Raw genomic sequence first — 72,089 nt, 5'->3', positions numbered from 1 at the left:
CAAATTCCAGTTGTGCATTCGGTATATCTGTGTGACACCACGTCTCTGGTATCCCAACAATATCCGCCTTTCATGCTTTGAGCAATACCTCAAATTCATTTACCAAATTTCTAGCATTGTTGTACAGGCAAGTATACATGCACCTGTTCTTTTTCTTAGCTACCCTAACACAACCCGTGTGTTTACTTGTACCCCAATGACTCCCAGCAGTCTCTGAAATATCCTGCATCTTATTTTCCAGGCTGCTGCTCATTTCAATAGAAGCAGTGCAAGAATCATTTTCACCTCTGCTAAAGGCTACTGTTAATGATATTAGTCCTTGTATCCCCCCCCCCAATCTAGCAGTTTTCCGACCCACCTAACACTACCTCGATAGCATCAGCAAACATTCTTGCACCCTTTCTATTTAAGTGTATCCCATCCCTGTAGAAGCAGTCTCTGCTGTTAACAAGTACAGACCAGGCTGAAAAAAAAAAAATCAACACCTTGAGCCCTGCACAATCTTTCCAGGGCCGAATTGATCGACAGGGCTCTCATCGTATACTCCCTCCTATCGTGTCTGGGCAGAATTGCAGACACTTTCAAATTCAATCCTAATTCATGGCTTTTTTTCATCAGTGACCTGTACTTGTTAAGTAATTCCGCCGGTCTCCTACTCTTAATATCATTAGTGCCAACGTGTACGACTATATCACCTTTTGTGCCCTTAAAAGATGACATCCGCTCTACAACGTCATCAACCTTTGCCCCTGGCAGACATAGCCTGGTCCTGTTCCACCTATCAACATATTGCTATTAAGAACAATTAGCTTATTTATTTAGTTTTTATTTTATTTATTTATTTTACTTATTAAGAGTTGGATTATTTCTTCACAGAAATAATTTAAAATATAACGATTTTCAAAAGAAAAGGGGAGAATTTTTAAAAATTTTTTTTTATATTTTCAGACATGACCTTTACGAAGAAGCAAAGTGTTTTGGAAGGCCTGCTTTTAATTCTCGGTCTGAACGTGTTCTTGTGCATTGAAACCGATCTTTTCCAAAAAATTGAGGAAAATGAAATTTATCAGAACAGCTGTGCTGCTAATCTAAACGTGCAGGAATGCTCGAAAGTTTCCCTATCCAACGCCCTGCATGTGCGATCCGTATTGTGATTTCTTCGGTGATTGCTGTACAGACACGGAAGTCTAGATGAGATTAACACGAGATGCGTGTCAATAGATAGAGACCCTCAGCACATGATCGTAAGATGTAAGGATGGATGGAATGGAGAAGAGGAAGTGAAGAGAAAATGCGAAACGCCTCCTAGCAACAATAGTGATCCACTGCTTTGGGTTCCAGTGACCAACACAGAAACCAAATTGAACTATATAAACTATTTCTGCGCTGCTTGTAATGATGACTACCAAAGCACAGAATATATTTCGTCTTCTGGAATGTCAAACTCGTCTTACAACTGCCTAATAACGTCATTACCAAGTTGGTTTATGACAAAGACAGAGATGCGTGGGGAATAAGGAATGAGTTTTTTTTTGAATACCAGCTGCAAGTTGAAAGACCTTTGGAATCTGTTAAAATCGAACGTGTTTGTGATTTACAAGAGGTGACCGAATGCTCTCCACAGTGGACACAGTCTTCCATCCGCGAGTAGTGTTCCCGGCATATGGGCACTGTTTACACTTTTTACAACCGACAAACAGTTGCTTATCGAAATATATTCCGTGCTTTGTGTTATTTTGTTAACCGAGCAGTTATTCTCAAGTTAAAATTCCAGCAAGTCACAAGATCAGTAAATCGAGGTTGTCCCCAATGGTTAGCCCTCGGACCCCTCATTTGGAACATAGTCCTCCAAGACTGGCTCTCCCGCACCTTCAGGAATACAAAAATTTGTGGCCTTTGCCGATGATCTCACAGTTGTGGTGTCAGGGCATTCACGGAAGGCCATTGAAGAAAAATGCAAACCAGGTCCTCGACGATCTCTCAACTTGGGCAGCACTTAATAGGTTGCATATCAACGCAACAAAAACAGAAATGATGCTATTCAAGAATAGACTGGATCTCAGGCGCCCACCGCAGGTAAAGATATGTAATGCTCAACTGCCAATCGTCACCGAAACCAAAGTACTTGGAGTGATTATTGACCACAAACTCAGCTTTCTTCCACATCTCGTTAATTTAAGAAACAAAGTTAAGAGATTCTCAGGAACCATCATACGCATCTCTAAGAATGATTGGGGACTCTCCAAAAGGTCCCTGCGGTTGTATTACAACGCAGTATTTTTACCAATTGTGACCTATGCAGCTGGAGCCTGGTTCCATCGGGTAACTCTTGTAAAGATGCGAGACAAACTTGGAACCATCCAGAGATCAATGTTAATGGCAATCTGCCGAGTGTATAGAACGGTCTCCACTCCTGCCATTCAGTTCATTGCTGGAGCACTTCCGCTCGATCTACATGTCACCTTCAGAGGGTTGTGCTCCCGAATTAAGAAAAATATCTATATATATATATATATATATCTTTATTGCAGGCAGTGATTGGTTACATGATTGCCTGATGCAATAATACCGACAACAGCGACAATGCTAGGGGTTTAACATTAAATAACTTATACAGGAAAAATTACTTAAAACATGTATTAGGACATAAAACGTATAATTACATATTTTACATATAAAATTAATATTAGCGTGTAAAATGAAGACACATGAAAGGACGATGACAGTCACTCGGTTGAAGACGAAAGCTGGTCCCTGATGATGCGTCTTCTGTACGGTTTGTCCTCTATGAACTTTTATCCCAACAAGGATCCTTGACATTGAGGTTAATCTGTATGCTGACCCCAAGGCTGAGATGACACGTTGCTACAACAAGCTCTTCAACATTTGGCAAACTCCATGGCATAATTCAACAAAGGGCAATGTCACAAAAAGATTCCTACCTGATGTAACCTACATTGCTACTAAATCTGTACAGTCTTGCTTCACCCCTTCACTAGAAACATCATACCTAATTACCGGACACGGATCCATGAATGAAAAATTACACCATCTGGGTCTCCACGCAACAGATCTCTGCCAGTGTGGAGCCAAAGAGAACTGGTGGCATGTACTATTCGAGTGCATTGCGTATGCTGATCTGAGACACAACCTTGTCAGCTGTACACAGATCTCTGGCGAGCATCTAGAGCTCTTCCTACAGAACCCTAACGACCTCCCTGCACTGAAAACCTACTCAGCTGAAGTCTTTAGGCGCAGAAGGATTAACAGTCCACCAGTGGCAAACATCGGTGACCAAGCAGTGGACTGAAACCGACCATGTATTTCCCCCACCTCCCCCCATCCTGCTGCATGGGCTGTGGAGCTTGTTTCTGCGGCCTGTGTTCAGGAAGGAAAACATCTCTCTCTCTCTCTCTTTCTCTCCCCCCCCCCTTTTTTTTATAGATATATATATGTTTTTTTTTTTTTTCTCGCATTCTACAATCAGTCCTTGGCTGTTTTTTTTATTTATTTATTTATTTTAATTTTTTTTTAAATTTATTTAATGTATTTTTTTTAAATTATTATTTTTTATTTAATTTATTATATTTCTTTAATTATTTTATTTTCCGTTCTCTTCGCGTTCTACAATCAGTCACGTGGTTGGTTTTTTTTTTTTTTGCGTTTTCAGGGGTTGCTGTCACTTTTTTTTTTTTTTTTTGTGTTCTACAGTGATATTATTATTTTATTATTTTTTTTATTTTATTTTATTTATTTATTTTTTTTTATTTTGCACCACGGGAAAATCAAAATAAATATATATGTTTTTTTTTTTTTTTTTTTCTTTTTCTTCTCTCCTCTGGAGTGGGCCCCTAGAGGAATCTGGCCCACCTTTTGGCAACATCAGGTGGATCAGAGTCTCGTATTGAGACAGTACGTGATTAGCTGAGACTGGCCCACCTTCCCGTGGTGTGGGCGAGTGCCCAGAATCATCTGTCCAGGTGAGTGATGCTTCTGGGTAGCCAAGTGGCCAGAACAGAACACACACATAATACACACAAACCGACGTCACACACATATCTGGCCCATTTATAGTGATACTGTTCTTCACAGAGATACGAGGCGGAGTTGAACTAACGTTCTAGGAGCCGCCCATTACAAAAACACATGTCCACATGTAATTTTGTTAACCCTCCAGATATTCTCTGCTCTTCCCCTTACAGTCGTCTTGGCCCCGTCGATCTTGCAGTTCCGCTTGCTATTATAGTGGATTTTAACAAAGCAGATGGAAACCAAGGGGGCAATGTGATGGAGAGAAAATTGATCCTTTTACTAAACAATGTCGACACTATGTTTGTGGACTTCCAAGACAAAAATTAGTTGGCGATAAATGCGTGTTTTCATGAAGCACTCTTTTGTTGATTGTCTGGTATTATCATGATCGCATAATTGCCCTAAAAACAATATTAAAAAAAGTATTAGTTAAAATATATATATAAATACGTTTCAACCAATAACATTTGTATAATTCATGCAGTATGCACAAAGAAGAGGCAGTGTTGTACTCATTCTTTTTTTAATGACCTTTAAGGTAAAATATCGAGCAATTTATTGAATGAAATTGTAATGTATTTATCTTGTCAGCAAATATTTTTGAATGTTTACATTGTATTCAGTCAAATAGGAAAGGCAATTATACATCTCGCTTTGAGTGTCTAGATCTCTCATTAAGAAAATTTGACGACATTTGAATATTTAGGATTCTTCTCATCAGTTAATAATCCGAACTTTGGGATACGCAAAGAGAAAAATAATAATAGGTGTAAAGACGTGCGAGTACAAGAGTGCATATGTACATGTGCTTTGAGTGACGGGGGTTCAAGCCCGTGATTGCTAAATACGGCGCTGATTCTTGTATTCGCTCTACCTTGTGAACTCCTCAGTCCCTGTGATCGTCCCGGAATATAAACTTAAAATTCTTTTATTTCATTTAAATAGTCTCTTGGTTCCAAGAAACAAAGACTTACTTTCACTCACATCAACGTGGGTCTGATCAAACGATTGTTGAAAGCATTGGGCACTTGAGAAGAAACTTCCAACCACAGTTTGTTTCCAAAGTCGTCTGATGCAAAATGGTAAGATGACATTAACATGTCATCTTACATCAGACGACATTGTCCAACATGTTAAATAGATGTTGGTTTAACAAGAACTGGAAGTGAGTATGTAGAAGAAACTACAGTAACTTATTTCCGTGTGCAGGCATCAGAAAAGAAATATTTTGTACCTATTTATTGATTTTAATGAATTTTGCTGAATAACGAAAAATAAAATTGAAACAAAAATATTATTATATTTATTTAATGTACTTAGGTGATCCCTGTCAGCTTTTGGCAACTCCACCGTCTATCGCACAGTTCATTCAATCTTATCATTCGAATATATTCCTTCTCTGCAATGCTATTGTCCAATTAGAGGGTAGGAAAGACGACACAAAAATATAGATATATTTATAAACCTCACACAGTCCAAATCTAAAGTACAAGTTACAGTATCCTAGTCCAGTCCAAGTTACGAATAACTGAAGTAAATTTCAAAGTACGCAGCATGGTCATTTAAGATGATCATGGTAAACTCTACCAAATCACAGACCATTGGCAAACCACAGGAAACACAAAATTTTTCAACACTGGCATGTACCTATATTTAGACCTTTTTACCTCAGCAGCATAAGGAACTCCTTTCTACAAAGTGTAAACTGTAATAAATATACACATGAAGTTTTTGTTTCGATATCCAGCAGAAGCTCTGCAGTCTAAAGTCTGACAAGAGAGAAGAATTGCATGGATGTTTGAGTTGAGGGAGGTTCAAACGCGCGTAACTGAGGTAATATTCTTCTATTCTTTGTTTCGGGATTATTCAGACACTACGTGGCAGACTCACAGCGTAAAGATTTGATTTTTTATGGTACATTGGCAGCTAAGGCCATAATGCGCCAAGTCAAACTGGAAACGTTACAAAACATTTTGGTAGCAAAGGCTACGACGACAAGCCATTAATTTTTATGTAAAAAAGTACAAATTAAAAGCATAAAACTTAGATCTTCGTATAAAAATTAAAAGATTGGAAAAAGATAAAGACGTCGGATATATTGTGTCTGTCACCTATAATCTGACTGAGTGTAAATGGCATCTACAGAAAGGATAGGAAGGGAGGGGTTATGCTATTTGTTAAGAAACACAAAATCCAAGGAAGTGAAGCCAGTCGACATCGCTGGACAGTGCAGTGTCGAGTCAGTTTGGTGTGACATAAGCATTGGGACATGAAAATTGAGAGTAGGAGTGTGCTATAGGCCTAATGACTCTCATGAGTATAATAATAAACTGTACAGATTTAGGCCTAAATGGATGTCAGATGAACTGATGAGGCATATGGCAGAGAAGAAACCTGCAGGGGATACATACAAATTAACACATGACACAGAAGACTATGATAGATACAAGTTGATCTGTAACCAAGTTACAAAGGAGGTTAGGCAGGCGAACTCCCGAAATATTCCGCGACGCAAACTCCGACTCTTATCTCTGTGAAGAACAGTATCACTAAAGTTGGGCCAGATATGTGTGTGAGGTCAGTTTGTGTATATTAGGTGTGTGTGACCCAGAAGCATCAGTCACCTGGACGGATGATTCTGGGTACTCGTCCACACCACGGGAAGGTGGGCCAGTATATCAAGTAACGTCTCAGAAAAAAAAAAAAAAAAAAAAAAAAAATTCACCGATGGTGCAGGTTTTGAAAGGAAAACGCGACGCGGACTGCCCGAGATAGTCCGCGTCGCGGACTATCTCGGTCAGTCCGCGTCGCGCCAAAACCTGCACCATCGGTGAATTTTTTTTTTTTTTTTTTTTTTGCTCGATATTTTACCTTAAAGGTCATTAAAAAAAGAATGAGTACAACACTGCCTCTTATTTGTGCATACTACATGAATTATTCAAATGTTATTTGTTGAAACGTATATATTTTTTAACTAATACTTTTTTTAATATTGTTTTAGGGCAATTATGCGATCATGATAATACCAGACAATCAACAAAAGTGCTTCATGAAAACACGCATTTATCGTCAACTAATTTTTGTCTTGGAAGTCCACAAACATACTGTCGACATTGTTTAGTAAAAGAGTCAACTTTCTTCCCTCCATCACATTGCTCCTTTTTTCCCACTTGGTTTCCATCTGCTTTGTTAAAATCCACTATAATAGCAAGCGGAACTGCAAGATCGGCGGTGCCAAGACGAGTGTAAGGAGAAGAGCAGAGAATATCTGGAGGGTTAACAAAATTACACAAAGCACAGAATATATTTCGATAAGCAACTGTTTCTCGGTTGTAAACAGTGCTCATATGCTGGGAACACTTCTCGCGGATGGAAAACTGTGTCCACTCTGGAGAGCATTCGGTCACCTCTTGTAGATCACAAACACGTTCGATTTTAACAAATTCCAAAGGTCTTTCAACTTGCAGCTGGTATTCAAGAAACTCATTCCTTAATCCCCACGCATCTGTCTTTGTCATAAACCAACTTGGCAATGACGCTATTAGGCAGTCGTAAGACGAGATTGACATTCCAGAAGACTGTGTTGGTAGTCATCATTACAAGCAGCGCAGAAATAGTTTATATAGTTCAATTTGGTTTCTGTGTTGGTCACTGGAACCTTAAGCAGTGGATCACTATTGTTGCTAGGAGGCGTTTCGCATTTTCTCTTCACTTCCTCTTCTCCATTCCATCCATCCTTACATCTTACGATCATGTGCTCAGGGTCTCTATCTATTGACACGCATCTCGTCTCAATCTCATGTAGACTTCTTTAAAGGTATTCCAAGTCTGTACAGCAATCACCGAAGAAATCAAAATACGGATAGCACATGCAGGGCGTTGGATAGGGAAAGTTTTGTGCATTCCTGCACGTTAGATTAGCAGCACAGCTGTTCTGATAAATTTCATTTTCATCAATTTTTTGGAAAAGATCGTTTTCAATACACAAGAACACGTTCAGACCGAGAATTAAAAGCAGGCCTTCCAAAACACTTTGCTTCTTCGTAAAGGTCATGTCTTGGGTTTTGTCTGAAAATATAAAAAAAAAATTTTTAAATTCTCCCCTTTTCTTTTGAAAATCGTTATATTTTAAATTATTTCTGTGAAGAAATAATCCAACTCGTAATAAATAAAATAAAAACTAAATAAATAAGCTAATTATTCTTAATAGCAATATGTTGATAGGTGGAACAGGACAAGGCTATGTCTGCTAGGGGCAAAGGTTGATGAAGTTGTAGAGCGGATATCATCTTTTTAAGGGCACAAAAGGTGATATAGTTGTAAAGGTTGGCACTAATGATATTAAGAGTAGGAGACCGGCGGAATTACTTAACAAGTTCAGGTCAGTGATGAAAAAAAGCCATGAATTAGGATTTAATTTGAAAGTGTCTGCAATTCTGCCCAGACACGATAGGAGGGAGTATATGATGAGAACCCTGTCGATCAATTCGGCCCTGAAAAGATTGTGCAGGGCTCAAGGGGTAGAATTTTTTTTCAGCCTGGTCTGTAGTTGTTAACAGGAGAGACTGCCTCTACAGCGATGGGATACACTTAAATAGAAAGGGTGCAAGAATGTTTGCTGATGCTTTCGAGGCAGTGTTATGTGGGTCGGAAAACTGCTAGATTGGGGGGCTACAAGGTCTAATAGATTAAAAGTAGCATTGGCAGAGGTGAAAATGATTCTTGCACTGCTTCTATTGGAATGAGCAGCAGCCTGGAAAATAAGATGCAGGATATTTCAGAGACTGCTGGGAGTCATTGGGGTACAAGTAAACACATGGGTTGTGTTAGGGTAGCTAAGAAAAAGAACAGGTGCATGTATACTTGCGTGTACAACAATGCTAGAAGTTTGGTAAATGAATTTGAGGTATTGCTCAAAGGATGAAAGGCAGGTATTGTTGGGATATCACAGACGTGGTGTCACACAGATATACCGAATGCACAACTGGAATTTGGGGAGTGAAATGTCTACAGAAAGGATAGGAAGGGAGGAGGGGTTATGCTCTAAGTTAAGAAACACATAAAATCCAAGGAAGTGAAGCCAGTCGACATCGCTGGACAGTGTCGAGTAAGTTTGGTGTGACATAAGCATTGGGAGATCAAACTTGAGAGTAGGAGTGTGCTATAGGCCTAATGACTCTGATGAGTATAATAAAAAACTGTGCAGGGAAATAGTGGGCCAGTAAAGCAGAGAGTCTTATAATGGGGTTGATGTTCTTACACACTAGCAAGACTTTTGAGGATTTATTGGATGATTGTTTTCTAAATCAGCATGTTCTGGAGGTAACTAGAGGGAGCAATACTCTTGATTTGATTATCAGTAGTGATTTTTCATGCATTAAGAATCTGCAGATACAGGAACCACTAGGTGGCTGTGATCAGTGTGCTGGAGTGGGATTTACTCAAGGAGGTAACTACCATCAGGCGTAAAGGGAAGGGTCATTGCTTTCGTAAAGGCGACTAGGATGGTCTGAGACAGGATTTAAATTCTATACAGTGTGACCCACTGATGATGTTACCAACAGCAAACTCAAATTGGGAAGCATTCAAAGAACTTATCTTGGAAGCTACTAGACTTTACATACCAACTATGGATTCCGGCGAAATACTGATGACATCAAGGCCCTCCTGAAAAAGCACGAGCCAGTTTGCTTTTGCTTCCAGGAGACTTATCTAAAGGCAAATGACGATCCCACCATGCAAAATAGCACATTTTTTCGAAAGGATAGAATTGCGGATGGTCCTGCTCATCGAGGAGTGGCTATCCTTGTGGGCAACCAGACCCCTGTTCAGCCCTTGCTAGTTACAACCAGCTTAAAGGCTGTTGCAATTCGTCTTTCAGTGGGATTTTTATTAACTGTGTGCTCTATGTATTTGCCACCTGGGACTGACATCCCCCAAGGAAGACCTTGATGATCTTGTAATGCAGTTTCCTCCCCCTTTCTTACTTCTCGGGGGGGATTTTAATGGACATAACACCCTGTGGGTTAGTGCTACCATCAATGGAAGGGGACGAGTCATAGAGCGTATGCTAAATGACAGTGACCTTTCCCTTTTAAATACTGGAACAAACGCCTTCTTCCACGTGCTTACCTGTACTTTTTCTGCCATTGATCTCTCTATCTGCTCCCCTGATCTACTCCCTTCGCTCACTTGGAAAGTGGAGGAGATTCCTTACGGAAATGTTCACTCCCCTGTGATAACCTCGTTATACAGTGGGAGACCGTGTCTTCCTTCCAGGTTACCACCGTGGAAGATTGATCAGGCTGACTGGTCTGCCTTCCAACATCAGGCAAATTTTGATCTCAGCACCGTCAGTCGAGAGCCCATCAATGATGCAGTAACGTACATCACAGAAATTATCGTCCAAGCAGCTGTGAATGCTGTTCCAAAAACATCTGCCCGATTTCCACCATTTCCTAAACCTTGGTGGAATTCACAATGCACAGCAGCAAAAAAGGCTCAAAACAAAGCGTGGGGGATATTCCGCCGATATCCTATCACGACCAAACTTATAGCCTTTAAACGCTTACGAGCCAAAGCACGCTATATCCGCAGTCAGTAAAAAGGAATCGTGTGTCCGTTTTACATTATCCATTAACCAGTCTACCAACTCTAAATAGTCTGGGATAAAATCCGCAAAATGAAGGGAAAATATACGTCCCACCCTTCTTCAATCCTAGATTATAATGGATGTGCTATTGCAGATCCAACTGCAATAGCCAATTCTCTTGGGGAAACATTTTCTAACATCTCTGCAACATCATCCTATTCCCCAGAGTTCCTGGTCCTGAAACATAAACTCGAAAAACAGCACTTAATATTAAGTCTAAGAGCGTCTATCCCTACAACGGGGCATTCACTATGCAGGAACTGAAAAGAGCCCTTACTCTTTCCAAAGCAAGTGCTGTTGGACCAGATGGCATCCATTATGAAATGATTAAACATCTTTCACCAAAATCTATGGATTTAAATGTCACGATTTTCGCCATCAAAATAAATTCCATCACAGAACAACTTCCTCCAACTGTAAACAGTGCCCTCTATGTTGATGACTTTAGCATATTTTGTCAGTCATGCAACATGAGGGTTATTGAAAGACAACTGCAGAAAGCCATTGATCACCTCAACTCCTGGACACTTCCTAATGGCTTCAGGTTCTCGCCGGAGAAGACCGTTTGCGTACACTTTTGTCTTAAGCGTAATCTTCAACCTGAACCTGAATTAAGGCTCGGACAAAATGCTATTCCTATTCCAGATTGTAAATAATTATAGATTTAACAAGTAAAATTATATCGTGAAAGGATTATTGAAATGAAGGTTGAAACGAAAGCGATTAGTTTGCATTATTTTTGGGCTATAAATTTTAAATAATTCCTGCTACATTATGCTTAAAGTAGTTAACATCGAATGCAGTCTGACTTATCTTTCGAGCTAGATATAGCAGATGCTAATGATATCACTTCCCCACCCCCTCAAGTTGAAAGGAAACCACAGGTTTACGTTCAATTTACAAATTGACGTCACTATGGCCATGTGAGATCCTATTCGTAATTCTATTCATGTTCTATCCGTTCTGTGAGAACAAAAGCATTTTTTTGCAAAATTAAGTTTTTATCGGCAAACAGTGTAAGCCAGTACTACATAAGGTAACGTTATATTATTTTCTTTTGTTGTTTTTCAGTTGATATAATTATTTTTCTGAACGAGGACATTTTTCGGTTGCAAGACTCTTGTAAATTTTTAAAGATTTAAGGCCACACTGCAGATAGTTACAGGGCGATTCAAAAGCCACACTACCCACAGTATATTTTTAAGTTTTGTTCCATTTATTACAAAAGTAATTATAATAGAGCGGTACAGAAGAGTTTATTTCAATTATTATTATAGATATTAATATAACAGAGGTTATCAAACTAAATAAAAAATATTCCTGTTCTAAAAACATAAAATACAAAAGGGAACTTTTCACTCTCAAGATTCCTATGCACAGTCCAGTCAATATGAAGTCTCAGAACTGTACGTAGTACACGAGAGGACTCTTGATGGCACTCGCTTTAGCGTCAAAAGGGAGAATAAATCCCCTAAAAAATCCTAATTTAATTTTCCTTCAAATAAGAAACCCTGGAGTTCCATGTGATATTTCAAATAGCAGATTCCGTTAGCTTAATTCGAATACACCTAAATCTTTCTTGTCGAACCACTTTAATCTTCCCCCCCCCCACCAAATTAAACTTGACTCTACTTCAGGATTTCCCTTTCTCAAAGGCATAACCTTACATATAGAAGCATTAAACTTTACCATTTTTCGGATCATGTATGGAACCGATCCAATTCTATTTGGAGAAACACGATCATGCTCATATGGTTAACCAATCTTCAAATCAACAAACTGGGACATCTTCCCTTGGTTACCTTCGTCAATATTGTTTATGGAAATTAGGACTCCACTCGTTACGATGGTCCAACCCGAAGATAGATCATTTATTAAAACGCCCCATGCTATAGTAAAGTCTACAATCCAGCGTAGGGCCTTGTCACAGGCATGCAGAGTGGATTGTACCGTTTGTCCCATTCTTAAAATTATCATTTTTCACATCTTCAAAAATGATTTACTTTATTTCTATATTTAAAGTTTTTATTTATAAACTTATTTCTTCTCAAGGCCCTATTTTTTTTCTAAATTCATATTAGTGATACAAAGTTATTTTTCCATATTCGAAAACTTTTACATATGGTCCAAGGCGACCATTTATTAAGAGAGCAATCCCTTACTGCTACAAAAGTGCACAGCGCACTATTAACTTTTGTGCTAATAAATGGATTGTATCACTTATAATGAAGTTGTAATAGCTTTTGGCCTTGGTCGTTCTGAATATAAACAGATTTATTTATCTAGCAGTACCTTGTCAATGATAAAATAGTCGTCTCATATTGCCACTTTGGTCTACGTATTTGGCACCAGAGCCGTACGTTGCGAATTGAGCCCGCATTCGGCTGTTTAAAGTCCAAGTAACGAAAACGTTTCTGTCATCAGATTACTCACGCACAAAGGTATTAAATATTATAACACCATATTAAGACCAATTAACTTACAGTATCTGCTCTGTTAATGAGTGGCCACTTCATTAAATAAACCTATCTGTTAGCCATCTAATAAACTTATCTGCATCCCCATTAGCCCTCAGAACAGCCTGGATTTCTCGTGGTATTGATTCAATGAGATGTCGAGAAAATATGTCACAGAGATGCCGGTCCATTTTGATCGCCATTCTTGCAAATTAGATGGTTGACAATCTCTACTCTGAAGAGTACCTTACCCATATTCCACAAGTGACAAATGGATTGAGATCTGTGAGTAGTAAGCCAGAATGACTATTCTTTACAAAGAAGGCATTGAGAAATGCTTCGTTAGTAGCCGAATCTTAATCACCACCTCGATTTTGCTTTTAAGAAATTCGCCGAGGTTTTCAACCTTGGTCTGGGGACTCAAACAGCCGGGTAACAATCTACATTTACGTGGTCGCAGTAAGAACATATACGCCACGAAGCAGGTCTTCTTTGTATTCAGGACGTGTGTGCTCGGAACTAAAATCAATTTCAAAACTGTTAGTCGACAATAAGCTGCGATGACCATTTAGGACACTATTTTTGTGAATTCTTTATCGTTTTGGCTCTCACTTTTATCAGGATTCTTAATGTAACCCTCCAGTGCGATTTCAATGGAGGAAAAAGTCGACACAGTATTGTTTCTAGCAGGCATGTAGATGCTTGAATTCTGAAATAATTGCATCCTTGCTTTCATGGTTTTTTTTTTTTTTTTTCAAAACAATAACTCCACTGCGTTATTGTAAGATTCACCACAGTACCGATGCAAGTGGCTTTTTGGAGAGATTTATGGTTAGCAATGCTTGAAGTCGGGAACCAGTTTATGCTTTAAGGGTAACTTACCTAGGCCTTTTTTCTTTGTCAACCCTGAGATTTATCGCCCACTTTAGATACAGTGATATATTATCTTCCGTACCTAATCCAACTTCGTTTATCTGCATTTCTATGGCATTTTTAGAATTACTGGTCGATATTTCTGTATCCGTGTAAGAATCTGAATTCGGTTTGTCTGCAAATAAAGCTCTTTGCAAGTTTTCTGGGAGCTGTGTATGGAAGTGTGCTTATTTTTATTTAATTTTTGAGTATATTTATGCTTCTTTCTATTGACCTTTTTACCAATATAAGCTCATGTATTTAACATGAGTAATTGTTGTATATACTTTAAGATCATACTAATGTTTTTTTTTTTTTTTTTTTTATTACAGATCAGTGCAACGTCTCAGTAATTGTTTCTAATATCTTTCACAAGTTTCTTATTTGGAGTGAGAACTAATTTTAGAAATACTGAAATATAAAAAAAAAAACCATGGTAGGATTATTTTATGTCGGAATGTGTTTATTATTCATCACTGGATTCGTCTCTTCAAGTGAGCTGTCTGAGGTCAATGTGGCCAACCCCGTGCCTGTGGAGGAAACACTTACGTTTAGTGAGGAGTTAAAAAGCTGTATTCATGTATTCCTTGATGAGAATGAGTATCTTCGTTTAGATAACAGAAGTGTATTTGTCGCTGATTACAAAAGAGTTTATAATCGTGGAGACTACTACATCAATAATGATCGAAAACTTGTAGTCTGTTTTCCCAATGCCAATTTTTCTGAGAACTTCGCTTTAGGTGAATTACCGGACAAGTTTTCTGCTGATCATGGATACATCACATTTGTTGGATTAACAATCTCCATATTATTTCTGACTCTACATTTAATAACATTTTCAATTGTTGGTGAAGTCAGAAATCTCTTTGGATACTGCTTGGCATTTCTCAGCGCTTCACTTTTGCTTGGATACACGGCATTTCTCAGCATCCCTGCAGTACAACATACGAGTTCGTGCACATTATTTGGGTACTTTGTAATGTACTTTTTCTTGAGTTCTTTCTTCTGGATGAACACAATAGCGTACGATGTGTTCAGATCTTTAAGGCTGGCTACAATACATGCCAAAATTTCACAGAATAGATTACCACTGAAGAGGTTAGTAGCATATTGTGCGTACTCCTTTGGAATTCCATTGCTATTTATCGCCAGTGCTTTGATAGTGAATTCAATTGAAGGTGTACCAAAAACCTATCTGCCATCATTCGAAGAACGGTGTTGGTTCAGATACAAAAATGCTCTTCTTGTGTTTTTTGCTTCTCCACTGATATTAATCATGATTCTTAATGTTTTATTCTTTGTAGGATGTGTGTATATCATTCTCACCGCTTCTATGAAAACAAGCCAGCACCACACTATAACCATGAAGCATCACTTGGTTATGTTCACGAAATTAGCTTGTATTATGGGACTGACGTGGCTTTTTGGGATATTGAGTGGTGCTACGAACAGCTTAGTTTTGTTTTATATTTATCTACTGTTGAATAGTTTTCAAGGAATGTTTATTTTCATGTTCTTTTCATGCACATCTCCGGTTCGATCATATTTCCTCCATAAACTGAAGAAACGGCGTCCATCTACTGTTTCAAGTAATACAAACCCCCAGGTAACAACTGTCGTGTAAACGAACGAGCACTCCAACAAAATTTCTACTGCATTGGATTTCAATGCTAGCGTCACTTCGGGTTGTGTTTGTGCTTAAATCATGGAAGTTCGCATTATAGTTAAATTTTAATAGAGATCCTTATAAGGGAAATCCTTAATTTTTATAAAGAAAAATTGGCGCCGTGCAAATTCAGGAACTGCTGTCCGTATTGAAGATATTCTGTCTGAATTACCTAATACGGAAGTTCACCAAACTCATTAGTCATGCAATAAGGGCCACCCGGAACACCCGATCATATCCGTTCAAACTCTGGCACCCCGTAATTCCATCGTTTTTGCTATGAAAACGTATTATGTTGTCTCATCTCTTAAAAGAGTTTATTTAGAATTAATAGAAATTGGTATCGGAAGTGTCATTAGTTTATATGTAAGTTTAGGCAGTAATTGCGTATCTCTTTCCTTCCAATACTCAACATCCTTCTTGTTTTGTACAGACATTGTAAAATTCTGTACACTTATAAATGATTATTTGGAAGGAACTTTATTTGGAAAGTCCAAATTAAAGGCCAAAAAAATCCATGTAAAATGCGAAGTAAATCTTAGATTTCTTTTTTAAACAAAGCTATCGATAGAGCAGTTTTTTAATTGATAATACTTTTGATATTCGATCAATTTTAGTATTTTTTAAAATGTAGTTGAATTGATATGAATTAATACAAAGAGAGCAATGGAGTAAAATGATTTAAAGGAAAACATAATAAATGGATATCAGTTTATTTGTAAAATAAATACATCTTTCATGAGTGAGCAGAACAGCAGGCAGGCGAGAAGGTCTTACATTAGACAACATATTTAAACTTTAAATAAAACAGCAAACATATTATAACTATACACATAAAAAGGTCTATGCATATAAGACACCATTGAAAAGTGCACTTACAGTGCAGGCTTAAAAAGAGACCAAGATTTATTTTTAAGATAAGAGCTGAAAAATTTTAGATAGGTCATTTATAGATTAATATAAGAGATTCTATTGTATATACCTTTTAACATATTTTTATCAGGAGGAATCATTTGAATATTAATATTTAGCTATTTGATTAAGCGAGCAGTTAGGGGAAAAAATGTCAGGCCTCTTCAGGTATAATTAATAGGAATCATGGATGATGTCAGTCCAGTATTCTTATGCAGGACATTGTAATCTACCTTTCACCAAATCGCGGTAGGAATGAGGATGAAAAGGCGATATCATTGTACAGTGTTCTAAAGACGAGAAGGGATTTAAATAGAATATTCGTGTTAAGAGTAAAATAGTTAAGAGCAAATCAATTGCACCACAATCGCTTTATTTTATAAGCCCAATGATGAACCAGCAGACTAATTCCTAAATTTATTTTAAAAGTCAGTTATACAAATCAATTCTGATATATACAGACTCTTTAAGTGCAGTCAGTGCCTTTTTAATCTACCTTTCCTCCCTCTCATTCCGTTCTTAAAGAGATTCAGTCTAAATTATTTTGCCATCAAACAGCCAACCACAAGGTTACCTTCTGCTGGATTTCTGGTCATGTTGGCATCCAAGGTAATGATCGTGTGGATGAGGTTGCTAAACATCCCGACTCTGGATCTTACAGTCAACCGAAAGTTCCCTACACTGACTACAAATCCATTATTAAAAAAAGATGTTGGAAACAATGGTCTCACCTCTGGAAATCTCAAACCAATCATAAAGTGTTCTAGATAAAAAAAAGAGCCACAAATGTGAACATCTAGTTTTAGAATAAGCAGGCGACAAGAAGTAATTCTAGTAAGGCTTCGCATCGGTCATTCACATCCAGCTCATTTGCTTTTGGGAGAGACTCCTCTTCAGTGCTTCTTTTGCCAGTCGCACCTAATAATAAAACATATTCTCATTGAATGTCCCCAAATTTCATCTGTCCGAAAATTCAGCTTTAGCTCCCTCTCTAACTTGCAGGAACCCTTAACCTTATCACATATTCTTGGGAATGAAGCAAATTTCGAGGATATCGACTCCAAACTTCGATTCAACGCCCACATAGACATGCTCCTCACACGTGCTTCAAGACTCCGGTGGATAGCAAAACAGCATCTCCTTCATATCAGAGATAAAAAGACAACCGTGAGGTACATAAGAGCAATCATCTTTCCACCTTTACTCTATGCTGCTGAAATTTGGGCGTCAGCGGCACCATCAATAAAGAAACCCTCTTTGCCACATAATTCTGGCTCCTAAAGTGGGCCAACAGGAAGCACAACCTTCCAGCTCTGATTCATACCACGCAGCTCGCCAACTCTCTCGGGATTCCACGGCTTCCCACCTTAGTCGAAGACCAACGCCTCCTAGCAACAGTCAAGATGATAACAGGCATAATCGCAACACCTTCATTCTGGGATACCTGTGGCTGGAGGATCCCCCCTGCTGCCCTTAGGGCCAATCCCGAGCTCTACTCGCATTCAGCGCGACTCCATCTCTCGGACAGGTTCCTCCCTCAGCAGATGTTCAAGCAAACCCAGGCACTTGACGCCGACCTGAACAAATTCGCTGTTGACCGGACTTACAGGAAAAAAATTATGTCTAGTAGGACTAATCAGCATTGACATGTGTACCTTGCATCTGTTCCTGTCTGATTGAGCTGGTGCTCTTATCTCGATGTTAAGTCAGCTCAATCAGACCTAACTCTCGTAAGGAGTTCTCTCCTTTGTATAAAATATGTTTTCTTTTGTAAAATTACCTGTTTTTGTAAATTAATTGTTCTATTTTCCCGGAAGTTTCGGGAGGTTGTAAAAATGTAAAACCCTGGCTTTTTGGCCGTGAAGGGCATTAAAGATTATCTCTCTCTCTCTCTCTATTTAAAACGCATAAATCTGTATAATAGCATCTAATCATAATGTGAAATCAGTGATACTTGAACCGTGAACGGGCACAATATGGCCCAAGAGGCCTTTGTGCCAAAAACCTCAAATACAACAATACAAATCAATTACTAATGTTATCATCGACATAAAGTGTGATTCTGTATAAATGAGGAATTGATATTTGAGAAAACTAAATGATCAAAGAAAGGTGATCGCACTAATTTCCTCTTTTTAAAGTCACTGGAAGATTCGTTGCAATTTGAAATGCTACCTAATGTTGGATGCAAATAATCATTCTCTAAGGAACAAATCTTTAACGAATTTAGATTCTTTAAAGGCTTCACTGCCTTTTTGAATATTTTAATTCTAATTATTTTTCCCATTACATTCGTTCCCTTTCGTCGAAGGTAATATTGAGTACGTGAATCAGTTGTAAATTTAAAAATAAAATTAAGATTCGAATTTGTTTTTAAATCGAATCTATACTGTTTTGCATTGATACAAAGATCCCTCTCTCGTGTGATAAGCAGACAGTCGTTCCTTGGAAGACTTAAACCCCTCCTCTCTACCTCCGTCCCCGTTTACCCTCTAGGAGGTGATCTTGGAGGAATTTTTAAAAGTGTACATTCCTACTTTCTGATAGAGCCTGCAATCTGATGCCAATAGGTTGAACTGCTCTGGGTTTATTTCTGTAGAAAATTTTAAACTGTGGATCGCTAAGTATAGGCCAAATGGGATGGGTAGGCATGCTTTGAATTTTAGCAGCGTAATTCCGAAGTCACACCTTTCTTCTGAGGCACAGTGGAACTTCATGGGCTTCGGCGTAGAGACTTTGTACTGGCGATGTTCTATAACTGAGTACACGCTCCAATACATATACCGGTTTCTGCAGCCAGTCGTCACCTACGTGTCAGAAATCTGGGCGTCGGCAACGAAAACCACGCTAAAAACCATCGCATCTGATGAGTACTGGCTTATTCGGTGGGTCCTCTTCAAGCATAAACTGCCACCACTTATACATACTTCAGATATCACCCAACTTCTAAATTACAGAAAAGTCTCCAAACGGATATTTGCCCTCCGCTTGCTTGTGACAATTAAAATGATAGCGGGTGAAGTCAATACGCCAAATTTCTGGCAGATGTGCAATTGGAGGATCCCACCAAAACCCTTAAGAGCCCTCCCCTCTCTGCAGGCTGTGGCGTGGAGGCTCAGAATAGGGGATAGATTCCTGCCCATGGAGATGCTCCACAATGTCCAGGAGATGGATGTGGACTACAAAAAGTTCATAGAGGACAAACCGTACAGAAGACGCATCATCAGGGACCAGCTTTCGTCTTCAACCGAGTGACTGTCATCGTCCTTTCATGTGTCTTCATTTCACATGTTAATATTAATTTTATATGTAATTATACGTTTTATGTCCTAATACATGTTTTAAGTAATTTTTCCTGTATAAGTTATTTAATGTTAAACCCCTAGCATTGTCGCTGTTGTGGGTATTATTGCATCAGGCAATCATGTAACCAATCACTGCCTGCAATAAAGATATATAAGCAACTGTAGCAATCCTGAAGGCAGAATGTTGAACAGGAGCGAGCCGTACTAGCATACTCTCCCTAGCAGAGTCATACACGGGGCCCCATAATCAAGACGAGATCTCATTAGAGTTCTATACAAGTGAAGTAAGCTGTAACGATCTGTACCCCATGTTGTAGAAGAAAACTCTGAGAATGTTCATTTTTTTTATTATTATTATTATTATTATCTGTTTATTTCCATAAGGAAACCACCCCGGGACGGCAAAGTGCCAAGAGGGTGCTAAGTACATATCAGGGTACGAGATACTACGTGCAGTGGGTTACATATACTGAACACGTAGTCTCGTCCCGAAATATTTATATACACATTTTATGTTTAATATATACAGTATTGACACATTAATGATTCTGTACATACATTATACAACTCATATATTTACAATTCACTAATAATTCCACATATAACTTACATATCTGTTACAGAAGGTATATTTTTCTGGTCAACAAATTATTATTGTTCTTAAAGTAGAAAGTTTCTCTTTTACTCTCAATTCTTTGGTACTTTGCAGCCGATTCATATTTTGGTAAGTCTATACGAATCCTGGAAGATCTCTTTCCGGTATGCTGCATCCTCACAGAGTTTTTCGGCATCTATGTGTAGTGAGTTAAATATTTTCGCTGCATTTGATGGGAAGAATCTCTGCAGGCTACTAAGATTGTTCAGGACTGGACGCAGTGGATTATTTACTTCTCCGCAACGTCTAGCAGTGGCACGCGGTTTGACTAGAATATTATCCAGGACTGGAGCATCTACTCTGCCTGTGAGCATTTGTGCGAGAGTGTGTATGTTCCTGTTAATTGTCCGCTGCATCCACGGTGTGATGTTAAGGTTTGAGTAGAGAAATGGCCCTTGAGATAGTAAAAGGGTGGCCAGCAACTGTGTTAAGCCATCGCAAGAACCAATACTCGATCCCAAGGACGGACTTATAATGTGAATCTGGAGCTGAAGACCAGATTTGCGAGGCATACATTGCAATTGGCAGGACACACATTAAAATGTACTTGGTCGCTAGCTGAGGATCCCTAATTCCTACCAGGTCCTGTCTAGTAGCCCATAAAGCGGCGAATATTTTTGTCTTCATATGGGCGAAGTGTTGAGCAAAGGTGAGTCTGTCATCCCACTTAAGACGTAGGTCCAGTTGAGAGTGCACTTTTTCCACACTAGACCCGTTCACAGAGATCGAGATGTCATTTTTATTCTGCTTGTAAGTTATGGTCATGTGGGCAGACTTCTGTGCATTAATACGGAGCCCGATGCAATCCAGGTAGCTCTCAAATTCTCGGATTGTGCTATTTGCCATCTGGCAAATACCTTCTGCTGATTCATGGTCTTTGGAAGTGAAGAAGAATTTTACATCGTCAGCATGTTATTAAATTGTAGTACCGTGCAAGAAACGGCTCCAGGGCGGCCGCGAAGAGGGTAGCCGAAAGAACTCCCCCTTGTTGCACTCCTTGCGAGATGGTAAAGCAAGATTGCAGCTTTTGGTGCTTAACAGTAAGTTTTCTATGTTCTAGCAGGCTGGTTATTATAGTTAACAAATTTCCTCTTACATTAAAATAATTCCTTAAAATCGCAATGAGCGCTGGAATTGAGACGTTGTCGTAGGCTGCGGAGATATCCAAAAAAATAATATCAATTTGCTTTTTCTCATTTAGTGCTTTCTGCACGCGAAAAAGGGTTTCCAGTAAGTTTGTTATTGTTGATCTCCCCGAAATGACTGAGTGCAAATGTGGTGGTCTATGGCTGAAGCAGTGTTGATTAATGGTGGGAAGCAGTGCTTTTTCGAATACCTTCTGTAGGGTGCAACTAACAGAAATTGGTCTGTAATAATTAGCCAATTTTGGGTGTTTAATCTTTGGTATTGGGGTTACAATGTAATTTTTCCAAGCTTGCGGGAAAGCTCCTGACCTGATTTCCTGTTAGATGTGCAGTAATAGATCTATTATAAATGAGCTACTTATTTTAAGGATGAACATTGTAAATTTGTCTGGTCCAACAGTGGCCTTATTGGGCAGATCGTTGATTGCTTTCATTACGCTCTCTTTGGTGATTTGTATTTCACTCAATGGAGGTCTTGTTGGTTCCTCTCTTGCCGAATAGTTTCGCTTGTTTAAATCTTTCAGGAATTCCAAAATTTTGTTACCATTATCAGTGTTCTCAATTTGATTCAGTCCATGCAGGTTACCAAAAGTGTTATTAGCCCATTCCTTGAAAATGCATTCGGTCATATTCTCTGTGCTATTTCTATTGCTAGTAATTCTTTTTGCTCGTTTTAGTTTATTATGAATAACACTGCAGTGTGCCTGTCGTTTTGCTTTGATGAAATGTGCTCTTTCCTTCTTATAACGAACGTGATCGGCGGGATGATCCGTTCTTTGCCATTTTCTATACAGTTTTTGCTTCCCGAGGAAACTTGCTTTCAGTTGTGGGTTGAACCAATCTTTTGTTCTCTCAGATATTTTGATTTCTTTTGCTGCTCCTTTCAATGCTGTTTGGTATAGCTTTTTAGTGATCATTTCTAAAGCTTCGTCTACTGGCTTTTCTTGCAGGTCGTTCCAGTTGTAACTAGTCAGGTGACTGAGAATGACCTCTGCATTAATATACTTCACGGAGAAAAGATACTTACTTTGCTTTTCTCAGTTCGTGTGGTTACCCTGCATGTATTTGTGTATCTTCAGTGCTGCTTCTATTTCAATGGGATTGCGGTCCGACTTAAATTTTATGCAGTTTTGCGCTAGTCTTATGTCTAAGGAACTATGATACAACAGGTCAAGTTGCTGCATTCCCCTTGTCACTGGTGTCGGAAGGTGCGTTAAGTACAATGCGCCCAATGTAGCATCCAGCTCTTTCTTGGCCTCCCTGTACTTCGGAAGAGGCAAATTAAAATCTCCCGCTATTATTGTGTCGACTGATGGTTTTAGATTTGCAGCAAGCCAAGCATAGAGTTCGTTTCTTGTCTCCTTTGTGTGCTCAGGTGTGAGGTTTATGATGCATAACTGTATTTTCACGTGCTCTTTTGAAAAGATAACGCAAATCCCTTCAAAATTATTTGAATTGGTTTTCCGTTCTCTTATAGGCTGGTATTTATTTTGATAGCAAATTAAAACTCCTCCTCCTCGCCTATCTGTTCTTCCTGTTCCCACACATTTGCAGTTTGCTGCCGCAGTTAGCCGATCTAACTGTTTTCCATTTCCCAACCAGGTTTCGATTAGGCAAATAAAATCCAGGTCCTCGTACATCATCATCGTTTGTAAGGTGTGGAGCTTATTTGAGAAGCTCCTCACGTTTTGTGCAAACAAGTGGATGTGATGTTCTGCATCCCAAGCTGGGGGTGGTAGTTTTTTTGATTGCTATTGAGCCCGATTCCTTGCATCATTTTTATCCAGTGGTCTGGCCAATCTGTCTCTGTAGGGCTTGACTAAGGCCAGGCGTTTACGTCTTGTAGGCGAGTTACTTTATCTGGTGGACAAGAGATTATAAAGGAGGAGTAAGCTGGGTGTCGTGTTTTCACTTGCTTTACTTCCACAGTTATCCCATGTTCGCCCTCACACATGGCTTTAATGTTTCTGGGCTGTGTTGTGGGCCCCAGCCTTGATACAAAAATTTGCTCTCTGGTTGCAACGGAAGTAATGTTGTAGATTTCAGAAAACCGTTTGTTTGTTTCAGGTGTATTACAGGAAGACACGTTAATACTTTCTCTGTGTACTGGATTACGTCGTCGGCCGTCCTCGGCGAGAGTAGGCATGAAATTTTGGGATGGGCGGGTTTTTCTACCAACAAAAGTGTTATGCTTTTTAGGTAGCTAAGAGACATAGACAGAGCCAGAGGGCTTGTAATCTTCTGCGACTCAAGAGCGGCCCTGCTGGCAATAAAACATGGACGCACAGGACTCACACAGGACATTCACCGACATTTGGAGACAGTTCATCAATTGGGAAAGAGCTGCACACTACAGTGGATGCCTGCGCATGTGGGTATAGAAGGAAATGAGGCGGCCGATAAACTGGCAAAAGAGGCAAGAAACTTAAATCACAACACCTCAAAAACCATAACTCTAGATGATGCTAACGCCATCGCCAGACACAGACTCAGACAGAAACATATAGAAACTGATCACCAAATCTGCGAGATTAATGCAAATAGGAACATCACTAAGACCATTGCCAGACTGAGAACTCGACACATGGCAGGTATGAAAATTAGTGCGGATGGTACCAGAACTTATAAACTTTGCAGAAACTGTCCGAAAGAACAGCTTACTCCGGAACACATCTTCAGCTGTCCTGCAATTCAGGCGACTTTGCAAAGCATGGACGAATCCCCTTTTCAGGGAGAACTTTATAACGAAAAGATCGTGGACTTAGCTAAAGCAGTGATATCAGCGCATGGTTCAATTTGACTTCAAATGGACACGACACCAACCAACCAACCAACCAGGTAGCATAGTGATGTGCGCATAAGTGAGTGGGTTTGCAGGAACATGATCTGAGGGGGAAGATGTAACTCTGGCGTTCGTATTCTTGGAATACATGCATGCCCCAATCATTTCAGTGGATTCTTGTTGTCCTAATATTTCTGCGACTTCTTTATTTTGGTTTCGACTTTTCCTAGTGGAATGTGTTGAGCCATTTCCTTGTGCTGCCCTTAAATTTTCACTGGGTTTGATACTATTGCTTGCGAGGTCCTGCTGCAAACAGACAGTTCGCGGCTGGGCTTGAAATTCACATATTATTTGGCTGTCTTGTAGTTTTGCAATTCGTTCTGATATGTTTTCCCCCGAATGCAATTCGTTTCTTGTCTTCTGTTTGTGATTTTCTATGCTTTCTATCCTCATGTGTAGTCCATGCATATCACCTCTTTTCTTTGGGTAGCTCTGCCTCGCATAGCAAGCTTCGTCGGTTACGGGGGCCGCTGAGCCACCTTGTGCAACGAGGACTGATTCAAAGCATCCTAGTTTTTCCTCCAGTCGTTTAAGGGTGTGCAATATTCTACTGTTTTGTTCTTTGAGAAGAAAATTCTCTTCCTGCAGTTCCTGTAGCATTTTATGTACAGGGATGAAATTGCTCGCGAGGTTTTCAGCGTATTCCGCAGCCTGCATCGAAAAGGGGCTGATGCAGTCTGCAAGGATATCCTTTAATTCCGTACGCGAGACTTATTCTTTACGGTTCGCTTCCTGCCTTTCATTCGGGCTATGATTGCTCCTCTGTCTAGCGGAAGCCCCTTCAGAGTGCTCGCAGTCTTACGGGCAAATATCGCATCCCAAGGTTTCAAAAATTGATCCTTCAGGATGCCCAAGATGCCATTTCCAAGGTCAGTCTGCGAGAGGATTACTCTTGTTGCTTGTTCAAGGTCGTTAATCTGTTCTTTGCAAGAATCTTCACAAATGACTTCATTAGGTAATTCTTCATTATTTTTCTCTGTTTGTTGCCTACAAGTGTCACATTCAAACTTGCGTTTTCTAGTTTTGTTTAATCTCTTAATATCTACTGAAGTACAATCAGGCTTATTGCAATAGTTTTTGTGACAATTAACGCATTTAATTATGAACTCTTCATTGGTCAGACATATGCAGCAAGTAAGCGGCACGGCTGATGCGCTGAAATCTGTCATTCTGAAATGCAAACGGGAGCCGGAATTTCAGTAATTTCGAGGCAGGTAGTCTTTAGTACAACAAGATAAGGCACTTCTATCGTTCGATGACTAGCCGATGAAATATGCAGGTGGAAGTGGGGGAGGTTTAATCCCTAACTTTGTCACCGCTTGACCTTGTTCAGAGCTTAAGTGCCGTATTGCCTTAAGCAGAATATTGCTATGTTCCGCTGCACTGAATCACTATAAACCAACCGTTCGTTTCAACTATTACGCGAAGTATGAATACTTAAAATCGAGATTAGACATATTACCTGTTCAGGATTCCATTAGTAAACACTATATCCAGATTCCACTTCTCATAAGCTCTCTGTCAATATGCAGTTCATTTATGATCCTTTCAGGTTAACTTAGGTATTTGAGTATTTTTAGGAGCACATAATTCAGTAACTCACTGACCTTCGCCACCTAGCGGGTCATCTTTGGCAGGCAGGTTGTCCAGAGATATTTGATATGTTCTAAGAAATTAAGTTTCCTATCAAAAATTAGACCGAGGAGGCGAATTCTACTCATAACTGAGACAGGATGATTTGTCAGGTAGAGCTCTGGGTCAGGATGCATCCCTCGTTTGTTACAAAAGTGAATGGCATTAGATTTTTGATGAGATAGTCGGTAACCATTCTGTGTCATCCATAGTTTAATATTGTTTAGTGAGATCTGTAGTTGCCTTTCAATGACATTCATATTCAGCGAACTGCAGGAAACAATCAGATCATCGGCATCGAGATATGAGTTCACAGTGTTGGGAATACGTTTGGTAATATGATTTATTCTCAATGCAAATAAAGTAACACTGAGAACGGAGCCCTGCGGGACTCCTTCCTCTTGTATATAGATTTGCGAGAAGGCTTGTATATAGCGAACTTGAAAAGATCTATACTGAAGGAAGTTTTGTATGTAGCATGGTAAGTGGCCTCTCAGGTCAAGGGAATGAAGATCTTTCAAGATACCAAAACTCCAGGTGGTGTTAAAGGCCTTCTCTATGTCAAGGCAGACGATGACAAAATATTCATTTCGGATAAATGCATTCCTGATATTTGTTTCAGCTTTAACCATAAGATCTAGGGATGAGCGATTTTTTCTGAAGCCAAACTGGTTATCAGAGATTAGATGTTTTGAATCCAGATACCATGTTAATCGGCGGTGTATAATTTTTTCTAAAGTTTTACTCAAGCAACTGGTAAGAGAAATTTATCTATAATTATGAGGGATAGAATGATCCTTCCTTGGTTTGGGAATTAAAATTATCCCCAACAAAATCGAAGATCATGATTTTTAAACACAAATTAGACTATCGCAGACCACCAGTTGTAAAACTTGACAAGAAATCACTTCCACTTGTCCGAAGCACCAAATTTTTAGGAGTCATCATCGACGACCGCTTTTCCTTTACTGAGCATATTCAACATCTGTCTGTCAAAGTTAAGAGTTTTACCGCGATGCTGCTCCAAATTACCAGACATGACTGGGGACTGAACACTAAAACCCTACATCTATTTTACAATGCTGCCATAATCCCAATTACAACCTACGCTGCCAGCCTTTGGTTTAGACGTACTGCACTCAAAACAGTACAAACCAAGTTATCCACTATTCAACGTTGCTTTCTCCTCAGCCTACTTCACGTTTGCCGAACAGTATCAACTCCAGCTTTACAGACTCTTGCAGGCACCATACCACTTGACTTGCATGTTGTGTTTAGAGGGCTTTGCTTTTACATCCGCAAAGGCATTTCCGTGGAATTTCAGGGAATCATTGTTAACCCTCAGACTGATCCCAAAACTGAGCGAACCAGATGCTGGAATTTGTTAGTGAATACCTGGCAGAATAGATGGAATTCTACCGAAAAAGGAGCTATCACCAAAAACTTCGTTCCCGACGTAACTGCACTACTTGCATCATCCACCAGAAAATGGTTTTCACCCTCACTGTTTACCTCCTACATACTAACTGGGCATGGTTCGCTTAACGCAAAACTCTACCAATTCAGACTTTCCAATACAGTCTCCTGTCGATGTGGGCTACCGGAAGACTCCCCTCACGTACTTTTTGAATGCTCCATTTACGATGATCTAAGATCGGCTCTTAAGGCAACAGTACCAAACTTGTGTCCCGGAGGTGAGAAGATACTCATTTCTGTCAACAATTTCCAGGCCCTTCAAACCTTCTGCAATGCTGCTTTTAATCGCAGGAAGGCTCTCAACCTCAATGTTAATTCAAGAAATGAAACTGAAAATGCATCATAAATCATAATACAACTGTGCGCTGCCTCGTCGTCCTGATGACGTCATATACAAAATTGTTGTGGCTTTCAAGAACACACAAAGATTTTGACAGATGCTGCACTTCTCTGACTCATCCTTTATCAAGACTCTCTTCAACTAAACCTCTGCACAGTGATACCGTCATCTACCAGAGACTTCTGACACCACTCCAGATTAACAGAATTCAGAATTATATCTAGAACTTGTTCCTGCCGATCATGATTGAATGACATTACAACTTCTGTTTGACAATACACCTTTTCTCTTTGTGGACCACTTTGGGCAGCACTGCATACAGATGTGGGAAAGAAATGGATAAAGATTTTATTTTATTTTTATTTTTTTTTTTTTTTTTACTTTATGCTATTCTCATCCTTATTTCTTCGTCTTCTGCTGTCCTTTCTCCTGGGAGTGTGTGTGTGTGTGTGTGTGTGTGTGTGTGTGTGTGTGTGTGTGTGTGTGTGTGTGTGTGTGTGTGTGTGTGTGTGTGTGTGTGTGTGTGTGTGCGTGCGCGCGCGCGCGCGCTGTTGCCGGCTTGCTGGCGCGGGGTTCTTTTGAATGGCTCCAAATCCTCTTTGGACATTCAGTACGTGACTGTTGAGGTTGGCCATGGTTCTTGCGCAGTTGTGGCCTACCTCCCCGTGGTGTAGACGGACACTGGGCAGGCTTTCCAGGTGATCGCCTGCCTGGTGACAAAACGGCCAGAAACAACTAAACAACACAACAACACACACACTGCACGAACATAACGTTACACACATTTCTGGCCTGTTACAGTGCTTTCTGTAACCATCACAGTGTACAAAGACGGAGATGAACTTTCGTTCAGGTGCCGTCCTACATAAGATACTATACATGTCTACATGTCTACATGGTTTGGGAATTGCCAGTACACAGGAATGATGCCAACGAGTGGGGTATGCATGTTCAATAAATATACGGTTGTAAAAGTTCAGCAGCAAGGATAATGATTTATTGTCTAAGTGTCGAAGCATTATGTAATACACTCCGTCAGGACCAGCAGCACTGTTCTTTGAGGAATATATAGCTTCTTGAAGTTCGATCATAGTAAGTGTCTGATTGTATGGTAGAGAAGCAGCGGTTTTGAAGTTAAGTTTTGATTTTTCGGCTGAAGCTTTGATCTTCTGTATCCTGAAAAAGGCCTCTGAGGTTGGGAAAATTCATATTTTAGTATTAAATCAGCTCACACCAACCATAAGAATAAGCATTTACTGTAACTAAAATATTTATTTACATATTAAAATAAAATAAATATTTACAAAAACTGCTATTATATTAAATATACATGTAAAAACATTAAAACTATGATAAAATCCTTGAGATAAAATACACTAAAATAAACCGGATTAAAAACGATAAAAATCTCTGGAGCTTTCGGAAGCTTGCGCTCCCTTCCTCAGCAGTAACAAAACTTCCTGCAGCACGTCCATATATAACAGGCTCACGGTACCTATACACGTGGTGCAGTCGGCGCATGGTCTGAACTGGAAGCGGAAATAGCTCGGGAATTTGTTAAGCAAAACCGTTCATCCGTACTTAGGATAATAGTTTCAAACAGAGGATGCATTTACTGTAACTAAAATACGCATACCTCTGTCCCTATTCATAATATTGTGGTCGGATGAAGAGATTCGTAGGCTCTCGAGCCATTTACGGTTCCAGAACCCATGCGCTCGATCCATGATAACCGCATCCTCTGGGGAAATTTGATGCTGCTTCTCCCAAAAATGTTCGGCCACAGCAGACTTATTGTAATCAGCGGTTTTTATAGCATTTGCATGCTCCCCCAGACGATCCTTGAGCCGTCGTTTTGTCTCGCCCACATAACACTCCCCACAATCCGGGCATTTTATCCTGTATACTACTCCACTACTCAGGTCCTTTGCTATTGGGTCTTTTACCTGAGACAACACTGTGTGCAACCTCCGCCCAGGAAGCTGCACACAGCGTGTTTTATAGCCCCGCAAAATTCTAGCGAGATGCTCAGTAACGCCCGGATAGTAAGGAATGTATGCGGTAGCGACAGGAATAAACGGTTCCTGACGGTTAGACTCTATTCCTCTACTAAATCTGTCTATGATCCTCTGGGGGTATCCGCATTTTCTAAGGTCTGCTGTGACCCGTCTAATTTCACATTCTTTGTCCTCAGAGGTGGTGCAGTGTGACCCTGCTCTATCTAGTAGAGCTTTCACTACACTGTTCTTATGCTGCCCAGCTTGTGCTGAACTATAATGGGTGTACTGGTCTCTGCACATAGGTTTTTTAAACACAGAAGTTTTTAGCCTAGGGCCTACCCTAGAGACCAGTACATCCAAGAAAGGAAGGGTACCTCCTGTTTCCACCTCTGAGGTAAATTGTATAAATTGGGAGAAGCTATTAAGCCAATGGAGTGCATCATCCTCTCTCCCCTTTTGGACCACGGTAAAGGTATCATCAACATACCTTTTCCATTTCTTTATGGGAAACTGACATCCACTAAAAACCCTGTCCTCTAACTCCTCCATGGCCAGATTGGCCACGATGGCGCTAATAGGAGATCCCATGGCTGTACCGTGAACCTGTTTGTACATAACACCTTGGTACACCATAGTGGTGCTGGCCAGACAAAGCTCCACACCCGAACAAATATCCTCTACGTTTAAAAGCGATCTACTACCCAAAGAGACATCATTACTCAAAGATCTTCTAACACAATATATTCCATGTTTAATTGGAATGCATGTGAATAGTGACACCACATCAAAAGAAATCATGCTGTCGTTTTCATTTACAGTCAAATCTTTCACAAAATTCAGTCTTTACGGTCTTTTATGACATAGTTGGACTGGCCCACTATAGGCGAAATCAATTTAGCCAAATACCCTGACAAAGCATATGTGGGGCTTCCTATAAATGATGCAATAGGTCTGAGTGGAACTTCTCTCTTATGAGTTTTTGGAAGTCCATAAAACCTCGGGAGTTGACATCCAGTAGCATGTAAGGACCAAAAGGTCTCCCTGGAAACCTTCTCTGCCTTTAACCAATCCTGTTATGTGGGCGAGACAAAACGACGGCTCAAGGATCGTCTGGGGGAGCATGCAAATGCTATAAAAACCGCTGATTACAATAAGTCTGCTGTAGCCGAACATTTTTGGGAGAAGCAGCATCAAATTTCCCCAGAGGATGCGGTTATCATGGATCGAGCGCATGGGTTCTGGAACCGTAAATGGCTCGAGAGCCTACGAATCTGTTCATCCGACCACAATATTATGAATAGGGACAGAGGTATGCGTATGCATCCTCTGTTTGAAACTATTATCCTAAGTACGGATGAACGATTTTGCTTAACACGTTCCCGAGCTATTTCCGCTTCCAGTTCAGACCATGCGCCGACTGCACCACGTGTATAGGTACCGTGAGCCTGTTATATATGGACGTGCTGCAGGAAGTTTTGTTACTGCTGAGGAAGGGAGCGCAAGCTTCCGAAAGCTCCAGAGATTTTTATCGTTTTTAATCCGGTTTATTTTAGTGTATTTTATCTCAAGGATTTTATCATAGTTTTAATGTTTTTACATGTATATTTAATATAATAGCAGTTTTTGTAAATATTTATTTTATTTTAATATGTAAATAAATATTTTAGTTACAGTAAATACTTATTCTTATGGTTGGTGTGAGCTGATTTAATACTAAAATTTGATCTTCTGAAATGATGGATCATATGAGGTCGAGGCAGACAACTGGGAGAATACTGTCCCTAGAGTATTCGCAATCTCTACAGGAGTAGAAAACTCCTGTCCATTCCAATTGAATGTTGGAGAGGATAATGAAGGAAATTTGCAATTTAGCTGTCTTATTTTTTTCCAAATTATTCTTACATCAGTATTTTTATTTACTGAAGTTTCAAATCGGATTCAAGAGTTTTTTCAGCTTTCTTTCTGATGTGTCGGGCTTTGGCTCTGAATTTCTTATAATTAATAAGATTATTGTAGTAGGGTATTTGCGGAATATATTCCACGCTCGGTTTTCTTTCTTTTTTGGCATTCTTACATTCTTCATTCCACCAATAGTTTATAGGTGTCTGACTGTGATTGTGGGATGGCAATAGATGCAGCTGCTAGAATTTGTTTGGTGATATGATCAGTGGCTGTGTCAATTGGGAAAGATTCGACGATCTGTTTATCAAATGAAACATGAGAGGTATACTTGGCCCAATCTGCCTTGGAAAATTTACATTTTATGTGGTTTTTTGCAGTTGAAGAGTGTGATGTTTGGATTTTACAGATTAATGGATAGTGGTCACTGTTTAGTGGATCATCTACAACTGTCCACTCAATATTAGGAAAGAGGATCGGAGAGCAAAAAGATATATCTATTGCAGACACTGTTCCTGTGGGAGATGGTGAACCAGTATTTAGGATGGTTAAGTTTTGTCTGTCAATGAGCATTTCAATGTGTTCCCCTCGTCCATCTGCATTGGGAGAACCCCACAATGGATGGTGTCCATTAAAGTCGCCCAATAAACAGAAAGGGGTTGACAACTGCAGGATAAGATTTTCAAGGTCGTGAATAGTACAAGGATGATTGGGTGGTAGATAGATCGAAACAAGTGTCAGAGTGATGCCAATAGCTATTCGGTTAGCAACGGCTTCTACAGAGGTTTGTAAAGAAATGCGTCTGCATGGGACTCGCGAATCTATGAGAATGGCTATTCCACCACAAGCATTATTTGCAACAGGTCTATCTTGTCTTAAAAGATTATAGTTTTTTATCAAGGGAGATACCTGAGGAGTCAGATATGTCTCCTGTAAGCAGATGCCCACTGGATTATGCTGCTTAATTATGTCGTATATGTATCAAAGCTAGAATTCATCAATAATATCAAAGCTAGAATTCATCAATAATAATAAAGCTAGAATTCACCAATATTGCTCCTAAAGCCCCTACAATTCCATTGCACAACGTTGTTCATTGTTTCAATTTAGATGAAGGAACTGAATCTGACTTTTTTTTTTTTTTTTTGAAGTCTGTTTGACACGATCAATTTTAATCCTATCTCTTTTTGAGAAAACAGTTTTTGTGTCTATTTCATCCTCTGGACGGATCTCCACAATAGTTTCGGTATCATCTTGACTGTAAATTTCATTAGTACCCATAAGGAAGGAGTCAAATGTCTGTTTTCGATGAGAATCTGCGTTATCTGCTTGGATGTATCTTACGGGAGCTGCATCGGCAGAAGGTGGTATCGTAACTGGTGTGTTATTAGCTCTGCTAGAAATCTGTTGCTTTGAAGGTTGAGGTACAGAACTGAGTAGGGAACGAGCCCATTCCGAAATAGAAATATCTGGAGGTATTGATGCATCAGTCTGGACTGATACTGAATGAAACTTTTTAGAGGATTCAGCATACGTGCGTCTAGGTGTCATTAGTTGTATTTGCTTTCTTACTTCTGAGAATGAAACTTTCTTTTCTATTTTATATTTCTGGATTTTTTTTTTCTCATATTTCCATTGTTCGTAATATTTAGAAAAGGCTGGATGGTTGCCTTTACAATTGGGGCAGAGCGGAGCCTGGGTTTTACAGTCAGCCTGGGAATGATCTTTTGAACCACAGTTAGGACATACGGGGTCTCCTCGACAGACTGTTTGTGAGTGTCGAATTTCTGACACTTGTAACATCTTATTGGGTCCGGGATATATGGGCGAATGCGACAATGCAGATACCCTATTTTTACTGATGAAGGTAAATTAGGTGAGCTGAATATCAAAATTATACTGCGAGTTGGAAGGAGTTCGCCATCTTTTTTCATCATAATTCGTTTTGTCTGTGTGACTTTCTGATCCTGCAGTTCCTGAACAATTTCTTCTTCTGATACATTCATTAGGTCCCATTCAGAAATAACACCTTTGAATGAATTAAGTGTGGCATGTGGGGACATCTTAACTGGAACTCCACCAAATGAGGTGAGTCCTGAGTAGAGACTCAGAGTGTTTGGAGTTGGTGGTCTCAACAAGCAGGTTGCCAGATTTCAGTCGTCGTACCATATTAGGGGAGCCAGCTACGCTCACAAGACATTTTTGAATGAGGAATGGTGATAAACTACCCAAGGATTGGTCAGTTAGCGAATGCAGAATCAGAAAACTTGGGTTTTCCATTCGGGGAGCATCCGTCCTCTTTGGATTGGATGAGTCATTATCGGGTATGTGCAAATCCAATGAATTTAGATTTACATTCCTAATCAGTGGAAAATTGTCACAGTCCATGTTTTGCTCTTTTTCGCCCTGGGGGTTGGTTTTACCACCCAGATTTCCGGCCTTGCCACGGGGAGGCAGGAGCAGTGCCACAAGGTGACCAAGTGGCTAAGTTAATTAGTTAGTGCTATTAGAAATAAAAAACAGAAAGGTAATTTTCCTTTCTGGGCCTTTGCCTACTTCTTCTAGTGAAAAAGAGCTACACTAATTAATAAATAAAGAAAACGATTGTTGAAACAAAATATAACAAAAATATGACTTGAAGGCTCGTTGGAGATAACGCTTTGAAATACGCGAAGAAATCGCTTGGTCACGGAACGCTTGGCACCAGGGGCCATAAGATAAATAAATTCAAATAAATTTAACTTTATATTTAAACTCAAACCAAGATACTTATCGTAATAATTCAGATCTCCCTTCCGGTGGTAAATTTAAGCTTCTGTTTTCGATTTGGTGGTATAAAAATAACGATGATTTCAAAACCGTATACTAAGGCTTCTTGCCTGCCTTGAGAGCCAATGAGATTATGGATTTAGCAGCCACTGGTTAAAGTGGAATTCTTAACGGTCTATAATGAGTTGACGTCAGCTATTTTTATTTTCTAAGAACAATTTAAAGACTCAGTACATTGTGATGCAACATAAAATACGTATAGAATTATTACCTCTATTCCGGTTAGCGATGTGGCAATGCCGAAAAGCTCAAGGTGAACTAGTCATATGAAATTAATGGTCATTTAAGTAGCGTGACGGGCATATGTTGACCATCGGACGTTTTGTGAGTACAGGTGTGCGCTTAGAGCTAGTGCTTCTTAAGTGGTGAGTTTACACGTGCATCATTCTTTAATGCAGAGTAAAATATTTCCATTTACTTTCTTCTGGGAATATATGAAAGTAGATGTTATTATTATTATTATTATTATTATCTGTTTATTTCTCTTTCGAGACACCCATAGACAGCACGTGGCTAGAGGGTGTGGTTACATTATAGTATTTACAAGCATGTTTACATGAACTTATTTACAAAATTTGGAGATGAAAACCCAGAATATGTGGTTAATGAATTAATTGTTAAGTTGGTTTAATTAATTACAAATGGTTGTTAAATGCTAAATATTATTATATAAATTATTAAATTAGTCTTCTTATTATATTTATACTTGCCGATACACATTACCAAAGATTTCTGTCCTATACATTTTGTCTGTACATAGTTTCTCGGGATCTATATTTAAATTATTAAAATAATTCACAGTATTTGCTGGGAAAAATCTCCCCAGAGAGTCCAATTGAGTCAGTTGGCACTTGAGACTTGGTTCTTCTCTGTTTATTCTCGGTCGTGTCATCCGAGGGCGAGTGATCACGTTTCCCACTTTCGGCGCATCTATTCTCTCCGTTAGTAGCTTTGCCAGAGTTAAGATGTTTCTGGTTGTGATGATATACTTCCAGGGTATGATGTCCAGATTGGCAGACAAGACCGCTCTTGAGATGGTAAACGGTTTCCCGGCGATCTTGTTTAGCCATCTCAGGAGCCAGTATTCTACTCCTAAGAAGGCCTTGATGTTGCTCTCAGGGGCTGATGACCAGATAGTCGATGCGTACAACGGAATCGGTGTAACGCATTTAAGGATGTATTGAATTATAAGATGAGGGCTTCGGAGACCGGTGAGTTCTTGTCTAGTGCTCCACAGTGCTGCGTATGTCTTTTTCCTAATGTGTTCGAAGTGAGGTATGAAGTTTAATCCTTCATCCCACTTAAGGCCAAGGTCAACATGTGCGGGGGAATTTTGGATTCTGGTATTGTTCACAAAAATCGTAATTTCATTTTTCTTCTTTTTGTTGGTGAAGGTCATTTGGGCAGTTTTCTTTTCATTAAGTTTCAGGCCAATGTAGTGCAGATATTCTTCTAGCTTCTTGATTGCCTTGTTTGCTTCCTCTGATAGATGGGGTGCAGTTTCTTGTTCTTTAGATGTTACAAAAAATTTCAAATCGTCAGCATATGTAATAAATTGTTCACAGTTTTGAGCTAAAAATGGGGCTAGTGCTATTGCAAAGAAGGTGGCGGACAATACGCCCCCTTGAGGTACTCCCTTGGAGATACAGTAAGATGCTGTTTGTTTCCCGTTTATTGCGATAATTTGTCTTTCTTGAAGGGTGTTAGTGAGAATGCTTAAAGTGCTTCCTGAAATGAGGAAATACTCCTTGAGGATTACTGTTATAGCTGGGATTGAGACGTTGTCGAAGGCTGCTGCAACATCCAGAAAAACGATGTCCAACTGTTGTTTATTATTTAAAGCTAACTGTATTCGGAGTAGAGTCTCCATTAAATTAGTAATAGTCGACCTTCGAGGAAGCACAGAATGTAAGTATTCTGGCCTGTCCCCAAAGCAGTGCTGATTGATGGTGCTCAGGATTGCTTTTTCAAATATTTTTTGCAGAGAGCATCCGATTGCGATGGGCCTGAAATCTTTACTGGTTTTAGGATTGCTTATTTTTGGAACTGGTTTTACATAATATGTCTTCCATTTTTCCGGGATAACCCCCTCACTTAGTATTCGCTGGAAGAGGTGGTGGAGCGGGTCGATTATGTAAGCACTACATATTTTTATCATGAATAGCGGGAACTGGTCCGGCCCGATCGTTGCTTTACTGGGGAGCGAGTTAATAGCTTCCTTTAAGTTTTCCCTGCTGATATTAATTTCACGTAATATGTTTCTATCTCTAATTCGGTTAGTGCCAGTGGAATCCATCAATTTTTCAATCATTTTCTGCATCTCGCGGATGTTTTCCTCACAATTTTTCTGCTTTTCATTCAAAGGTTTTCCGAATGTGACTTCTGTCCACTCTCTAAACAGCTGGTCCGTCATTTCTTTTTTGTTGTTTTTCTTGCTAACTATTCTCTTTCCCTTTTTTAATTTTTCCTTCATAACCTCAAAGTATGCTCGTCTTTTCAGTCGAATGAACTGTGCCCTTTCGCGTTTGTACATAGTCCGATCAGTCGGGTGCCCAGTTCTTTTCCACTTTCGGTAGAGCTTTTGCTTCTTTTTAAACATAACTTTTACTTGTGGAGTGAACCAAGAGTTCGCTCTGTCAGAGATCTTTAATACTTTTGCTGCTCCTAGACGGGCGATCTGCAAGAGTAACCTCGAAATCTCGTCTATGGCTTCTTCAGTGGACATCTTGTGTAGACTTTGAAAGTTATATTGCCCTAAGAATTGCAATATGACCTCGCATTTGATATATTTTGTGGAAAATATCAAATTTGACTCATCACTCTGATGTGTGTCGCAGTTCTGATCGGCAATCGGTCTTCGAAGAGCAACTTCCATTGAAAGCGCAGAGTGGTCGGAGGAAAACTGTAAGGAGTTGTCTATTAAGTTAACATCTTGCGCGTTGTAATAAATTAAATCCAAGCACTGTAATCCTCTTGTCGCAGGTGTTGTTAATTGTTTCATTCCGAGTGCTTCTACTGTGGCGTCTAGCTCTGCTTTTGCATCTTTATTCCTCGGTAACGGCATATTCAGATCTCCTAAGATGATTGTCTCAATATTTACGTCTAAGTTTGATACCAGCCAGGTAAAGAACTCATTTCTGATCTCCCTCGTATGTTCTGGTGGCATGTAGATAAGACAAAGCTGTACCTTGCTGTTCTCACCAGAGAATGTGGCGATAACAGCTTCAAAGTTATCAGAATTAGAGCTGTGTTCTTTCCCAATCTGGAAGTCGGTTTTATATAGCATCATTACTCCTCCGCCCCTTTTGATTTCTCTCCCTCTACCGATGCACTTGTAGCCTAAATTGTCTGTCAGAGCGTTCAGCTGCTTATTATTTTGGAGCCACGTTTCTGTCAGACAGATAAATGAGTGTTCTGAATTGATTAGAAGGCTCTGCAAGGTGTGGAGTTTATTGGATATGCTGCGAACATTTTGTAGGAAAATGGAGACTTTTGTATCTTCTTTGAAGACTGGCGAGGTGTTCGTTAATTGCTATTGTTTTGCCAGGGTGTTCACTGCACTAGTTGTGGGCCTTGTCGATTGCTCTCTGTATCTTTTAACAAGGGTGCCACTGGGCCATATGTTTCTGCTCAGTAGTTGGGCTTCACAATTAATGGGGCAAGAGATGGTGAAGGAGGAGTAGGCAGGGTGTCTGGTTCGTACTTGACGTACCTCAACATCGATACCAATTCCCTCAACACACATTTCTCTGATGACACCAGGAGTAATATTGGGGTTGATTCGCGACACAAATATTTTCCCTCTCGTTTGAACCGAAGTGATGTTGTACTTTTCGGCAAGACAAGGACGATATCCTGTGGGTAACCTCGGCGAGGAAACAGGGATTTTATGCATAGGATCTCCATTTGGTCGCGTTGCATCATGTTGCTGATTGGTAGGTAGCGGGTGGCTTTCTCTTTTAGTAGAACTTTGGTCAGCCGATTTTGATGGGAGAGTAACCATCTGTGCGTAGGTAGGTTGTTTCGGTGCATATGGCTCTAAGTTGGAACAGCGATTCATATCTATGCAGGGTTGGCTTGCGGGTAACGCAGTGCTAGCGACTGTTGTCACTGCTCTGTTTTCCGTTCTGCAGTCTGGATTTCTTCTGTTCGGGGAGTAGTTTTCACTACTTTCTACAATTTCAGGGCGTATCTGTTCTCTGCGGGGAACAGCTTCGTGCAATACTGTTTTTATTTCGCCTGGGAGAGTAGATGTTTCTTATTTTCCCACGTTATTTTATTTAATTTTATCCTTAGTGTATTCAGGATGCGTCATGCAACGATTTAGTAATATAATATATGCCACTACTTGCTCGCAAGTAAATTATGATGAGAGAGATAGAAGGCTGTGATGCACTGTGTTATGTATCAAGTTTCTCATCTAATCAGTCGGAGTTCACCACCTGGACTCAGTTGGAAATATTTAGAACATCCCGAAGTTCTTTGATATTACGATTTAATATGACATAAATTACTTTAAATTCAATAGCGCATTGTTGCTTATGATCATATTGGGATGTTTTCAAACAGTGTGAGCCAAACTGATTCGGTTATCCTGTTAATTTGTCCACCCAATTTAGTGTGTTATAAACTAATTGGACCACGTTGTTAGTGCAATAACTTTAATGAAATTATTAAAATTGACGAAACAGTTATTAGGTAATTTTGTAACTACATCGTGTCCATTCGACAGAATCTGTTACGAGTACAAGGCAATTCTAATCTTTTCTGATTTTTATTTAAACACCAAAAGGACAAGACTAAACCGGTTGCGGTCTGACAAAAGTATGTGCTAATAAATTAAAATCTGAGCAAGCTATAACGCTTTAAATTTCAATATTATTTATCATGATTCAATTAGTAAATGATATTCAAGGTGGTCCGGTAACATTAGATTCCTTTATATTCCTGGAAAAAAAGTTTATTTACAAATGATGTACCCGTAAGATGGGTATAAACGCCTTAGCTAGGTTGAACAAATAAAATGCATGCCCATGAGGAACCTTCTTGAAGAAAACGAACAATTTCTCCAAACGCATGTTCGTTTCCTTCACTTGATCGTTCCCACTCCTTCCTGGCCTGTCCTAAAACTACGCAGACTCTTTGGGGATTCAATCCATAATAATTCAAATGAACTTGCTCTAGTGGTAGCTGTCATTGCCGTTATGTCTTAGACTATTATACTAAAATGTCACTAGGTGGAGCGTGAAATAAAGAAAGAAAGAAAGTGTGCCTCTTCATTAAGAAAAAGTCAGATGGCACTATAAGCAACTTTATCCCTGGTATTTTCTACCATGAAGGGAATTTGTCACTTACCTATGTACTACTATATTTATATTTGGTAGGACAAATAAAGATTTATTTATATGAAGCTTACTGGCGAAGATATGTCTGTTCTTCAAAGAGGCTTCCAATATGCATTTAATAAGGAAATTGACTCTCCATATCGTCTTCGATATTGAGGAATTGGTAGGCATAAACCAGCTCCTTTTACCCTCTTACACTATAACATCGGCCCTCCCCTGATAGGCCAAAGATTTTAAGTTTTGTAAAATATTAACGTACTTTATTTATTTATTTTTAACTCTGCTTTTAGCGTAGTAAAGCTTGACCTTTTACCGACAGATTGTAATGTTTCCAATTTCAGTTCTTCCTTTTGTTTTTAATAATTGAAAATTGTGCAATGGGTATTTGTGCCACTGAAAATACTCGTTAGCTTTAATGTAGCAATTAGTTTATTAATTATGTTTAAATTTTAAGAAAAATGCCAGTAACATAAAATAGAAACATGACACAATCTTTGTCAAATTAAGTTTGTGGAAGTACTAACTGCAAGAGACTTCTGTATTACTCTAACACAACGACTTAAACCAATGATTGTAAAACAAACGCTTTGATTTATGCATTTCAATAAAAGTTAATAAATTTCCATTAATTTTTACTTATGTGACTAATATTATAAATAAGAAATCATTCATATCTGTTTTACAAGGTACTCGTGATATTCACAACATAAATCCTGCATAATTGAAATACAAAACGGTTTTCAATATATCTCTTCATGTGCCCATCTTTTATCACGATTTTTTTTTTTCTTTTAAACAATCTTCTTCGCATATTACCTCCTACATACTACTTTCAAATTGATGCTTCTAAATCCATTTGGAAAGAAAAACTCACAATGCAAGAACATATACTATTCCGACTGATATTGAGTGGACAGAAATCAAGGAATTCTTACCTAGTAACGGGCAGTCACATGGCGAGGCATTGAGTCCACTAGTTCACGAAAGCGTTCCACACGTATTTCCATCCATGCTTGCTGTACCGCTGCCCATAATTCCGTCGCATTTCTGGGTGAAGAATTCAAAGCTAGAACGGACCTTTCCACATCATCCCAAAGATACTCCACAAGGTTCATTTTAATAAATCCCTAAACCAACAATAACTACAACAGGGTTCACGTGAGGTGAACTTGGAGGTGGTGGCAAAATCTGCAGAATGCCCTTCGAACCATGTTCTAGTCACCACGGCTCTGTGGGGAAGCGTATTGTCCTGCTGCAAGAGTCCATTTCCCAGTGATTGTACGATGACCATGAAGGGATGCAGATGGTCTGCAAGGATGGACACTAATCTGGACCGTTCGGAGATACGTCTAGACGTACCAGATGACATAAGGAATGCCAGTTAAATATGCCCCAGACCATTACCAACTGTCCACTTACCTGAACAGTTTCTTGTTGACACGAAGGGTGGAAAGCTTCGTGCGGTTTCCACCAGATACGCCCTCTCCTGTACGCTCGAAATAACTGGAAACGGGCCAGGAGACCCGTCTCCAAGGTCCAGTGCCGATGTTCTTTCGGCCAGCTGAGGCGTAGAATCCTGCGTCGCGGTGTTAGCAATGGGACTCTGGTGAATGAGCAGCTCCCATAACATATTGCGACTAATGATCGCCTGATGGTCTTGGCGGAGACGTTTGTTTGCACCTCCCTCTCTTTGAAGAGTAATTTGTGCCACTGTCACTCTCCGGTTAGCTGAAACAATGCGAAACAGACGTCGATGGCCACGTTCATCCACCACCTTTCTCCGCCCACTGTGCTGTGCACGATGAGAGGTTATTCCGAAATGATGTATTCCCGTTATACTCTTGATACTGTCGAACGGGGACAGTGCAATTTCCGTACCACCTCCACGATAGAGCGACCCATGCTTCAGGCACCCACTCTCATCCGTTTTTCAAATTCGGTTGACTCGTGACTTTTATCCATACTGATATCGAATTACCGTCTACAACAGAGGTTCTTAACCTGGTGCTGCGAGCACCACTGCGCTCTTTAAAAAATAAATCTTGCTCCACGGCCGAAATCGGTGCTCGCGATCACCTTCACTTAAGCTAAAAAAATGTATATATAGATCTTTGTATTTAAAAAGGTGCGTTCTATTTCTCAACTTTCTGCGATAATCTACAAAAATCCTTGCCATTCTTCTCTAGAAAATCCTTTCTTTTGTTAGTGATTGGAGGAAAATTATCTATTTCTCGACGTTTTAATCTCAAATACAGAGAAACCAAAAATTAAAACGTATTAATTTCAGTTCTCTTGTGAAACAATTATTTCGCAACAGATAATAGTAGTGGAACTGGTGTAATTCGCTTATTATATCAATCGCGGTTGACAGGCTACCGGAAGTCGAATCGTGAAAGACATTACCAAACATGCCATAGGAATTTTCGTGAAGTTTTTCCCAAATTTAGTGATATTAGAAAAGTTAAATTTCAAAGAGAAAAAAGAGAAACTTGAAAAACAAAAAAAAAATGGCTCGGCCGTGGAAAAAAAATTGGCTCGTTCATTCATGGTTGACATCTTCAGCCATTTCAGTGAGTTAAATTTGAGGATCCAGGGAAAAGATCAATTTGTGGTAGTCATACGAAGAGATTATTGCATTTGAGAAAAAACATCAAGTGTTTCAGAATCAAGTTTTAAGAGGAAATTTGCTTCATTTTCCAATCTTTAAAAAAAAAATGCCTGAAGAAACTGCTGGAGAATGCCCAACGTTTAATGAATGTAATCAAAGACCTTAGTGACCGATTCAAAGAAAGATTTGAATACTTGAAAGAACAACTCCCAAAATTTGAATTAGCGATAAATTACAGAAAATTTTAAATCATTAACTTGGAACAAATTTTCAATCAAAATGAAGTAGCAGCTGCCGAGTTAGAACTTGTTGATATGCAGTTGTCTTTAGCACTGAAATCTCTTTTCCAACACAAAGTTATTTTAAAATTCTGGGGTTCTTCCGACTGAAAAAATTGTCCTTTATTACAATGGGAATCGTTCAAAGTACTTTCTGAGTTTCAATCAACATACTTGTGTGAAAGTACTTTTTCGTTAATGATCAAAAACAAAAAAAGGACAAGATTGTTGACATCACATTTGGAAGAACTGCGATTATCTTTTCAAAGTCAAGGTTCACACTGATAAGCTAATAAATATTACAAGAATTATATTTCTCAAATTTTTAATTGAGAAATATAATTCTTGTATTTGTAATACGGCTGAAATTACTAAAAAAATGCATTTTTAATTTTTAAGCAAAAAAAATATATTTTAATATGTGTTTCTCGCATGTATTGTAAGGTACAAAACTTTGCTCGCTTAAAGCAAAAGGTTAAAAACCCATGGTCTACGTGAATGCAGTGACGCAGTGTACCTATATAACCGCCAACCGGTTGGTTCGTCCACTAGGGAGACAGCGCTGAATTGCCCAGGGGCCAGGTATCCCATGAATTCTGTCCTTTCTATTCTGAAAGGACAGAAAAGGACAGTTCCTTTTCTGTCCTTTCAGAATTATAAAACGTGGCAATCTGTAGCATGTTTGTTTATTTTCCTCCTGTTGAAGCGCCAGTTTCACTGCCATGATGCACATTATACGTTAGAATAAAGTTCTGTCCTTTTTAGTAACACACTTTTATTACTCGATAGTGTGTTTAGGGTCTAACAGCACCAGGGTTCATCCCCATCTCTGCGTAGTATACATTGTGGTGTGATACAGAACGCTACAGAGGCCAGAGGTTTAAAAGTCTGTGGATGTTGTGGTGTGATTAAATGTTTTGTACCGTTGTTCATCTGACCTTTTAGCCGTTGGGCTCCTAATGGGACCCACAGTTGCCCACACTATACCTCGTGGAAGCAAACCAGGTAAACCAGTATTTCAGAGAGTAACTATTTACTCTGGCAGATCCTGCCACCTAAATTTCCTGAGATTTCAGTAGCTAGGACCTAAAAAATTGAGTCAGACTGAAAGAGAAGAGATATAAGTTATTCGGGATAGAGTTAAAAATATTTGAGTGTGGAGCTTGTGTAGTTTTGACAAGGGTCAAATGCTAGTCGTAAGATAGCTAGAGAGGGAAAGGAGACTGAAGACTGGCGGGTGTGAGACAGAAATATTGGGCCAATATTTAGGGGGTGGCAGGGGAGAAGAGGGTATACAGGAAACATCTCCCCGCCAAGGGAAGGGATGGAAAGTGAACCGAGTGAGGGTACCCGATTCAGATCGCCAAATGATGTTTCGGCTGCGCAATGTCTTTGTCGGGTCTACCTATGCCATTCCTGGGACATGTTGTCTCGTCCGTTTGAGGTGGTCGAGTTGAGATAATGGCTCCAGTTTAAACCAGTGGTCAAATCCAGGTTAAGTTAAGGATTTGTTGTTCTTCAGATTGTGACTGTCAGGTTTTTGTTTGGTTAAGGCATCTAAGGAGGCCCAGAGTGCCAAGCGTTTCTAGTGATCAGGCGATTTCTCTGCAATTATAAAGCGATCCCTACAGTGAAAGAGTGTTAGATATATCAAGAGTTTAAAGTGAATTCTCTGCTGTAAATGTATATAGTTGCTGAAAAGTATCAGTGCAAAGGTTCCTAAGAAAGGAAAGTCACCTTTCTTTTATTTATATTCTAGTACTACTAACCACTAAGCTACTTCCGCTTGGTCACTAGGTGGCACCGCTCCTGCCTCCCCGTGGCGGGGCCGGAAACCTGGGAGGAAAACTCTCACTCCCGGGGCCAAAAGGAGCAAACATGAGTGACTCAAACATTACCACGAATCCCAAAGATCTGACTCCTTTGAGTCGGAAAAATGAGGACAATGAGACTATTGCAACCAAAAGGCAAAAAAAGGAAATAATATCGCTTAATGCACCTACCTTTATTGGCTTTAATTCTACGACAGAACAGCCATTAGGAAAATTGTCGCCATTCGTCATCCAGAAATGTTTAGAAAGTGTGGCTGGAACACCAAAAAATGTTAAGCGACTAAAATCAGGTGACATTCTAGTCGAGACAGCAAATACCAAACATGCAGAAAGACTGCAATTGAAAACATTTGGTGGGATCCCAGTAAAGGTCTCTCTCCATAATACGCTAAATACATCGAAAGGAGTAATTTCTGAGTGGGACCTTATCAGCGTCTCTGAAGAAGAAATTAAAAATGAACTTGAAAATCAAGGCGTTATAGCTGTGAGAAGGATTAAAATTACAAGAGATGGGACACTTATCCCAACCAGAACCATCATACTGACGTTCAACACTCCTAAACCTCCATTCCGAATCCTCTCCGCTGCTTCAAATGCCAAAAGTATGGTCATTCACAAATGACATGCCGTGGTGTAGCTATCTGTTCCAACTGCGGGTTCCAGGAGCACAGCAATCAGAACTGTTCATCCGAGAAACCGAAATGTCTGCAAAGGAGACCATTCTGCCTATTCCAAGAATTGTGAATATTGGAAAGGAGAAAAGCAGATTCAGCGGTATAAAGTGGAACATTCTATCACATACCAGGAAGCTAAGAGAACTATACACCCGTCTATCTTAAACAGACCTTCCTACGCGCAGGTCATAACGAATCGCCGTACAATAGAAACCCAAACAGATTTTACAATTCCTCCAAAGAAGTCCATCTCAGACTGGGCACGAGCACTAATTACAATATCCCAGCCAAAACATCAAGAGAAACTCACCAACACACCACTTTCCGTACCTCCCGATATAAAACACTCAGAATCGAAAGCCTCTCAAGGAAAACGTAATGTCATAAGTCAGAAGGCAACTGAACAAATGGAGACAGAAGCAACCAACCAAGCAGATGAATCAGTATTAGAGATTTTCGCGGAAGATGATATGGACACCGGAAAACCATATTTCCCCAAAAAGGAAAAACCAACGTGTGAAAGACTTAAAACAGCATCTAGGAAACAGTCCGAAAACCTCTCCAAAACCAAATAATGAAACCATAATCCAGTGGAATTGTAGAGGACTCCGCACTAACATAGGTGATATATATGATCTGATTACACAGTATGCACCGCTATGTCTTTGCTTACAAGAAACCTACCTCAGACCTCAAGATTCTACCTCAATAAAGAACTATACAGCATATCGAAAAGACAGAGTAACAGGCGGCACAACCCATGGTGGTGTGGCAATACTAATAAATTCTCGCATTCCTTCCCAGATTGTCCCTTGAAGCGATTGCAGTACGCATAGCCACTAGATCCCTCATAACAGTAATAACAATTTATGTTCCACCAAACAAAAATTTATTACAACAAGACTTAGAAGACATAGTTAGGCAGTTACCAACCCCCTTCTGTATACTAGGCGAACTCAACGGGCATAGCCCTGTGTGGGGTAACACAACCACAGATCGGAGAGGAAAACAAATTGAAAAATGGATTGACGAGAATGATTTAACTTTGTTGAACGACGGCACACATACTTATACACATCTTCCATCAGGAAATACTACAGCTATAGACCTGTCTGTATGTTCTCCAATACTATTTCCAATACTTGATTGGTCAGTGCACAGTGATCCTCTCAGCAGTGATCACTATCCAATAATCATCACCATGGCATTAGGAACCACATGCAAGTCACGCAAAACTCCCAGATGGAAAATAAACGAAGCAGATTGGGAAACTTATAAATCATTAGCAAACAAAATGTTGATACCATCAAAGAAAAACCGTTAGATACAGCAGTACAATATATAACAAATAAAATAATTCAAGCTGCTGAACACTCTATCCCAAAAACATCGTCTCACTTTCCAACACATCCAAAATCATGGTGGAATGCAGAATGTGCGCAGACTAAGAAAGAGCGAAGCAAAACCTGGAATACTTTTCGAAGATATCCAACTTTAGAGAACCTCATATTGTTCAAGAAGGCACGGGCAAGAGCCAGATATATTAGACGGGCCAGTAGGAAAGAATCCTGGATAAAATTTGCATCTACATTAACAAGTTCCACACCATCTAAAACTGTCTGGAATAAAATTAACAAAATGAGTGGCAGATACCAGATTATTCCAACTCCGATCCTAAACTGGAATGGACAAGTCACTGCAGAGCCGTCAGAAATAGCCAATGCACTGGGCGAAACTTTTGCCAGAATATCAGCGACCACTTCATATACTCCCAGTTTTCAAATATACAAGGCAAGAATAGAAAGACATAAACTGAATTTTTCCACAAGAAATAATGAAGCGTACAACCTACCCTTAACATTCTATGAATTGAAACACGCTCTATCCCAGACAAAGCAAAGTGCTGTAGGACCAGACCAAATCCACTATATGATGTTAAAGCAACTCGATGATCAATCCCAAATGGCATTACTAGAATTATATAACAGAATCTTCCAAGAAAACCAATTTCCAGACAGTTGGCGTCATGCAATAATTCTTGCTTTCCCAAATCCGGGGAAAGACCTCTCTGACCCACGCAACTACCGTCCAATTGCTCTAACCACTTGCCTGGGAAAAGTTATGGAGAAAATTATCAATGCTCGTCTAACATGGTTTTTGAACAGAAATAACCTTCTCAATCCAGCACAGCATGGTTTCAGGAAAAATCATTCAACACTAGATTTACTTATCAAATTAGAAATTTCATGGGTTGGCAGAGTTGTTAATGACAGCAATGGCAGTGTGCTACTGCAACAGGATCTAAATAACTTGGCCATATGGGCTAAGAAGTGGCAACTGAAGTTTAACCTTGACAAATGCAAGGTACTGCATATGGGTAGAAGTAACCCCAGAGAAACGTACCAACTGTGTGGTACTGCACTTAGGGTGGTAGAAAATGAAAAAGACCTGGGAGTAATTGTGCAGTCAGATATGAAGTTTTCTGAGCAATGCAGACAGGCTGCCAGGACAAGTCATGGGGTTTTGTCAATGATATATAGGAATTTTTCTAGCAGAGAAAAGGAGGTGATTGTCCCTCTGTATAAGGCAATGGTCAGGCCACGCCTTGAGTACTGCGTAAAGGTCTGGAGGCCTCATTTTAGGAAGGATGTAGATTTGCTTGAGCGTGTACAGAGAAGGGCAACAAGATTGGTGAGGGGAATGAAGGGATCCTCTTACCAAGATAGGCTTAAGTTCTGCAAATTGCAGTGTCTGGAGACTAGGCACCTGCGCGGTGATCTGATTGAGGTGTATAAGGCCTTGAATGGGTTGAGCACGCTGAATTCTGATGGGATCCTTCCACTTGTTCAGATTACGAACCTAAAGGGGCATAAATTCAAATTAAGAAAAGACAGATGTAGAATAGATGTGCGGAAATTTGCCTTTAGCCAGCGGGTGGTTAATTGCTGGAACAAACTTCCATCTGTCGTTGTGGAAGTTGATAGGTTAAATATATTTGAAGAACTGGACAGGCATTTGGAGGGAATGGTGCGATTTTTTTTTTTTTTTTTTTTTGGCTGATGCTGCATAAGCTCATACAATTGCTTTCTTGCATCACATGCCACTACTACTACTCTACTACTACTACATTTACCCCAGCTCTTGGCATCATGCCACAGTTCTTGCCTTTTTGAAACCCGGTAAAGATCCTACCAGTCCTAACACTTATAGACATATTTCTCTTTCCAGTTGCCTCGGTAAATTACTTGAAAAAATGATCCATAATCGCCTTGTTTGGATCATCGAAACACAACGACTAATTAGCAATAATCAGCATGGCTTTCGAAAGAACAGGTCCTCCTTAGATCTCATGATCAAAGCTGAGTTTGCAATTCGCAATGCCTTTGTGAAAAATGAACATCTTGTTATTGTTTCCATAGACATAGAGAAGGCATTTGATACTACCTGATGTCGTGGCATTCTCAGTGACCTCTATGCTCTATATCTATGAGGCAACCTTCCTATATTCATTAGGAACTTTCTCAGGACTCGTTCGTTCCAAGTTCGATACCGCAACCAGCATTCTATGACATTTTTACAGGAAGACGGAGTGCCACAAGGGTCTCTACTGAGTGCAGCCCTGTTTTCCCTAAGAATCGATTCCATCACAAAAGAACTTCCAAATACTGTTGAGACATACCTTCACGCCGATGATTTCTCTATTTCTTGCCATTGTCTGAATATGAGATCCATTGAACGGCAACCGCAGATATCCATAAATAAAGTCCAAAGGTGGGCAGAGTTAAATGGCTATCGTCTATCCCAGCAGAAAACTGTTGCAATCCAGTTTTGTAATCAAAGGAAAATGCATACAGATCCTTAACTTCAGATGCAAAACTTTACCGTTCCAGTGACTAACAACATCAGATTCTTGGGATTAATCCCTGACAGAAAACTAAATTCCCTTGAGCACATTAAATCAGTGCGGATATCCTGCCTCAAAAAATCGAACATACTAAGAGCTTTATCTGCCTTGTCTTGGGGAGCAGACCGTACATCTTTGTTGCTCTTATATAGAGCATTGATCAGATCCCGATTGGATTATGGTGCTCCACTTTATGATTCCGCCTGTAAGAGTACACTACGATGGCTGGATCCTATACAGCATAGTGCATTGCGGATTGCACTTGGTGCTTTCAGGACATCTCTTACTCATAATTTATACATTGAAGCTAATGAACCCCCCCCCCTTACTTCCGCAGAAAAACGCTGCTTCTTAAGTATGCAGTCCGAATAAAAAATTGTTCTCATCATCCTAATCAGCCATACCTCTTTAATTCACCATTTCAAAACCTCTATAGAAATAAACCCAGTAAAATAAGACCGGCAGGCTTACGCCTCATTGAGTTAATGCAGAGTTGGAATGTTCAAATTTTCAACAGGCAACAAATAATGAATTACTCCCAACCGCCATGAATTCCCCCTCCCCAGTTATATTTCGATACTTATCTTCACAATCGGGGAAAGAATCGTCTACGAACACTTAATATGAAACAACTCCATGCAAGCGATATTCAGAAATACGCTGATTTTTTGCCCATATATACTGATGGCTCAAAATCACATTCAGCAGTTGGAGCAGCGGCAGTATTTCCCTCTACTATCATCTCGGCTGCCCTTCCACCTGAGTATAGCAGCTTCTCCGCAGAACTCCATGCAATAAAATTAGCTTTAGACAACCTGAATGTCTACCCATCTATAAAATATGTTGTATACACAGACTCTCTCAGCTCAATAACCGCAATGCAAAACTCCTCCTACAAGGCTCATCCTGTGTTAAATCAAATCGGAAGACTCCTATTACAAATTGAAAAATGTCATCAATCAGGCCTGTTGTAGGTGCGTGAGAATACTCGATAATGTACCTTGATTTTATCAACACCATGGTGCTTACATACTACAGGCTCTACAATAGCCGTACTTCTTAGTGAGCTTGCTAGATCGCCAATACCTCAACTTGAACACAAGGACAACAACTATCCATTCTAGGTAAGGAAGGCGTGGGAGTTTATTCCTAGAGTTTTACCTTGTGACAACCGCTGAGCAGATCAGCCGTTTGGAAGAGCGATCACTCCGGTCAACTAGCTCCAAGCGGCGAGCATAGAGGTCGCTTTTGGCTTGTTACTTTGCAAAGGCTCGTAAGGAAAATTCCACTCGTTTTCGATGTTTCAAAGTGGTAGGACTGAAATGTAATCAGGTAATTATTTTCCATTATTTCTTTTATTCTCACTTTAGAAAGATATCTATCTTGCATCGAGAAAACATTAAAAAGGTAAATAACTGAATATTGTTGTATGAATTAAATGTGGGCATGCATTTTAGTTAACGAACAGTGAGACCATAATGGATATGTCAACGAGGGGATGCAGTAGTAAATACCATTGTGGCGACCTTATTTATAGCTCATGTGACCGCTAAATAAAATTATTCTCAAGTAAAAAAAAAAAGTTGTAAATTCCTCTAACTTATGTGGTCGAGGTGGATTGCACTGAAAATAAACAGTATATCGAAATGGATGCTTACTATAAAAGAAAAAGAACAAAACATAACACACAATCTACCAATCGACTTCAAAATTTGAAATATTAAATTATAGAATACCCACCTTTGAAGGAAACTTTCCGTTCGTAAAATGGTAAAGCAGATATTACAATATTTTTATTTCACTTCGTAGAATATAAACTTTCAGAAATTCGTATTCAGTCTTCTTAAGATCAGCCAGAGTTTTTGACGCGCGCCTTTTCTTCCGCATGTGTTTGTACAGAAGCTTATAATGGATCATAATCTTAAATCGAAAATCTTCGATTGAATTCAAAAACAGATGAAAAACTAGACAAATTTTTCTATCTACATATAGGTTTTCATTAAAAAAAAAACAACTAATATTTCCCTGTATGTCGATGTAAGAACATGGTCCAGAAACAATGGTAAGCAGTTGTCCTCATAGGACAACTGCATACCATTCCTGGGACGAGGAGCCAGGCCAAGACTGTCTTATTGAAACTTTCACTTTTCCATTCTGCTCCATGTAACCTTCCCACCTGTAACTACTCAAATACAGTGGTGGATTTGCTGATAAGAAAAACAATCGAATCAAATATTCAGGTTTAGGTTACCAAATTCAATATTTGGTTACCCAAATTCAATTATTCCATTCATTTTCATAGCAGTTTGACTTTACCTTATCCTCAATTTACTTAATATAGTAATTGGTTTTAATAGGCTTCCTTTTCATGAGAAAATCAATGAAGATGACTCCTTTTGTATCCTCCAAACCTCATGGAGTTCTTTTGTTAATATTTATGAAAATGTTAATCGGACGGATTAAAATTTGGTGTAGAATTGTTTGTAGCTGCTTCCTCACGCGTAAGAATTCTATATTTCAAGTTCGAGTAGAACTTATCCAAATCGATTTCAGGGCTGCTAAAAATTTCGATTGTACTATTAGGGAAAATATGTTTAATGCACTTCAGTTTTTAAAGTTTGTCTCAGAATTTGTTTCAATTTATTTTTCTAGAAGGAAGGGAGATTATTGATCAGGAGTCGTGTGTTAACATTAGTTGTTGTACAATATTAAATTTCCAGAGATGATTAAAGGTTCGACCTCGAAAGTAAGAAAAAACTGATATCAAGATGGGTGCTAGGTTCTTATTAACGAATATTCAATTGAATTTAATTCAAGAACCTATCATAGTTAACACGGTGAGTGAAGAGATTGAGATCACAGATGTGCATATAATGCGCAAATAATCGCTGATTTGGTAATCAGGCTAACTTCTAAAAGATCCAAGTTGCGGATCTTCCAACTTGGATGATTAATTTGCAATCCCGAATCAACTCGCCAATAAGGACTTGGATATCGTTCTGAGACTTGTTTCTTAAATAATTTGTGCGGACTTCTCTTTGTTTAATACCATACATTTCAAAGGATGGTATTAAACAAAGTTTAATACCATCCTTTGTTTAATACCATCCATTTGATTGAATTGAAATTTCAGACGGTCGGGGTAAACTGAAAATTGTGTGAGCCAGGAGAAAAAGGATCTTGTGCTGCAGAAAATAAGGCGGCACATAGGACTCCACCTTGCGGGACTACTCTAGACTTAAAGTTCTAGAATTTTTATGGTTCTAGCTTCTACGTTATAATTAAGTTAGGTTTGGCATGACTGACAATAATTATCAACAGGTGACCATAAATATTAAAGAAATTTTCTGTTATGTTGAGAAAGCTGCAAATGATTGTTTTATTTTTAACAAGCAGGATTTTTATATCAGTTTGAGTTTTGATGAACGTTCAAAGAAGATTTGATTGCTGGTCTGTGACTAATAACGTTGTGAAGGAAGATTAGTTTATGTCCAAAACAAGGGTCTATTATTATCTCATGAATAACTTTTTTATAGAATTTTTGGAAGTGAAAATATTACAGAAATTACCACAGCGTAGTGTCAACTGTGTAAACTGCTGAGTTTCAATATAAAATAGGGAGTATATATTATCCTAAAGTTGCATTTGGCATTTTATTTATTGCTTTGATAAGCACTTTGCTTATAATATTAATGTTGGAAAGGTTGGATTTGGTGGCTGTGTCTACCAGAACTTCAGATTACAAAAATCGAAATCCTTTTTATACTGCCCAAACGTTAATTTTGTCCAATTAACGAAAGCGCATTCACTCATCACTAAACATTTCCATTTGTTTATAAATATGGTGAGTGAAGCAGACAGAATGCATCAATCTGTCCAGCCTGATGAAATTTCTTCTATCTTCTTTTTAAAGATTGTGTGATTGGGGAGAGCATTCGTTTTTCCCACTTCCTGAATGCTTTCTGTTTAAACAAAAATGCCCATTTAAGGTCTTTAGAAAGCCATGAATTCATTTCTCGGGGAGTCAGAATTATTTTTGATAGGATGGTCACTTCAATCCATATGAGAGCTTGTTTGTACCAACCCCAATCAGAAAGGTTCCACAGGTTATTCTAATCAATTAAATTGAGGCTAACCATGCACGCTATAATAGTCAATTGACTTGATTAACATTATATTGAGTACTGAAGAGTACTTATTGTGCCTATTGGAGATAATGGTTACCTTCCGTACGATGGTATAAACCTAACTGCATCCCATCATTGTGTTTTAAGTATAAGTCTCATATTTGAATCGACCTTGTAATTTTCGTTGTCTTTTTAATTTTATCACAGAGACATTTACAGCCAGAACTTGACATTAGGCATGTTTTCATTACTAGATACCCAATTCGCATCTAATCGAGATTATTTATTAGTGTTATGTGATATCTGAATATCTTATAAATAAAAAAATTCCAAAATAATAATGTCCACTAACTACGTTTTATACTTTTACAGGGTGAACAAATAGAAGTGCGATGAATGCGAGATGTTTGTTCTTCACTAACTGGCTTCTCTTGATGCTACGTGTTTCTTCTGCTTTGGATATAACTTATCACGAACTACAACGTCTTGGAATGTCCTGCTCGCCTTATGACAACTGTCAGCCATCGGATACAACTAATATTAACAAAACTTGCTATTGTGATGAGGCTTGTGTTATATACGGTGACTGTTGTTTAGATTCCCCATTTCTCGACAAACCTCCTCCTCCTAATCTCCCAGATGTCGAGTGCAGTATGTTCGGCTTCTTGATCACTTCCTGTCCAACAGGATGGAATGGAGACAGCACGATCCGCATTCTTTGTGAGAAGGAATACAACGATCCATTGAAGTCGTTAACACCAGTAACGAGTAGAACGAATCGAATCACTTACAAAAACCTCTACTGTGCTGCCTGCAACGACGACTTGGATACAGTGTTCTGGAATGTCGAGATGATGTGTGATACTCCATTGGAAGGTTACGAAAACATTGACAGAAAGCAGATGACCGATTACATCTTGGATAGCATTTTTTTCAGAGAGAATACGTGGGGGATTTGGCTCAGAAACGAAAAGAATAAAACTGAGTTTTACAAGTGTACCATATCGCACACGATTCATGATAGTGTACAACGAAATTATAGAATCTGTTACCGGAACCCAGCTTCAACATGTTCTCCCAGCTGGAAAGACAATTTAATAAGTGAAAAATGTCACGGATACCAGGCAGTAGTATATAATAAATACACTTTTAGAACATATAGAAATGTGCACTGTGCTATTTGCAATTATGAAGATATAGCCAACTTCACGTGTGCAGTGCTGTACACTGTAGCTGGCGTTCGATTTCCTTCTTTCACCCTTATATTTGATGTCAACCAAAGTACTAATAGCCCGAGACAAGATGTCCATTGCAAAGATGGTCAAAAATACGATCCATTTTTTAAGCGATGTTTCAATATTAGTTGTGGTGTTAGAAACTACATAGTAAAGAATGGGAAATGTGTGCCTTCTGATATCAACTGAAATAAAAGATCGAATGTAATGCGATACTAAGAATTGGCCAGTGAAATAAACATCGTTCCGTTATCGTTATCTATGTGCGTTCGTAATGTCATTTGCATAATTGATAATTAGAAATTAAGTATTTTTTCAAGGAGTCTTCCATTTTGACTCCTGATATAGCAGCTCGCTTTTATTTGTTTGTCGTAGTTAATATGGATCCAGTGTTAATATGTACCGATTTACATTTAGTATAGCTTCAAAAACCAATGTAATTCGTGTTTAATTGAGTAGAACGTCAAATAAATAAATAATGGTAGTTCTTTTTTGAAAGAATATGTATTTAAATTTATGTTAAGTATAATATTGATACTTGCATGCAGTGAAGAGGAGAGTTTCATACTGCACGTTTGGTTTTTGATTTGATTTTATGCAAAGCAATGGTATGATGAAACGGAGAGTGTGCTAATAGCCCATGAAACTTCATCTCAATTGACGGGTATCGAACTCGCGCTTTTACCACCAGTTTGGAAGGATGACCATCGTAACAGCTGTACTAATCATGAGGACATCTCTCTAATACATACTGCGGAGCCAGTTCCAGACAGCTTGTCATAGAGTCGACAATATATTTTATGTCTTTGCCTCTGGTAGTTCTAATTGGTACAATTATCACCAGAAGATTAATGGATGTTAGTCTCATCTGAACGTACAGCATAGCAATGGTTGCAAATAGGATGTAATTTTCTGTGTCAGAACAAACCTTATTAATTTCACACCATATCTGGGATTAATCTTAAGCATATATTATGAAACTTTTGTGAGCGATGCCCTAAAGAATCTTCCATATCCCAGAAAAAGGTAAGGGTTAGAGGGAGGATTATTGACCAGTAACGAACGGAGTTTTTCTGTTGCTTTTAATACGTGTGCATGCTTTATATGAATTAACTGATACTGAGAAAATAAAGGGAAAAAACGGATTATAATACTGTGGAATTTCTGAAATTTTAAAAATTAAAGGAAATGAATTATAAATATTCACATATTTCATTTTGTTTTTCATGTTTTTCTATAACATCTGCAATTTCAATGGGAATTCAAAAATGTCAAATTTCAATAATCATGTACACAATTGTGCCAGTTTACTGAAACCAATTGCATGAACTATAAGCAAAACCAAATCTTCAGTGGTAATCGAAGGATATCGAATTTATGGAAAATAACAACCAATACTTAACTTTATGCTGTAGTTGCCGGTAATCTAGTTTGATAAGTAGTGTTGAGGAGCTTTATTTTTAAATAAAACAGAGATTTGGGAAAATAAAATGAAGAGTGATAATAGGTATATCGCACATTTCCCATTTTCTTCAAAATCACCAGGAAGGATGATCATAAAATATTTCCATTTCTGCACCCGCCTAATAAAATCTCTGAAAATCAGTTTCAGTGTTTCACAACTAAGCATAACCTTTTCGACTGACCCATCTTTTGCATGTCCTCTTTTCGATCTTCTCTGGCTTAAAATCTCTCTACGTCATTGTGTCAAATTCATCTGTTGTCTCTACCGTTTTCCTAACTCCACTAATCACTTGAAGCTGTTTGACTTCCTCTCTTTGCAACTTGACTTTCTCCAGTCCAAATTTCCTAACAGTGAGGTAATTTTCCTTGGTGATTTTAATGTTCACAACTCCAACTGGCTTCCGTTTGCTAGTCACACCGACCCAGCTGGTCGAGATGCTGAGACTTTAGCAATTACTAATGACCTTGCACAGATTGTTCATTTACCTACAAGAATACCGGACAATCCTAACCATACGGCCAACAGGCTTGATCTTTTTCTCACAAACAACCCTTCTAAGTACACGGTCGAAGTGAGGGGTCCTTTAGGCATCTCAGATCACAACTTGGTGATTGTCCTTCTCCAATGGAGCCTTTATCTCATGGATATTCCCAACCTCGTATTGTTTGGCATTACAAGAATGCGAAATGGGATGACCTGCGAGATTTCTTTTCTTCGTTTCCTTGGTCGGATTACTGTTTCAAAACTTCTGATGTCAACGTTTGCTCAGATCGTGTCAGTGAAATTATTCTTGCAGGAATGGAATCCTTTATCCCACACTCCACTTTAAAATCTCATCCTTTATATAAACCTTGGTTTTCCAATAAATCCGCTAAGGCTGTTCAAGAGAAGAATGTTGCATATCGTAATCGACTTGTTTCTAATTCTTCAGCTTCATTTTCTGCCTACACCAAATCACGCAAAAATCGTAATTAATCAGTTATTAATCAGTCCAAACCAGAGTTTGAACAGGCTAAGAGTAGAAAACTTGCTTCTTGCCCTAATGGTAGCCGAGCATTCTGGTCTCTTTCCAAAGCTATTGGCCGCAACTTTTGCCCAATCTTTCCTCCCACCTCTGTCCAAACCAGATGGTTCTGTTGTCACTTCAGCCAAGGATAAAGCTGACCTGCTAGCATCCCATTTTTCTTCAAACTCATGTATTAATAATCTTGGTAAAGCACATCTCACCATTCCCAACACGCTCCATTCAATGCCTCCTGTGGTCTTCCGTCAAAAGGATGTCAGAAGGATTTTGACGAATCTTGATGCTAAGAAAGCTCCAGGTCCCGATGGTATTTCTCAAGTTGTTCTCAAAACCTGTGTCCCTGAACTTACTCCTGTTCTTTGCCGCCTTTTTTCTTTTTTTTTATTCTAAAAGTGTTTTTCCTTCTGCTTGGAAATTTGCTCATATCCAGCCAGTTCCTAAAAAGGGTGACAAATCCCTCCCATCCAATTATCGTCCCATTGCAATTACTTCTACTCTTTCTAAATTAATGGAGAAATCAATTAACCGCCAACTCTTAAACTACCTAGAAACCTTCCGTCTGATCAACGATCGCCAGTATGGATTCCGTCAGTGTCGATACACTGGTGATATTCTGGCTTATGTTACCCATTTATGGACTAATTCAATGGAAAAATTCGGTGAAACACAAGCAGTTACTCTTGACATCTCAAAGCCTTTCGATCGTGTTTGGCATAAAGGTCTTCTAAACAAGCTTCAATCTTATGGTTTGCCAACTATTTTTTGTAATTGGTTATCCAGTTTTCTCTCTGATCTCTCAATGAGGGTGACAGTGGATGGCTCTCTTATCTTCTAACTTCTCCACTAATGCCGGTGTCCCCAAGGTTCAGTTCTTTCCCCCACTCTTTTCCTCTTGTATATCAATGACCTTCTTCCATTGACTGGAAATCCTATCCATAGTTTTGCCGATGATAGCACATTGCATTCAACTTTCCATTTTGAGAAACCTTGTTCTGCTCAATCAGCTTCAACTTCTCGAAAATCTGCTACCAATTCCTTAAATGCCGATCTTCAGGTAATTCTCCAGTGGGGCAAAGACAACTTAGTTGATTTCAACCCTTCTAAAACTCAGTCTTGTCTTATATCTCGCAAAAAGGATTCTTCTTCTCCTATGCTTATTTTTAGTGACACTCCGATTTCTAGGCAAAATGATATATCTCTTTTGGGGATTACCCTGACTTCTAGTCTCTCTTGGCACAAGGACATTACAAATATTGCTTCCTCTGCATCTAAAAAACTTGGTTTTCTCTTTCGCTTTCGGCGTTACTTTTCTTCCAAACAGCTGCTCACTCTGTATAAATCGCAAATCCGCCCTGCCATGGAATATTATTCCCACATCTGGGGTGATGCCCCCAAAACCTCTCTCAGGCTTCTTGATTCCATTCAGAAGAGGACAGTTAGATTAATAATGATTCGTCTAACAGAGTCTCTCCACTCGCTGTCTCATAGACGTACTGTTTCTGCTGCATGCCTCTTCTACAGATACTTCCATGGGCACTTTTCTTCTGAATTGACTTCTATAATTCCCGCTCTCTCTTTCAAAACAATCCGAACACGTGCCGCCACCAGCCAACATCCATTTACTGTCCAACTTGAAACTCACAGAACCAACTTTTCATCTTCCTCGTTTACTCATTCAACTGCCGTTTTCTGGAAAAACCTTCCTTCCACACGTATTTCCTGAAAATTACAGTCTACAGAAGTTCAAGTCCAATATCAACAAATATCTTCTTTCGTCTTCCGAACCCAAGCATGGTACTAAGTACTATAGGTTCTAAAGCCTCTCGTGTTTGGGGTTTACATAAATATATATATATATACAGAGTGATTGACTACTAGTGCGACAAACTTGTAGGAGGTGTAGGGGGCACAAAGACGAATCGGAATCACATAGCATTGCAGGGTCCGAAATGACTTCGTCATGCGGTAGAGGACGTTGAACGGGAGGTCGCGTGAACAGCGATCCCGCTGGAAGTCAGCATTTGTAAACCGGTTCCCGAGGCAGTAGGATGGATAAAGTCCTCCGGAGTGGATAATCCGCAGGCTCCAATGATTGGACGCGTTGCAGATGGTATGAATTCATTTGGTTTGTTGACAGTATCCGCCATACAGTGGATTGGGAAATACCCAATCGTTGGCCTATCGCTCGAGTACTTGTACTCGGATTGCCTTCTGCAAGACGTAGGACATTCTCCCCATTGTCTGGCGTCCTCGTCGTTCGCTCTCCATTCATGGTACCTCTCGTGAAACAACGGTTCTAACGTAACTTTCTGTGCACACGTGCGAAAATCGTACGATGAGGAGCACGCCTGTGCGGGAAACGTTCCTGATACAAGGGCAGAGCGGCACGCCGGTTACAGTCCGTAGCTCCATACGCGAGGTACATGTCAGCCAGTTCAACGTTTGAATACTCGTCCATCGTACTGCCTCGGGAACGGGTTCACAAATGCTGACTTCTAGCGGGATCGCTGTTCACGCCACCTCCCGTTCAACGTCCTCTACCGCATGACGAAGGCATTTTGGAGCCTCCAATGCTATGTGATTCCGATTCGTCTTTATGCCCCCTACACCTCCTGCAAGTTTGTCGCACTAGTAGTGAATCACCCTGTATATATATATATATATATATATATATATATATATATACCTCTCTTCAATGAACACACAAATGATAGACTGAGCAGGAAGATACTGAATTTATAGGGGATGCGGAAATATTTCCTAGCTGATATCCTCTTCTTCTGTATCTTCGCCAGCATCGACCAATTCCAAACAGCAACGAAGGCATTAATATACAATGTTCCCTCTACATCTCCGAAAAGAAGAATATCAAAGCAGATCCGTCGACCAAAATACAGTTATGCCCCATTATTACTGGAACACCCTTGATCACAGCAGAAACAAAGAATTCAGAACAGCTGGGGCCGTTCTCACACTCATCATACAGTTCGAATCTCCCCGTTCCATGTTTTCATCTCTTCGAATCTTTATATAAAGTGCGGTGCTTATGTGGTTTGTGAAGTTTAGAAATGGACTTCAAACGCACATGGATTTCGAAGCTGTTCAAAAGACGATCCAGACACTAAGCCAGACGTCAATTTCCAAGACACCGAATGTCATTTAATCTAGGCCTTACCTTCTTTTGCAGATAACACCATTTTCTCCGTTCTCCTCACAGCTGTGAACGACTTAACTGTACCTTTGCAGCAATAAAATCAGTATTTATTTCCTTATTTGTTATTAGAATTATAAAGGTTAAATAATGCAATGAAGCGGACTTTTTCTGTATTTTCAATAAAAAGAGCAGCAATTTTTCTCTATAATTCATACCAAAAATTGGATATGCGCCCAAAAATGTTGGTATCCAGTTCTACTTTGAACTTTACCAAGCTGTCGGCCTCGAACACTCTGACAGGAAATTTATTCCGCTGGTTCAAAACATGATGCTCGAAATTAAACTTCATGAGATACACCTTCTTAGTTACTGCCTAAAATTTCATATTTTTGTCCCTCCGTCCCTCCCTCGGTCTTGTTTCTCCTACCAGTGAAAATACGCCCATCCCTGTTTTTTTTACATACTCAATTAGGTATACATAGGGTGTCTAGTTGGACAGCTTTGCAGTTCACATGCACGAGCCAAAGCACTCTATATCCGCCGTCAGAGACAAAAGGAATCATGGATCCGTTTGACATCATCTATTAACCAGTCTACCAACTCTAAGGTAGTCTGGGATAAAATCCGGAATATGAAGGGAAAATATACATCCCACCCTTCTTCAATCCTAGATTATAATAGATGCATTATTGCAGATCCAACTGCAATAGCCAATTCTCTTGGGGAAACATTCTCTTAACATCTCTGCAACACCTTCGTATTCCCCAGAGTTCCTGGTCCTGAAACATAAACTCTAAAAACAGGCACTTAATCTAAGAGCGTTTATCCCTACACGGGGCATTCACTATAGAGGAACAGAAAAGAGCCTTCACTCTTTCCAAAGCAAGTGCTTTTGGACCAGATGGCATCCATTATGAAATGATTAAACATCTTTCGCCTAAATCTATGGATTATCTGCTCTTTCTATCAGAATCTTTCCTGAAGGGCAGTTTCCGGATTCCTGGCGCAAGGCAATCGTTCTTGCCTTTGCTAAGCCAGGAAAGGATCCAAAAGTCACTACCAATTATCGTCCTATTCCTCTGACTAGCTGTCTGTGAAAATCCTGAAGCGAATGGTTAATTCTTGTTTATTATGGTACTTAGAATGAAACGACCTTCTCTCCAACGTCCAGTGCGGCTTCCGAAGGAACCGGTCCACTTTGGACCATCTTATTAGACTGGAAACATCCATCCGGGATGCTTTCCTAAACGCGAACACTTGGTGTCGGTGTTCTTTGATATGGAGAAAGCGTATGACACAGCTTGGAAATTTGGCATCTTAAAAGATCTGCATAGCCTTGGTCTTAGGGGGCAACTCCCCATTTTTATTAAAAACATTTTAGCCAATCGATCTTTCCAAGTTCGTGTGGCATCCTCACTCTCTCGTTTCTTCAGCCAAGAGGAGGAATACCACAAGGATCTGTATTAAGTGTCACGCTTTTTGCCATCAAAGTAAATTCCATCACAGAACAACTTCCTCCAACCGTAAACAGTGCCCTCTATGTTGATGACTTTAGTATATTTTGTCAGTCATGCAACATGAGGGTTATTGAAAGACAACTGCAGAAAGCCATTGATCGCCTCAACTCCTGGGCACTTGCTAATGGCTTCAGGTTCTCGCCGGAGAAGACCGTTTGCGTACACTTTTGTCGTAAGCGTAATCTTCATCCTGAATCGGAATTAAGGCTCGGACAAAATGCTATTCCAGTAGCAGCGGACACAAAATTCTTGGGAATCATATTTGATAAACAACTGACCTTTCTGGATCACATCCGTCAAATCCGCACAAAGTGCACAAGAGGGCTGAATATTCTGCGCTCTCTTTCCTCAACATCTTGGGGTGCCGATCGATGCACCCTACTACGCAACTACCGTGCACTTGTACGATCCAGACTAGATTACGTGTCCCTGGAATACAATTCAGCCAGAGACAGTGTACTTCGATGGCTGGATCCTGTCCATCATCAGGCTCTCCGTATCGCTACTGGAGCATTTCGAACATCTCGTATCCAGAGTTTATACGTCGAAGCAAGCGAACCACCGTTATCGCTTCGACGTAACCAGTTGTCTCTAAAGTACGCCTTAAAACTGAAATCCCTGCCAGACCATCCTACGTGGCCATTCGTTTTTGAGCCACGATGGGAAAATTTGTACAACCCCCGTAAGACTGCCAATCGTCCTTTTGGTATTCGCGTCCAAGTGCTACTCATAGAACTTAATATCAAGGAAGACAAGGTTGCCCAAACACCAAAGCAACCCCTTCCACCCTGGCATGCTCATGTCCTGGCATGTGACTTGTCGCTTAGAAATTGGGGAAAGTCGGACACTCCATCATCAGTCTACCTGCAGCTTCATTCAGCACACCGAGCTGAACATTCTGACTTCGCGCCAGTTTACACAGACGGTTCGAAGTCGGAATCACATGTGGGATCTGCTGCTGTCTTTACAGACAGCACTATATAAGAGCAGATTCTCTCTGAATGCAGCATATTTAGTGCAGAGCTGCACGCTATAGAGTTAGCCTTGGATCACATTAGTAAATTCCAATACCAACGGTTCATTTTATATTCCGCCTCTCTCAGCGTGTTACAGGCTTTAATATCTGTGAGATATAATCCTCATCCGGTTCTGTCTTGCATTCAGCAGAAATTCACTTTTTCCGCGAACGTGAATATGATATCCGCTTCTGCTGGATTCGCAACCACATTGGGATTAGGGGAAATGATTTGGCTGACACCGCAGCCAACTCAGCAATTCCCAGTAATAATCGTTGCCTGTTAGTCCCCTATACAGAGTACAGGCAAATAATTCAGCAAGAGATACATTCCCAATGGCAGGATTCGTGGAATAGACAGACTGTGAATAAATTATATCATATAAAGCCTGTAATTGAACCGTGGCAGTCTAGTCTGCGCAGGAATCGTAAGGAGGAAGTTGTTCTTGCCCGGACCCGCATAGGACACAGTCATTTAACTCGTTCGTTTTTGCTGAGGGCTGATGACCCTCCTATGTGTGAGTCATGTGGCACAATTTTAACAATCAGACACATTTTAGTTGACTGTCCAGATTTTAGCAATATCCGTTTTCCGCTTTTAATCATCTGACTGAGCCGTATACACTCAGTCAGATTTTATGCGACAATGACAACGTGTCTGCTGTTTTCAGCTTTTTTAAATTAATAAAGGTTTTTACTTGTATTTAATATTTACTTGTTATTGTTATTTCTTTATTGATTTATCTTTTTTACATTTTATACCTTTGTTATTTTATATTTTGACATGGTGACCTAAGTAATTAGGTCAGTGAAACAAATATTTTTATATATCACCTGGTTGTGGTGCATTATAGCCTTAGTTGCTAATGCGCCAATAAAACCCAAGAACCAACCAACTTTGCAGTCCACACCTAAGTCGTTTCTTCATACACGGATATCGATTAGCACTCCACACCAATTTGGTTGTCCTATTCTGAACCCCATCCACACTTGAAGAAATTCAGAACGCCTAGAAAGACCCCTCGACGTGGGCACCTGTACTTGGTGAGGGGACCACCCAGTGACGCTGCTGGACTTCCAGACTAGCATAACTCGGATCCAACGCCCACAGCCCAGGTTCCAGGCTTACATCAATGGAATCCGGCGTGTTTGCCGTGCGCTGCGACCCGTGGAAATTCGGAAAGGAGGATCCTGGTGGTTGAGGGGCCCATCTTCAATACACCACTTTGGCCCCTGTTTCGACAAGACGGGTGGTCCTAGAAGGCCCGGATAGGATCAATCGGCTAGTAGGCTCGCCTGCGAGGGTCAACCGTGTCAATGCCACGCCCCTACCCTCATGGTCCGAGGGACAGGATTCAGGGTGGCGGCGGTGCGGGTATGGTGTCTGGTAGCCCTGGCGTTCCACTCCTGAGCGCATTTATTGCATGCCGGGTTGTGGGCGTCCCTTTGGGCTCCGTGGTGGGTGGGGAGCCCGGGCACTGAACAATTTAAAAAACTCCATGAATCGTGATAAACTCACTTCTTCAGGTGCCCCAACCCGGTCCCTATCTGAAATCAATGAAAAGGAGACAGATAGCATTATTGCTAAAAAGAGGCAGCGAACCGAATTACCATCAGGGCCGTGTGCCAAGGTTTTTAATTATTCATTCTACTAATGAAACACCGATTGGTAAAATGTCGCCCTTTTTTATTCAAAAAGGGTTAGATGGGTTAGCAGGTTCACCCAAATCAGTTAAGAGGCTCCGTTCTGGAGACCTCTTAATTGAAACTAAAATGACAGGCAATCTGAACATCTACTCCTAACAACATCAATCGGAGGAATACCTATAACAGTGACACCACACAGAACACTCAATTCATCGAGAGGTGTGATTTCCGAGTGGGACCTTCTCGACGTAACCGAGGAGGAAATCTGCTCCGAATTAAAACCACATGGAGTCATTGCCGTCAAGAGAATCACTGCGCGAAGGGATGGAAAAATTGTTAAAACCAGGAGCGTTATCCTGACTTTTAACTCTCCTAAACCTCCTGATGAGATTAAAGCTGGATACATCAACTGTTCAGTGCGTCCATACGTTCCGAACCCTTTACGGTGTTTTAAATGCCAGAAGTATGGACATTCTCAAATGGCCTGCCTTGGAGTCCTTGCATGCGCTCGTTGCGGTGCAAAGGACCACGAAACAACAGCATGTTCAGCCGCAAAACCCACCTGTATTAACTGTGAAGGCGAACACCCGGCCTACTCACGAGCATGCCAGAGGTGGAAAGAAGAAAAAGAAATTCAACGGCTGAAGCCAGAGCTAAATATATCATACCAGGAGGCAAAGAAATCGGTTAAACCCCTGAATATCAACAAACCTACCTACGACCAGAAGGTAGCAGGGAGATGTTCCGTCGGAACTCAGACGGACATGACCATTCCTCCAAAGGAGTCTTTCACTCCCATTGCGCGTTATCTCTTAAGTTCTCAAAAACCTGCACAGAAAAACCAATCAGTTGCCACTCCTATATCAGTACCTCCTAATGCTCCACAAGTAACAAAGGTAATTATGAAAGAAAAGAGTAAGAAAGGGGAAGTCCCCCCCCTAGTACCCAAGAAAAGATGGATGTCGAGCAGAAGGAGGTACCCGAAGATTCAGTCTTGGAACTCTTTGCGGAGGAATAAATAGACTCGGGACAGCGTCCATTCTTCCCCAAAAAAGATAAACCCAAGACTGATAAAAGTAAGCCCTCAGCACCTCGGAAGCCGCCTGGACCCACCAAGCCAAAATAATGGCTAAATTCCTACAATGGAATTGTCGTGGATTCCGGCGAAATATTGATGACATCAAGGCCCTCCTGAAAAAGCACGAGCCAGTTTGCTTTTGCTTGCAGGAGTCTTACCTAAAGGCAAATGACGATCCCACGATGCATAACATCACAATTTTTCGAAAGGATAGAATTACGGATGGCTCTGCTCATGGAGGAGTGGCTATCCTCGTCGGCAACCAGATCCCAGTTCAGCCCTTGCTAATTACAACTAGCATGGAAGCTGTTGCAATTCGCCTTACGGTGGGATTTATATTAACAGTCTGCTGTTTTTATTTGCCACCTGGGACTGACATCCCCCAGGAAGACCTTGATGATCGTGTAACGCAGTTGCCTGCCCCTTACTTACTTCTCGGGGATATGAATGGACATAACACCCTGTGGGGTACTGCTAAAATCAACAGAAGGGGACGAGTCATAGAGCGTATGCTCAATGACAATGCCCTTTCCCTTTTAAATACTGGAACAAACACCTTCTTCCACATGCCTACACGTACTTTTTCTGCAATTGATCTCTCTATCTGCTCCCCTTCTCTACTCCCTTCGCTCACTTGGGAAGTGGAGGAGAATCCATACGGAAGTGATCACTTCCTTGTGATAACCTTGTTACACAGTGGGAGCCCATGTCTTCCTTTTAGGTTACCACGGTGGAAGTTTGATCAGGGTGACTGGAATGCCTTCCAACATCAGGCAAATTTTGACCTCAGTACAGTCAGTCGGGAGCCTATGAATGATGCAGTAAAGTACATCCCAGAAATCATTGTCCAAGCAGCTGCGAATGCTGTTCCAAAAACATCTGCCCGGTTTCCACCATTTCCTAAACCTTGGTGGAATTCACAATGCACAACAGCAAAAAAGGCTCAAAACAAAGCGTGGTTGATATTTCGCAGTTATCCTACCACGAACAACCTTATAGCCTTCAAACGTGCACGAACCAAAGCACGCTACATACCTCGTCAGAGTCAAAAGTAATCGTGGATCCGTTTTACATGATCTATTAACCAGTCTACCAACTCTAAGGTAGTCTGCGATAAAATCCGCAAAATGAAGGGAAAATATACATCCCACCCTTCTTCAATCTTAGATTATAATGGATGCACTATTGCAGACGCAACTGCAAAACATTCTCTAACATCTCCGCAACATCCTCGTATTCCCCAGAGTTTCTGGCCCTGAAACATAAACTGGAAAAACAGGCACTTAATTTTAAGTCCAAGGGCTCTATCCCTACAACGAGGCATTTACTATACAGGAACTGAAAAGAGCCCTCACTCTTTCCAAAGCAAGTGTGTTGGACCAGATGGCATCGATTATGAAATGGTTAAGCATCTTTCAACAAAATCTATGGATTATCTGCTCCTTCTATATAACAGAATCTTTATAGAAGGGCAGTTTCCGGATTCCTGGCGCAAGTCAACCGTTCTTGCCTTTGCTAAGCCAGGAAAGGATCCAAAAGTCACCAGAAACTATCGTCCTATTGCTCTGACTAGCTGTTTGTGCAAAATCCTGGAGAGATGGTTAATTCTCGTTTAATCTGGTAGTTAGAATAAAATGACCTTCTCTCCAATATCCAGTGCGGCTTCCGAAGGAACCGGTCCACTTTGGACAATCTTATTAGATTGGAAGCATCCATCCGGGATGCTTTCCTAAAACGCGAACACTTGGTGTCGGTGTTCTTTGACATGGAGAAAGCGTATGACACAACTTGGAGATTTGGCACCTTAAAAGATCTGCATAGTTTTGGTCTTAGGGCAACTCCCCATTTTTATTAAAAACTTTTTAGCCAATCGATCTTTCCAAGTTCGTGTGGCATGCTCACTCTCTCGTCCTTTAGCCAAGAGGAGGGTGTACCACAAGGATCAGTATTAAGTGTCATGCTTTTTGCCATCAAAATAAATTCCATCACAGAACAACTTCCTCCAACTGTAAACAGTGCCCACTATGTTGATGACTTTAGCATTTTTTGTCACCCTCATGTTGCACACATGAGGGTTATTGAAAGACAACTGCAGAAAGCCATTGATAGTCTGAATTCCTGGGCACTTGCTAATGGCTTCAGGTTCTCGCCGGAGAAGTCCGTTTGCGTACACTTTTGTCGCAAGCGTAATCTTCATCCTGAACCTGAATTAAGGCTGGAACAAAATGCTATTCCAGTAGCAGCGAACACAAAATTCTTGGGACTCGTATTCGATAAAAAAACTGACCTTTTTGGATCACATTCGTCAACTCCGCACAAAGTGCACACATGGGCTTAATATTCTCCGCTCGCTCTCCACTACATCGTGGTGAGCTGACCGATGCACCCTTCTTCGGTTTTACCGTGCACTTGTGCGATCCAAACTAGATTATGGGTCCCAGGTATATTCCTCAGCCAGAGACAGTGTCCTTCGATGGCTGGACCCCGTCCATCATCAGGCCCTACGTATTGCTACTGGAGCATATCGCACATCTCCTGTCCCGAGCTTATACGTCGAAGCAAACGAACCACCGTTATCACTTCGACGTAAGCAGTTGTCTTTAAAGTATGCTTTAAAACTGAAATCCCTGCCAGACCATCCTACGTGGCCCTTCGTTTTTGAACCACGATGGGAAAATTTATATAATACCCGTAACACTGCCAATCGTTCTTTCGGTATTCGTCTCTAAGAGCTACTCAATGAAATTAATATCAAGGTAGACAAGGTTGCCCAAACACCAAAGCAATTATTTCCACCCTGGCATGCTCATGTCCCGGCATGTGACTTGTCTCTTAGAAATTGAGGAAAGTCGGACACTCTATCATCTGTCTACCTGCAGCTTTATTCAGCACACCGAACTGAATATTCCGACTTCGCGCCAGTCTACACAGACGGTTCGAAGTCGGAATCATATGTGGGTTCTGCTGCTGTCTTTACAGACACCACTACATCGGAGCAGATTCCCTCTGAATGCAGCATATTTACTGCAGAGCTGCACGCTATAGAGTTAGCCTTGGATCGCATTAGTGAATGCCAATACCAACGGTTCATTTTATATTCCGACTCTCTCAGCATGTTACAGGCTTTAGTATCTGTGAGATATAATCCTCATCCAGTTCTGTCTAGTATTCAGCAGAAGATTCACTTCCTCCGTGGACGCGAATATGATATCCGCTTCTGCTGGATTCCCAGCCACATTGGGATTAGGGGAAATGATTTGGCTGACACCGCAGCCAAATCAGCAGTTGCCAATAATAATTGCTGCCTGTCAGTCCCCTATACAGACTACAGGCAAATAATTCAGCAAAAGATAAACTCCCAATGGCAGGATTCGTGGAATAGACAGACTGCGAATAAATTACATCGTATAAAGCCTGGAATTGAACCGTGGCAGTCTAGTCTGCGCAGGAATCGTAAGGAGGAAGTTGTTCTTGCCCGGACCCGCATAGGACACAGTCATTTAACTCATTCGTTTTTGCTGAGGGCTGATGACCCTCCTATGTGTGAGTCCTGTGGCACAATTTTAACAATCAGACACATTTTATTTGACTGTCCAGATTTTAGCAATATCCGTTTTACCGCTTTTAACCATCTGACTGAGCCTTATACACTCAGTCAGATTTTATCCGACAATGACAACGTGTCTGCTGTTTTTAGCTTTTTTAAATGAATAAAGGTTTTTACTTATATTTAATATTTACTTGTTATTGTTATTTCTTTATTGATTTATCTTTTTTACATTTTATACCATTGTTATTTTATATTTTGAAATGGTGGCCTAAGTAATTAGGTCAGTGAAACAAAAATTTTTATATATCACCAGGTTGTGGTGCATTATAGCCTTAGTTGCTAATGCGCCAATAAAACCCAAGAACCAACCAACTTTGCAGTCCACACCTAAGTCGTTTCTTCATACACGGATATCGATTAGCACTCCACACCAATTTGGTTGTCCTATTCTGAACCCCTTCCACACTTGAAGAAAGTCAGAACGCCTAGAAAGACAGATATCTTTCTAACTTATATTAGCATTAATTGTGTATCCCTCAATAGTCTGTAACTTTTCCATGATTTTTTTATCTATTTGTTTATTCATCAAACGCATAATAGTTTGCCGACCGGGCTAGCCAGGTGGGTAAGGTGCCTGCCTGGCAACTCAAAGGTCGCGGGTTCGAATCCCGCCTCGGGCTTGGATCAAAGTACTGCAAAAACCTTGGGAGGTGCACTATGGCCACAGAAGCCGATGCGCCAACAATTACCAAAAAAAAAAAAAAAAAAAGCATAACAGTTTATCGCCCATTACAATGTAATTTAAAAGGTTTAGAAAAATTTTATACAATAATTGTTATTGCAAACAGTAAACAACGCATTTTCAAAGCCACATAATTGTAAAATGGTTAAAAATAAGAGCTCATTAAGGAACACGAAGGTATGCATAAATGAATGGTAAAAGCTCAAGAAATAATCGTGATATAACAGATTAAACAGTTGAATAAATCAAGTGAAGTGATAATAAAATGGTGGTAAGATCACCGTAATTAAATTCGTGATTGCTCTACAATTAAATGTATTTAACTTGTTGAGTGAAATTAGAATAGTTTACGAATGGATATATTTCATAGTTGTCTAAATAGACTTAGGAAATTATGCAGTAGACTGCATTTATCGTAATCAGTTCTAAAATTGAAATCCAAAGAATAATTATTACGAATTCTTTGATTTAGTATACTTTAAAGTAACTCTCAGAATTTCCAATTTTATTTTCATTCATTAAACCCTTAACCTCTCTTTTCATCTTGGTCATTAACTGGTGAGGACCAAGATGAAAAAAAACTTGCGCATTTAAAAATAAAATTTTCAGAAAGTGGATAATCTGTAGTTTGTATTATTACCATCACGTGGTCATGTATCCCTTAGCATTTACACTTCTTTTATGGCTTAAATGAAAATTAATTTTTTTATTTCCAATTTGAAAAGTCATGCGTGGTTATATTTGGTTCCATCTTGGCCCAAAAAAATAAATAAATACTTGTTGTCATGCAAGGAAAGACTGCAACGTACCTTTGTAATCTCAATGAATATAGGACAAACGCTTCTTGCCACGAAAAAGCCATAAACCATAATGGTACAAGAAGAGCATACAGAATGAACCTGTGCTCTAGTTTTCGAAATCTTTGCTTATAAAATCGGTTCAACAAATCGTTGATATCTTAAACTCACTCTCTATAATAGGTAGACTGCTTAGTAAACCAACCAACCAGAGTGCAAGGCTGGCCATCATCCTGATCGTAATTTAGTAACACAACTTTCCGAGAGTTTTAGCAACCGCTTGAAACAACCACATAAAGATATCGCTTGGAGTCAAGGTGTAGCTTTGAGCAGCTAACAAAGACGCTACTGGCCAGGTATACACGAAGCCATTTATTAAATGGAAATAACAGTCGATTTCTGATGTTTTAAAGTGAAAGCACTCTTCGATTGCAATCAGGTATTTGTTTCATTTATGTAAAACTTTAGAAATGTGTTTTATTTGTGTTGAGAATTTGTCTAATAATTGCTCTATAAATTGTATTTATCAAAGAGTGTGAATATAGCGATAAAAAGATGCAGTATTCATTCCCGCGACAGAAATATGCTCGGGGTTTGTCATTTTAGAAACAACTACATTATCTATGAGTCTAATATTAATATATAATATAATACAATATGGTTTTTGATTGAATAACTTCGCCAAAATAGGCAAATACAAGACTCGTTCAAAACTGTCTGCTGTCTTGGTTCTTGCTAGACCTTCATCGGACAGCAGATGGTCGCCTTTAGAAACTCTGTGTGGAACAGGGTAGTAATGTATCTGGTCTAAACGAGCAGTCAAGTTGTGTGGGGAAGAGAAGCTTCCATTTAATTAAATATCCAGTTCGTGTGAACCGAGCAGTCAAAAGGTGGTTGGCGTCCAAAAAAACCTGAGGACGCCAATTTATGGCACTTTTGAAAAATACCGTTTCAATTATTGTTATTTCTGAATTATTAATTCTGAATAGTTAAGCAATATCAATTTTCACTAAAATTCAAGAAATGGCAAAAGCACTATGGGATTTCCTCGTATGTCTCACTTATTAAGTTTTCATTTCTAATGGATAAAATAGAATTTTAATAACACTTCTGTTTATTATCGTATAGTAAAAATTTTTAGAATCTGAGATTCTAAAAATTAGTAGAAAATATTCTTAAAATATTCTGCTCAATTCATTATCAGAGGAAGAAATTGCGTATATTTCTGTCTACGTGGAAGATATGATTAGTGCTGTCTCTTTCCCATCTCTGAGGAAATCGGGCATCGCAATTTTCCTACCTGTCCTTCCTTTCGTTCATCTAGTCGATGAACGAAAGTGAACG

At 39.8% G+C, this 72,089-nt stretch overlaps 1 protein-coding gene across 2 annotated transcripts; it reads left to right on the top strand.

Moving 5' to 3' along the window:
• The first annotated feature begins 35,067 nt into the window (after positions 1-35,067).
• Positions 35,068-55,138, top strand: LOC150078957 (uncharacterized). 2 transcript variants are annotated; one of them, XM_090382279.1, is made up of 2 exons: positions 35,068-35,118; positions 53,894-55,138. In XM_090382279.1, the coding sequence occupies exon 2, from the start codon at positions 53,914-53,916 to the stop codon at positions 54,943-54,945; it is 1,032 nt and encodes a 343-aa protein (XP_090238405.1). In that variant the 5' UTR covers positions 35,068-35,118; positions 53,894-53,913; the 3' UTR covers positions 54,946-55,138. The 2 variants fall into 2 exon arrangements, with proteins under 2 accessions (XP_090238405.1, XP_090238404.1); XM_090382278.1 differs by lacking the exon at positions 35,068-35,118 and adding an exon at positions 50,525-50,726.
• The last annotated feature ends 16,951 nt before the right edge of the window (positions 55,139-72,089 follow it).

Source organism: Mastigoproctus giganteus, chromosome 10 (genome assembly GCF_048544385.1).
Source record: "Mastigoproctus giganteus isolate SK-2022 chromosome 10, ASM4854438v1, whole genome shotgun sequence".
In the NCBI taxonomy this organism is placed as follows: domain Eukaryota; kingdom Metazoa; phylum Arthropoda; class Arachnida; order Uropygi; family Thelyphonidae; genus Mastigoproctus; species Mastigoproctus giganteus.
The sequence above is the reverse complement of the archived record's forward strand: the minus strand, read 5'-3'. Positions and strand labels throughout refer to the sequence as shown.

What these genes read in the sequence shown, in the direction of transcription:
- LOC150078957 (XM_090382279.1), top strand. Translation starts at nt 53,914, where the DNA reads ATGAATGCGAGATGTTTGTTCTTCACTAACTGGCTTCTCTTGATGCTA.